Raw genomic sequence first — 72,089 nt, 5'->3', positions numbered from 1 at the left:
CCTGTGGAGTCGAGGCTGGTACCACGACTTTGCGTTCAGCCAAAGTCTGAAATATACAGATGTTTGAGTCTCCTTTTCTGTGCAAGTCTCTCATTTCTCTTACCTTGTGCCACAAAACCAGCAGCCTCAGGAGTTCCAAACTGCAACCACTGTTCTTTCTGTCCAGCCAGGCTTTTGGTCCTTATTCCTGGTGCTGCAGTTTGAGAAGTGCTCAGACAGAAAACCGGGGTGAATGGGGATTCAGCTCAAGAGTTACCCTTCTTTCAGGAATTATAGTCATATGCTCTGTTATTCCCAAATCCTACAAAGAGTTGTTTCATATATTTAATCATATTTTGTTGATTTTTTTTAAATGTCAGGACAGTAAACCTGATATCCATTACTTCGCTGAGCCCAGAATGTATCATTATTGCAACTCTTTATCCTCAACTAAGTGAGGGATATTCTTAGAAACAGCTAGTTGCTTTTCATTTCTTCTGTTCTCATTTTCCACTTTCTAATGCCTGCTCCAATGACAAAACACAAAAACATATTTAATATTTGGAACTCAATTAAATGGGACCATCAACGAATCAGAAATAACTCTCTAAAAAACATGTTGATTGAAACAAGGTAGATGTCAAACAACCTGATAAAAAGAATCTTTTTTCAAGTATTCATTCATTTTTAGTTTATTCATTCAATTTATAATTACTGACCCCTTACTTTCTGTCAAGCCTTGAGCTAAAGATTGGCGGTTAAACCACGAATAAGAGAGTTACAATTCTTTTATACTGTCTGGAAATAGAAAATCTGAAGGAAAAATCTCATGATGAAAAAAAGAACACTCAGGGTGCCTGGGTAGCTCAGAGGGTTAAAGCCTCTGCCTTCAGCTCGGATCATGATCCCAAGGTCCTGGGATTGAGCCCCACATTGGGCTCTCTGCTGAGCAGGAAACCTGCTTCCTCCCTCTCTCTCTCTCTGCCTGCCTCTCTGCCTACTTGTGAGCTCTGTCAATAAATAAATAAAATCTTAAAAAAAAAAAAAGAATGAAAGAAAGAACACTGTAACTGCCATGAGTCTTTTTTTTTGACATTCATCTTGGTGAATTCACCTTGGTTTAGGATCCAGAGAACTGGATCATGTCTTAGTTCCAGATATAATCAAATTCTAGGCAACTAATTTGTGATAACTGAACTCACCAGAGAATAAAGTACTTTAATCACAATACCAATTTATTAAATTATACTACGATCTCTAACTACAGTGTCTGCTCTCACACCCTCAGGCCAAGACATTCTTTCATTGCACACAAGTCTATTATAACAAGGAATTGTTAAGCAAGGAATTGTTTTACGACAATGAAATTAGCACAAAGACCATTAAATGATAAGAATGGTTTCTGGCACCAGGCTCTGGTAATCTAACATTTCATCCTCACAGGAATATTTATTGACCCACTACTTTCCCACAGCATTTTGATGTCATACATATTACTAAAATCCCTGTTTCACAAATAGGGACACTGAGGCACGGAGAGTCTGAGTAACCAGTAGGAGGTAGTGAGAATCGAACATAATGAAATCTGGCTCAAGAGCTCAAATTCTCAACCCCTCAGCCATAGGGCTATGCAGAGTCTACTATATCAAGGTCTGACATATTGACTCTTGAGATTGCTTGGGAAGTCACTTCTTCCTCTATACTTTTCTGTTTCAGGAGCTGCCTAGCATGTCTTTGACTAAGACATTATTTCCTTAGATATGATAATGAATTCAATCATGTTTCAGTGAAGTTTGTCAGGTAGCCTTGAATAACTCTCCTAAATCCATTATTGTTAATTAAGAGTGAGATCTCAACCTGGAACACTCTGGTTGGTGTCTGCATTCAGAAATACTGAATTTGGCTTTAGCATCTTTAAAATCATAATTTGTTGCCATGCATTTAATATGGTGAGATGTCACATTAAAAAAAAATCATTGTATATCCTTTCCTGCTTTGTTGTAGATTAATTGACCATATGTTTGTGGGTTCATTTCCGGGTTTTCTATACTGTTCAGTTGATCTGTGTGTCTATTTTGTGCCAGTGCCATACTGTTGTGATCACTATAGCTTTATACTATCACTTGAAGTCCAGGACTGTGCTGCCTCCAGCTTTGCTTTTCTTTTTCAAGGTTGCTTTGGCTATTTAAGGTCTTGTATGGTTTCATACAAATCTTGGGATTCTTTGTTCTAGCTCTGTGAAAAATGCTGTTTTTGTTTTTTTTTTTAAATAGGGATTGCATTAAATGTGTAGGTGACTTTGAATTGTATAGATATTTTAACAATATTTGTTCTTCCAATCCATGAGCATGGAATGTCTTTCCATTTCTTTGTGTTTTCTTCAATTTCTTTCATCAGTGTTCCATAGTTTTCAGAATACAGATCTTTTACTCCTTTGGTTATGTTTATTCCTAGGTATCTTATTGTTTTTGGCACAATTGTAAATGGGATTGATTCCTTAATTTCTCTTTCTGCTTCTTCAATGGTATATAGAAATGCAACAGATGGTGTTGAGGAAACTGGACAGTGACAAGCAAAACAATGTAACTGGACCACACACAAAAATAAATTCCAAATGGAGTAAGGACACAAATATGAGACTTGAAACTATAAAAATTCTAGAGGACAACATAGATAGTAATTTCTTTGACACCAGCCATAGCAACTACTTTCTACCTATGTCTCCTGAAGCAAGGAAAACAAAAACGAAAATAAACTACTGGGACTTCAACATAAAGCTTCTGAAAACAGAAGCTATGGAAACAGTCAACAAAACTAAAAGGCAACCTACAGAAGGGGAGAAGGCATTTGAAAATTGGCATTTGCAGGGGAAGGCATTTGCAGATATATCTGATAAAGCGTCAGTATCCAAATATATAAAGAACTTATAAACTCAACAACCCAAAAAATGAATAATCCAATTAAAAAATGGGAAGAAGACATGAATAGACACTTTTTCAGAGAAGACATACAGACAGTAACAGACACATGAAAAGATGCTCAACATCGCTCATCATCAGGGAAATAGAAATCAAAACTACAATGAGATACCACTTCACACCTGTGAATGGCTAAAATTAACAACAAGAGAAAGAACAGGTGTTGGCCAGGATGTAGAGGAGGTGAACCCTCTTGCACTGTTGGTGGGAATGCACACTGGTTCAGCCACTGTGGAAAACAATATGAAGGTTCCTCAAAAAGTTAAAAATAGAACTACCCTAGGATCCAGTAATTGCGTTACTAGGTATTTACCCAAAGATGATAAAAATATTAATTCAAAGGACTATATGTGCCCTGATGTTTATAGCAGTATTATCTACAATTGCAAAATTATGGAAACAGTTGAAATGTCCATCCACTGAGGAATGAATAAAGAAAAAGTTGTGTGTGTGTGTACACATAATGAATATAATATACATATTGTATATCATATATTACATGTAATATATAATATATGTAATAATAACTCAGCCATAAAAAATAATGAAATCTTGCCATTTGCAATGACATTGACGGAGTTAGACAGTCTTATGCTAAACAAAATAAGTCAGTTGGAGAAAGACGAATACTATATACTTTCACTCATATGTGGGATTTAAGAAACAAAACGAATGAGCAAAGGGGCAAAAAAAAAAAAAAAAAAAGGAGAGAAGGAAACAAACCAAGAAACAGACTCATGTCTATAGACAACAGACTGATGGTTATCAGAGGGGAATGGGTGGGGGGATGGGTGAAAGGGGTGATGGGGATGAAGGAGTGCGGTGACGAGTGGTGGGTGTTGTGTGAAGGTGTTGAATCACTATATTGTATACCTGAAACTAATATTACACTGTATGTCACCTAACTGGAATTTAAATAAAAATTTTTTAAAAGTTCAGATTTTCATCAGTTCTCTTGAAAAAATCAGAAAATGTAGCAATAACGGACCCACATTCCACATAGTGGCAATCCCCTAGCACCCTTCAAGCCACTGTATTCATTAGCATCAACTGCTTAACACCCTCAGGCATTTTCATTAGCAAACCTTGATATGTAGTTTAACAATTGGAAGGAAAGTAATTATTGCTATCATTTCATCAAATTATATATATATATATATATATATCTAACTTATTTTTATATTCATAGAGTTGTGTATAATTGGAGTGCCTTATTTATTTAGGATTCTCTTATTAAATTACATTCATATGATAATCTATAAGATCGAAGCCACTAGATTGGGATAGAAATAGAGTCACATTTTTATATTTCTCCCATCAATCACTTGAGTAAACGCCTATATTCATCAGGAAACCTAGCATCAGCTCTCTCTCCTTCACTTCCCTCCTCTTTATCTATAAAAACAAAGCAGTCCTGCTGACAGAATACTGGAAAGGGAATTTTGAAAATGCTAACCGCTTACTTGAGTAATGGCTTTTTATCTGCCCCTGTTTCTTTTGCTCTCACAAAGTTTCAGGCCCAAAGACTGGAGCCACAGTCTGATCTGTGCTTTCTGCAAACAAGCTCGGATCCCCGAAAGTGCAGAAAAGGCAACTCTGAGAGAGTCACACCTTTCTTCCTAACCTACCTAACAAAGTTAGCTGGACTTGGAAAGCAATGGTGGCTGTCTTTAAACTTTTCCAGAGTGAGTATTCCCTTACAAGGCTACATATAGGGGTTTCTGTAGGACCCTACTGAGAAGGATACAACCTGCAAAATTCCTTACAGTTGGATTTGAATCACCCTTAGGAACTCTGGGATCCTTTTAGTCTAAATGGCACTTTTATTCTTTAGAAAATCTCTAAGACTGAACCTCAAAGAAAAGGTGTGGACTGAGATCCCTGACTCCACCTAGGAGTTTCCCAGATTCAGGTGCAAACTCACCCACCTGTTCTCCTAGAACACGAAGTGGTATTAAGGAGGGAGATTTTCTTTCTCCCCACCCCACCAAAGGGCAAAAATTCTGTGATATTCTTCCTCAAGGAAAATTAGCCCAAGTTTATGTACTTCATGTTATCGTTATATTAAGCTGGTTGGATTGCCATCACAAAATATCACAGACTGTGTGGCTCAAGCAACAGAAATTCATCTCTGAGCTCTGGAGTCCAGAAGTCCATAATCAATGTTATGGCGGATTCAATTCTGGTGAGGACTCTCATCCTGGCTTGTAAATTCCCACTTTCTTTCTGCGTCCTTTTGACCCTTTGTTGTATGTGCTTGCAATCAGAGCTCTGTGTCCCTTTTTCTTCTAACAAGGATCCTAGCCTTGTTGGATTAAAGCCCCACCCTTATGACTTCATTTAACCTCATTTAGATAACTCCCTAAATGCCCTACGTTTGAATACAGTCAAATTGGGGATTAGAGCTTCAACATATTAATTTTGGGGGACACAATTCAATCCACAACAATTGGTATTAGGCTTTGATACATGTGAAACTAACATGCTCTCCATATCACGAGGAAAGATGTCTGTTAGTATGGTAAATTAAGCTGACATTCACACCCATACACACATAAAACTTACATTCACAAAGCATCAGTTAAGAACAAATTTCCAAAGGCCATGTAAGTAATTGTATTATAATTCTAAACCATTACTGCCAACATCTATAAAATAGCAATACTAATACCACTTCTCAAGAGTTAACGATTTTTCCTCAACTCTCCTTAGTAGATATGATTGTTTCCCTTCCACATCACTGCGATACTTTTTGCATAGCTCAATTCAAGCAATGATACTTTATATTATAATTGATTTTTCTATCCTACTCGATTTTTGAAGGCTAGAACTGTGCCTTCTTATCTTTGAAAAGCAGGCTTTATATCAGGACCTTGCAATACTCTAGGCATCCAATAAATATTTATTGTACCAAATAACTAATTAGCTCCAAGTCAATGTATTTTTTAAACATGAAAAATACATGGTAAGAAATAATGATTAGCAAATTTAAGATTATGTTTGTATCATTTAACAGTAATAATTTAATAATTTTTAGTCTGTTACTACATAACAGACTATTCTTTTCAAATTTACCAAAAATTTGTGTTAAACTCTCACATGATGCATTTCAAAGGGGAAACCAGATACAAGATTTTTTTTTTTTTTTTGTATTAATACTATTCAAAGTGAACTCTAGGGTTTTAAACCAACAATGATTGTTCTTTGTAACTTTTTTTTTTCTTCATAACATTTTTAAAATGTTCTGAGTTGAAGAATATTTGAATTATTTCCCTCTGTACAAGTGCTTGCTCATCTTTAATATTTACTGATAACATATATAATCTAGTCAGACCTGAAGACTGACCATCAACTTTAATTCTTTACAAGTAATAATTCTAGCAGTTTCATGTGTGAGTAGTTGAAGAGGTGGGAAAAGAAAAAGTGGTCCTAATTCTGTGTAAGAACAATCCATTCCAGCATAAACATTTTAACCTGAATCATACACACTCAAAATGGTAGGAACTGCGGGGAATCGAGCTAACATTTATTGGCCATGGATTATGTGTTTGGAATGGCCTATGTTATCTATTGTAGTTTTCACAACAATCATATTAGGGGTGGATTCTATCCATTTGAGGTTAGTTAAGAAAATAAAGTTCAGAGAGTTTAAATAACTCAGTGCCTCAATGTCACACAGCCAGTAAATAACCAAAGCCAAATTCAAATTCAGATATATCTGATTCCAGAACTCATGATCTACATCAGTGGGAATGATATTTCAAGGCAGTAGTTCTCTCTCTTGGAACATTTGTGCCTTTTCTAAAGGGAAGGGAGTATTAAGTGGGAATTTTCATTACCAAGTTCTGAGCACTCACTGTTCTAGTTTAAAATTTATATCAAATAGGACATATCCAATAGCTTTGCCTTTACTCAGCCTCTCTCCCTTGGAAGTATGCACCATGGTCCTAAATTGTTTTACCCCCACTTAGTTCACACACAGAAAATATCTTTTGGTGATCTTGGTAATCTACTAGGTAGCAATATTGTAAAACTATTTACCGAATGTCAAATTGTGCATGATTTAATCGTTCTCAACTCCACATCCTTCTGTATCTCCTCCTGTGGCAACAGGGTTAGAAGCTTGCAAACTATATTTTAGAGACACTTTGCCAAGCTAGAGGATTAAGTGCCAACCTTTCTTAAATTCTAACATTAAGCAGTATTAGCAGAGGTTTGAAAAGTGGGAGGTGCTGAGAGACTTGCAAATATTGGCCCAGCTCTGTTGGGGTCCCCACTTCAGGGCTTTTGAAAGGAACAGCCTTGCAGTTCTCAGGGTGTCTGGGTGGCTCTGTTGGTTAAGTCAGGACTCTTAATTTTGACTCAGATCATGATCTCAGGGTCAGGAGATGGAGGCCCCTGTTGGGTTCTACGCCGGAGCCTGCTTAAGATTTTATCCCTCTCCCTCTGCACCTAACCCTGCCCTACATGTGAATGCTCTGTCTCAAAAAAAAAAAAAAAAAAAAAAAAAAAAAAAAAGAAAGAAAGAAAGAAAGAAAGAAAGAGAAAGAGAGAAAGAAAGAAAGAAGTAGCCTTGTGGGTTTAACACAAGCAGAAGCTCAAAGAAGTTTCTCCAGCAGCTAAGAAGTCACTGATGGCTCATGGGTTCCAGCACAATATGGCAGCAGCTCCCTGGTATTCTGCTTCTGTTTCTCCAGTCTTTTCAACAGTTTTGTAACCGATTTTCTACATTAAACTTTACTCGGCTTGAACTACCTAAAGCGTTGTTTAATATCCTAACTGGAAACATAAGATATTACCTTTCCTTTCCCTATCTATCCCATAATTGTTAAAGGAGAGTTATGAATTTTAAACTCACTAATCTTTGACACATTAAAATTTAAAGAAAAAATTTCTAGTAAGAAGCACATCATATATCTTTATAAGACTTAACTGTTTTTTTTTTTTAATGCACTAGTGCTTCAGGAGTTCATAAAAATTCTTGTCACTGGAATAAAACTATTTTCTTTCTTTATAGAACTGTGAAATGGAGAACATTTAGTCCTGTGAAATTTGAACCCAAGTTATTTAAGTACTTGCAGATTGACTGAGGATTTACAGTTATATGATTTTAAAAGAACACTGAATCTGGAGAATTCTCTTTCAAGCATACTACTGTGTGAAATGCAGTGTTTCAGAATTAATTTATTTCCTTCTGCACTCAGAATCTCCTTAGCAGAAAAAAAATGAGTCCTGGCATGGATGAATTCTAAGGTCTTTTCTAGTCCTCATATCTTTGTTCTGTTTTATATGTTAATTGAAAACTTATATCTGAGTTATTAATGGGCTTCACAAGTTCATTTTTGGTTCTTCTCTGTGTTAACACATGTCTGTGAGCAAGTGCCTTTATCTCTGAGTCTCACCTCTTCATTGATATAATGAGAGATTTGAAATAGATGGTATTTATGTTTCCTGCTTACTCTAAAACCATCTTTGGTTTCAGTTTAACTGTTCTTTGTTTTGAGCAATAATTAAATTGATTTATCATATGGCTTGAAACTTGGTTTTCTTATTCATAAAACTGAAATAATTATAATCAAATGAAATGTCAGACATAAAAGTGATTTATGCAAAGCACTACAATATAATATCATGATTCTGTTATTTAATATAGTAGGTGAACGTACATCTGAGGTGTTTATACATTGACGTGCACCCATCTAATTTTATTAAAGTATCTAGGTTTCACAACACTTTCTTTGAAGTTGAGCAATTTCTAGTGGCAGCCACCCTTATATGGATTTGTCACTTTATCTCATTAGAGTTAATAAAAGCTGAGGCTACTAAGTGAAGAAATTGGGCCTTTTATTTAGGACACAGGTATCTGGCCAACACCCAACTAGTCAGCTATTCAAATACTGTTTAATTAATTAAGAGCTTGGAACAGCCTATTGAAGCTGGGTGACTAATTAGACACATTATTATGTAAGTGCTACAAAAGTTAAAAGTGCCATTTTAAGCTTTTCTGGAGAAGCAAAAGAACATAGAACCCTAGAGCTGAAATGGAGTCTCTGCTTCCGGGCTTTTCCTAAACCATACAAGGTAGTTATTTCTTCTACACTCAAAACCTTTAAGATAGGTTATTTCACAACCCATGACACCAACACGCATGATTTAAAAGATTCTGTGAGAAGTTATATCCATTCCAATTTTTAGACATGATTTCTATTACCATGAACAAATAAGACAGAAAGGATTTCAGAAGACAGATACTCATTAGAGTCATAATAATTATATTAGGAATAATGGCTTTGGAGTTCAGTTTAATCACTTATTTTCTACTGACCTTTGGGGGTTTTCTACCTTCTGCCATAAACAGCTCTGTACTGAGTAGCACCCTTTTGCCTTGTATTAATTGTCTGAAGATTCTCATCCCAGGTCCGATTTTACTCGTCTGGCCAGTTTTAATTATTTCTAAGTCCTCAGTTGTCCAGACAAAACGGGCTCTGTATCGTACTCTTTTTCCATTAATTGAGAGTGGGGTTTTGAGTAAGTCAGATAAATTGACTATAACAAGACACACAGTGTGTTATTTCCTTGCAGATGACCATATAAGTGGTGACAAATCAGCTCAAAGTCAAGTATTTGTGTCTAATCCAACATCTAGAACCTGAACTCTGCCGTGCTTTTTTTGCAGGCCCTGGGGAAAATGGGCTCTTACCAGCACAGATGTGTATGATAATTATACCAGTAAGCCAAAACAATCATTAAAATGTGAAGAATAAACTTCTGGTAATAAGAATACAAGACAGTGGCACAAAACAATATTTTTGAAAAAAAGATCCCTTTAAACATATCTAATGGAAAATGAGAATGCATTATTATCTTTTTTTTTTTTTTTTTTTTTTTTGGCATTTTGGGGATCAAGAAACTGAAACTTGGATTAAGTAATTTATCCAAGATCTTTACCAGAAAATGGCAGAGCTGTGACCTGGATCCCTGTCTCTGGAGCTTCAAAACTCACAATCTTTTTTTTTTTTTAAGATTTTATTTATTTGTTTGACAGAGACAGAGAGAGAAAGACCACAAGTAGGCAGAGAGGCAGGCAGAGAGAGAGTGGGGGAAGCAGGCTCCCTGCCGAACAGAGAGCCTGATGTGGGACTCGATCCCAGGACTCCGAGATCATGACCTGAGCTGAAGGCAGAGGCTTAACCCACTGAGCCACCCAGGAGCCCCAAAACTCACAATCTTAATCCATGTATCTACTACCCTTTTAATGAAGTCAGAAAAAAAGACAGAAAAGTTCATATAATAACAAAAAAACTTGAATGTAGTTTTGGGGGTAGTGGGGAAAAACGGGGTGGGAGAGGGGTGGAAAAATGTAGTCAAGAGGTACAAACTTCCAGTAACAAGATAAGTAAGTACTGGAGAAAGAAAGCACAGCATGATGACTATATTTAATACTGCTGTATGAAATACATAAAAGTTGTTAAGGGAGCAAGTCCTAAGAGTTGTCATCATAAGGAAAATTACTCATTTTTCTTTTTTTGTTTCTCTTTTCATTGTGTCTATATGAGATAATGGCCGGCAACTAAAGTTATGATAATTATTTCACAATATCTGTAAGTGAAACCATTATGCTATACACCTTAAGCTTACAGCGATGCATGCCAGTTATATCTCAATACCACTGGGGAAAATTTCAGTTAAAAAACTTCCTAATACGGGGCGCCTGGGTGGCTCAGTGGGTTAAGCCGCTGCCTTCGGCTCAGGTCATGATCTCAGAGTCCTGGGATCGAGCCCCGCATCTGGCTCTCTGCTCAGCAGGGAGCCTGCTTCCTCCTCTCTCTCTGCCTGCCTCTCTGCCTGCTTGTGATCTCTCTGTCAAATAAATAAATAAAATCTTAAAAAACAAAACAAAACAAAAAACAAACAAAAAAACCTTCCTAATACAAGGAGAGGCTGGGTCTATGAATAAACTAGAACAAGAATTGATACATTTATTTTGTTTCTTTTCTCTTTCAAAAAAGGGTTTTTCCTCAACATACATGTTCTAACACTATTTAGCTCTTGATACCAACCCAATCACAGATCATAATCCTCCTCTGATTGAAGAATATTCATTCAGTCTTTCATTAAGTGTAATGCACCATCTTCCATGTTGATTTTTCATATGTTAATCAAAATATGTAAGGAAATATCTATTTATTTTGGGCGAGCTTCATATTCATAGATGAGTGAAAGGACATTCTAACTATTCTCTACCAACAAAACGCATCTTTACACATTATATCTTTTAAAGTAAGTAACCATCTTCCTTCTATGAAGACTTCCTAGTGGTTCAGAAAAAACTGATATAAGCTCAGAGTTATTAAAAGTATAATTTTCAGGGGCACCTGGGTGGCTCAGTGAGTGAAGCCTCTGCCTTCGGATCAGGACGTGATCTCAGGGTCCTGGAATCGAGCCCCACGTAGGGCTCTCTGCTCAGTAGGGAGCCTGCTTCCCCCTCTCTCTCTGCCTGTCTCTCTGTCTACTTGTGAGCTCTCTTTTTCAGTCAAATAAATTAATAAAATATTTTTTAAAAAGCATAATTTTCAAAAAAACTGAAATACATGAATCTCATGGAAATACATAGTAGGCATATGTCAAAGGTTTGACTTTTTAATGAGGGATTTAGTAGAATTGAAAAGCTGGTCCAGAGGTGGATAGGAAAGACTGCTATATATAGTTAGTGAATTAAAGAGAGAATGCTGAAATAAAAATAGGTTGAGTATAAAATTGGTTGATATCATATAGGGCAATAAAACCGTAACCTTTTGTGTTATCTTTCTACCAGACAAAATCATTTGTATTGCTTTCTGAACAAAAATAATTTGTGATATAATAACTTTACCTTTTTAAAAAAATATTTTAACATTTATCTTCATAGAATTTGGGCCTAATCAATAATAAATAGCATGTTAAAAAATGCATTATTCCAGAGGACTGGGTAATCTTTGGGAGGAACTATTAGACAATGCTTCGCTTTATCACTGAAAAGGCATGCACTCATCAGTTTGTCTTATTTTCAAGTTAAGATAATTTTTCGTATTATTCTCTACCCTGTAAAAAAATAATACTTTGTCTAATACTATGTTTCTACACTTTGTATGCAATATTCTACTTAGTTCTCATGAATATCAATAAGCATAAGACTTTTTAGGAAACTGATTATTTGCTTGGAAAACATTTTTTTTTTTTTTTAAGATTTTATTTATTTATTTGACACACAGAGAGAAAGCACCTGCAGAGGAAGCAGCAGGTAGAGGGAGAACCAGGCTCTCTGCAAAGCAGGGAGCCAATGCGGGGCTGGATCCCAGGACTCTGGGACCATGACCTGAGCCAAAAGCAGATTCTTAACCATCTGAGCCAGGTGGTTAATCTGAGCCATTTTCCAGGTGCCCCTGGAAAACGTTCTTATGAGAATAAACTTAAAGGAGTTTGAATATTTTGAAGATTGTTGAGATACAGAGCCAAATTCAATTCTACAAAGGATATGGCTATCTGCACTATTCATATAGAGAAGTCTACTCTTATAGATAGAGTTGGGCATCATATTTTAAAAATCATGCAATCTGGTAGATGCAAAATAAAAAACCTCATTTCAATTTACCTATATATATCTGGTTACTTATAGAGTTGATATTTTAAAACATGGTTTTATTATTTTCTTTTAAAATTATTATTTGCTTATTTTTCTATTTAGGTATCAGTGCCAATGTTTTCTATTACTTTCAGCTTTTAATATCTAAGGGACATTAACCCTTTGTGTTTTATTCTTATACATCAAAGAGCTTGTCATAAATAGTATTAATATTTTATGTGAGGAATAATAACATCCTAAATGAGATTCATCTGTACTAACTTGAAACTCAACGTAAGATTATGCTAATAAAGATGTAATGTTTCCTCTTGTTCCATTAAAACTCTCTTAATGAAAAATGTTTTATGTGAAAACCATATATACAAGTAATGTTAATAAGGGTGGGGAATCGAAACTCGAGGAAACACAGGGATATTTGTAAATCCAAAATTCTTTGTAAATTGACTACAAAGAGTATATTAATAAGTAGAGTATAGCTTTAGGGGATTATATTTTGAAAAATTTAGAATAACTGGGCAATCTTCCGTAATAGTTTATATCATTGTTTTTGTCATGTGTTTGTAACATAAAATAAAAACTGAAACCAAAGTATACCCAACATTATTTATATTAAATAATGTGTGTATATATGTATTAATATATATGGATAAACCAAAATATATCATCACTGCTTTGGGTATTTCAAAGGTTTTCTCTGGTAACACTACTATAGATGCATTTAAAAGATGGGTATACTTTCTTAAAATTATCCATTCTTCCAATAACTGAAAAAAACGGTCATTGAATTGACCTACAATAACCATTGAAGGCACTGGTTATTGTAATATTTTTTAATTTATAACAACTTGGAATTTATATGTAACATTTATGAACAATTACAAACAATACATAACAGATTTAAAGTAAAATAATGTCACATAAAATACATATATGTTTATATACATATAGAAATACACATGTATACTGTACGGAGATCAAGGGAGCAATTATAGTAAATATTGGAAAAACATGATTTTTTGGAGCTCTGTAGAACCTTGCCTAAAGTGATGCATATAAGAGTTCTAGAAACCCTTAAGGTCACTTTTTTTGTTTGCTGTTGTTGGGGGTGAGGTGAACTCAAAGAAATTGTGTGCCATTCAGGTTCTCTGCCAAGATCCAGATATCCACTTGAAGGGTGAGTCAGAATGAACCCATAGTCCTTCGATTTCCTTTCCCTTGCTCCCTCCTCTAGCTGCGGAAGCCAAAGATTGGAAGCTTGGCTTTGCCCGGCGGGGTGGGAAAGGGGGGAAGGGGAAGAGGAGGGGGAAGAACAGGCGGGAACGGAGTTGGTTTGGGGGCCGAAAGCCCCCCCAAAAAACGCACTGGGAAAATTCTCCAGGCCTTGGTCCTGGACTGCGCTTTCTCCTGGCGTGGCGGGCGCGGGAGAGCTGGGGGGCTACTGGGCCTGGCCCCTTGCACCGACGTCCGCTCGCCCAGCTCCGCCCCAGTTACGCGGGTCACGGGTTCGAGCTCGCGTGGGACTCTGTGATGCCCGCCCTCATCCCTCCAGCTGCGCTGCACACTTCGAGTTCCATGAAGTCCTCCGGGCGCGTCCTCTCTCACTTACTCGTTGAGAGGCAGGAGCCAACAGTTGGTTCTTCCTTCAAACTCGGAGGGCCCCAAAGGCTCACTAAACGCCAAAGACCCGGCAGGGGTCTGTATAAACGCCTCCAAATCCCGGCTGGTTCTTTACTGTCCATGCTGTCATCGGTCCGCGCTGGAGCCCTTTGGTCCTTCAGCTCCTCCAACTTTTGGAGCAGTGGAGCTGGGGAATAATTTAGGCTCCAATTTCCAAGTGACCTCTGAGTCCACCTTGATTCAGTCTTCGGCTTGGCTCCTCCTCAATATATTTTACAGCCCTGACGCGCCCCCCCACCCCGCCCCGCTCCGGTACCCCCCCAGCGGGGGATTTTTGTGTCGAACCCGTAGACGAAAAGTTCTTGGCCCTCACTCTCGCTAGCCACGATCAGATTACTTTTCACAGACTGGAGCTGGTTGGGAGGTAGGGGTATATTTACTTTTAATCCTTTTGTGTGTTTAGTTCACCTTGTGTGATTGGGTGTGGAGAGCGGGGAGGGGGGGTTTCCAAACGGAGTGAAATTCCCAGTCCTTGGGTATTACCATGCCCCTGGGGTTGGGAGTTCTTAAAGTTTTAGCAAGTCTGCAAATAACTACAGAACACAATAGAGTCCCCCTCCCTTCCTCTCTCTCTCTCTCTCTTTTTTTCTTTTCCTGCTTCCAAACGCCTTCTTCGAGGCTGAAGCTGGGCAGGTCTCCAAAGGTGCAGCAGCCACAACAATCCAGCAGTTCAAAGTTAGGCAGCAGTTGCACAACTTCTAGCAACTCTCTTAGCCGGCTGCTAATGAGCTGAAAGCCAGGGACGTTTGAGGAGGTGAAAAGGAAACTTTCAATCCTCTTCCCTTCACCGAGAAATCCGGATACCCACCCCTCCACCCCCATCTCCAGATAACTTTGAGATAAGACCCTTTCTCTTCGGGGGCCTGGTGGACCATGGCTCCCTTTGGAAGGAACTTGCTAAAGACTCGGCATAAAAACAGGTAAAGTGCAGCGTGTGTGTGTGTGTGTGTGTGTGTGTGTGTGTGTGTGGCGGGGTTGGGGGGTGGGGGGGCTTCTGTGTGAAAGTAGGTGTTTTGTTGCAATTAGATTCTGATGAAAATTGCTAGGAGTGGGAAAAGCCCTAGGGAATGAAGTTCTGTATTTATATTCAGCTGGCCAGGCTATTATTCAACCTCAAGGATCACTTACATATATATGACATATATATATATATATATATATATATATATATATATATATATATATATATACACATACACACACACATCTCATATACATGTATTATTTTGATTCTGTTTCCCCCTTTAGCCAGTCCTGGTTCCACAGCTACCATCACCAAAATTTCTTTGTGTTGCCTTGCGTATTTGAGTGTAGTAGGAAGGCAAGTTTCATTTTGGTCCAGATGGAATTTTAGCATATCATAGGAAGGGTTAAAATTTTGATGAAGATATAACTAGAATTTATTAGCCACTAATTAGAACGAAAAACACAGCTGCTGATACAATCCAGAAACAATGCTTTGGCTCCCCTTAGAGTAGGGGCATTCCTGAAACCTGGAAAGTTTCCCAAAGTGAAAATACTCTTTAGAGAAACTTTTTGTGAACTGATTGTTTCAAATATCTTTGAGAGTTTTAGGTGGTTTTAGGGTTTTAGGCACCAAAAGAGGATTCAATCAGCTCTCCTCCTTAATCCATATTGCTACAATTTTATTTCGTTTTGATTTTTTTTTTTTGCTATTCCAAGCCTGCAGTGCCCTTGTGTAAATGTGTGAATAAATGTTTTTCTCTTTCTCTCTCCCTCTCTCTATTACTGTCTCTCTCTCTCTCTCTTTCTCACATGCAGATTTTTCTTGAGCCAGTATGTGTGTTTCAGTCTTACTAAATAATTTATTAACACCCCGAATGTTACATTTATATGCTAAAAAATTGTGAGGATAATTTTAGACATGGGCTTTACTGTTAGTATATTTATTTTGAAATAAGGGCTTTTCCATAACTCTTCTCTCCATCATGCTTGTTAGTACTTGTCATAATTTACTCGGGGTAAATTTAAAAGCATACAATTACATGGTAGGAAATGACACAATTATTTTAAAGTGTCTGCTTGATAATTTATGATGATATAATTTTAAAGTAAATCTTCACATTTTGTGCTTACATGTCTACTTGAAAAATTCTGGTTTTAATTTGTCTTAAATGTATTCATGATTGAGTTCATTAAGTTTGCTTAAGAAAGGAAAACAACAATAATCAGTACTATGAAACTTTCTAAACCAGTTTTATTTGCTAATAATTTGGTAATATACCACATATATGACATTTCTGGCAGTTAGTGAAACTATATGTTAAAATAAAGAAATATGTCTGGATATTCTTTTTAAAAAGTTAGTGATGGTTACTAAAAATAGGCTTGTAATTTAGTGGTATCAATGCATTAAAAAATAATTCCAAAAGCCTTCCCCTGCCAATAGAAAAGCCCTACTACTTTTTAAATGATTACACAGTAGCATTATTTCTCAAGTATGTTTGTAAGAATGCCATCAAAATATATAAAAATTAGTTGGGGAAAGTTCATGGTCTTGTGGATCCTTCTAAATACAACCTTATAGTTCAGGATTGTTTTGGTGTATGTGTGTTCTTGTTTTTTATTTTGATTATTATGAATTCTAAAATTCTTTCATTTGTGTGCCAAATAAACAGTTCAGTATAAATAACTGTGTGTGCATCCCTGTGAGTTTCCCTCACGGAAGTACATGTCCATTTACGTTATCTCAATTTTGCCACTGTTTCATCTACCCATAAAAGTGGCTTTCATTCAGGGCCGTGATGATACAGTTTTAATATAACATTTTCTATGCAAAATTATGAAAAAATGGAAAGAAATAACAAAAAAATGATGAGTTTAAAAGTATTTCAAGTTCTTCTGAGAAAACAGAATGGTGTTCCCAATGGTGATGCTTTATTAGGAATGTGTTTTGATGGAAGTGGTAATAGTGAGGATATATGTAAGTTGCTCTAATAATTGAGTGCTTCCCTTTATAAATTTGTATTTTCCCATTCTTAAGAATTTGTAAGCCACAGCAGTGGTCAGAAAGATAAAAATATGAGTGTCTTAAACTAAGCAGTCCATAAGCCACGTGTTATTTTGAAATAGAATTAACGTGTATTTATTTTTCAGTGTCCAGTAATTACCATAGATGAGGTTTTTTTGTTTTGTTCTGCTTTGTTTTTGTACCTTCTCAAAGGTGAAACTACACATGAAACTTAGTGACATGATTAAGTCTATCCATTTTGTTTATCTGGTTCCATAATAATTTAAATTATCTTACTTGGGCATACTGAAACTAAGCATCTTTCCTTATATGACAAGTGATTCATCCTTTGATAGTAAATGTGATTGATGATAAAACATTTATCTGATAACAGCTAAGACATTCCTCAAATATATAAAATTCCTCTTAGAATGCAAAGAAAGAATTTGAGCAATGCTTTTGTATATCTTGTGATATATAATTTATACAAGTAAAAGAGCTGCTTGAACATAATTGCATCTTTGTAAGCAGGAAAAAATATAGATTACTAGAAGGAATCTTAGGAATTTGAGATCATAAAATTTTGACAAAGTTTGTTTATTGAACTTTTCTGTATCTATTCTCTTTCTGTCTTTTCCAAGTATGAGGCATAAAATCTTTTAGAAAATACAAGTTGTAAAGCTTAGAGAGAGCAGTGTCATATCTGTCTAGTCACCATTGTGTTTTTATGCCTAGGACAGTGCCTGGCATATTCTGGACCCATGATACAGTTATTTTCATAATTTGTAAATTAAATCATAAAAACATAGTTACTATTTTATTCTCTATTCATCTTCTGAGCTCGATTGGTATTGTATAGAAATGAATGCTTCATAAAGGATTGGTTGACATTTGATATAATCCAAAACCCAAGGAAATAGACAAATAATTTTATGGAATTGTACACCAAGTTAATCCTACCCCACTACATGATCTTTTCTAAATTTTAAGAAGCATTTAAATTTAAAAAATGGGGCATTAGTCTTTGGGGAATTTGAGAATAATGCATGGTCACAAATGATGGTATTATGGCACACAAACTTTGTATGCTTTTCATTTCTAACTTTCATAGAAGTAAAAGAAATGGAGCCAATATTAGATCCTTTATATTTGTAATCAGAATTAATCTTTTAATTGTAGTAACAATGCCACAAATGCTTCATCAGAAGGAAGAATTTAATTTTGCAGTTATGGTAAAAGTTGCTGGCAAGATGGATGTTTTCCCTGAAATTAGAAGTATGGTGATTTGTGAAATGGAAAATTATCATGTACTATTTTGTCTAACCTCAAATAAACACTTAAAATATTCCTGAAAACGGATTGAGAAATCCACAGTATTTGAGTACATACATCTTTTTAGTTCCCAGGAGTTTCTGAAAGAGATTTCCCCTGATGATACTTGGTAACTTAAGTAGTTATTAGTTGGCAGGAGATAGCCCATTAGGAACAATGACTGGAATGCTTTATCCTTGGCCAAAAAAATACCAAGAGCACTGAAGGCAGTGAAATCGAGCTCTAGGTTAAAAGTTGAATTGTTATTCAAATGACTAAAGTCAACTTAAAAATCCACTATATAAGAGGTTGTATTATATACTCTATTAATTCATGAAACATGTCAAGGTGAAAGGTTCTTAAATGGACTTTTTGAAAAAAAAAAAGTTTAAAAGTTTGTAGCTGGTTAACAATTTTATTTACAGAACATCTTTATTACCTGGACTGCATAACTTAGAAAGCTTTGAGGTTATTTGATTGGTGTATGGTTCCAGGAGATCTGATAATAGCTCTAAAAATTTACAAAATGTGGCTCTCTTCTTTTAATTTTAGTTCTGAAAATAAAGTTGAGGAAATGATGTATTTACCTCTTCCAGAAGTATGTGGATACCAGTCCTTGATAGGGAATCTCTTTGACTCTAGCATATTGGCTTTCTAAAATGAGGCAATATGTTATCTGTACTATGTATATGTGAAAGAAACAAGTTCAACATGCGTCTGTGCTCTAATGTTCTTTAATGTCTGTTGCTTAGGAGTTTTTAAAGACATCTTTTTGGCAAAACACATGCAACACATAAAACATTTCTTTTTTTTTTTTTAAGATTTTTAAAATTTATTTGACAGGGGTTGGGGAGAGAGAAAGAGTACACATGAGTAGGGGCAGAGGGAGAGGGAGAAGCAGGCTCCCCGCTGAGCAAGGAGCGCTATTTGGAAATCCATCCCAGGACACTAGGATCATGACTTGATCCCAGACACTTAATGACTGAGCCACCCAGGTATCCCTAACATTTCCTTTTAAACAAATAGATTTCATTCCTGTGTAACCTGTTATAATTCTACACCTTCTAGAGGAAGTTTGCATATTTGTTGATTATTATTTAAGAAAACTTACTAATGTAGATGGTCACCCAAGGGCAAAGTAATTATGTCATATAAATGGAATCGAATCATGGATACGTGCTCAGCATTGGCAGTGAGAAGCAAGATATTTCAAGAATAAGAATGATCAATGGGTATTAAATGTGCTGAGAAACAAGGAAAGTTATCCTCAAAGATTTATATCTGCAGGCTAGAATGGCCTCTGTTTTTATAAATAAAGTGACTTAAGATAGCTATAAAAATTCTCTTTTGTAGACTCAGTGAGAGCAGGGATCTTACCTATCTTGTTCCTTTCTAGGTATTCAGTGAAAGTTGGTTCTCAGATATTTGTTGATTGAATAAATGAATTCAGCATATACTCTTCAAATACATCTGGTCCCCATAGAGTACTCGGATCGGAGTATATCCGTACGTGTGTGTTGAGTGGATGCATAGCTAACTTAAAGAATGAATCCATAAATTCAAGGTTGACCTCTCATTATTCCTGCCCTTAGGCTCAACTCCTTGCTTTCAAATGGTGAAGGGCCATATCTGACAAACAGACTTTACTGAGCTTCTGCTAGAAAATAAACAAAGAAACGGTGTAACTCATCTCACAGACATGCTCTTACTTCCCTTCAGTTTTTTGAGTGCAACCATGTATATCAATGAGGTTTGCCTGAGGATGCTGAGTGGCTACTATAGATCCCACTGCTAAGTGTGGAGAATCTCCCCCTTCTTTTGGGATAAGAGGGAAATAAGGTTAGGAAATATTTGTTTTCTTACATGATATGAGGATTTGTTCTCCTTCTATAGGATAATTATAGTTCATGAGACAAAGAAAAAATCTAGAAAGAGGCAGAAAAAATCTTGGTTAAGAATTCCAGTGGACATTGGGTTCTTTCTTAGATATGCCATTATTAATTTTGGGCCCTGGGGCAAATATTTAATCTTTTTACTACAACAACACCGATAATAACAGCATGCAAGGGAAAATCCAAGTTTGACAATTAGAGGAGGGTTGCTCTTTAATACACAATTATGAATAAAAGTATTACTAAGGTTGTTCTGGGGAAGACAGCTGTGCAAATGAGGCAACCCTTATGCTTAAGTTTCATGAGCTTCAGGGTAAATCCAGATCTACTAACACTTAACACCCTGTGGCACTGTTCTGAGTGATTTACATAATGCTTAAAGTAATGCTGTGGAGAAGGTACTATTATTTCCCCTATTTTACATTTGGAGCAGTGCAAGAATAAATAAGTGACAGAGATAGGATTTGAACCCATGCACTTAATCATTATTCTGCATGGCTTGTTCAGGACTGACTTTTCTCATCTCTAAAATGAGTTAATCCTAAATCGTCAAGTATGAGATTAAATCTGGTTATATTTAAAAGACTGCACGGTACTAGGAAGATAGTAATAAAAGCTCAATAAATATTCACCCCTTGTTCAGGCCTGTAGGATTGAAATGCTATGAAGTATGTCTAAGTTTTTAATATTTAAACATGGTATGAAATTTTGGTCTTGGAAATCTCAACTCAGAACTTCTATATTACCACTGATCTCTTTTCCTCTGTAGATAGAAAGAGGTATATTATAAATTACTGAATATGATTAGAATGAGTCTGTCCGTGTTGTACAAAACTATCTTTGGATCTTGATTAAGTATTTGAATTCTGACGGCTTTTAGGTTTAACTTCATTCCTCTTTTGAGCCAGATTGTGAGACCATTAATGATTTGGCAATGTGTAGCATACTGTAGTTTATGGGATTCCCTATGTGTCCTTGAGGAGCTTTGATAAAAAGAAAGAATGCATAATTTAAATATTTAGTTTTATCTTTGTCTAATAAAATGAGAGATTGAATTAGATTTTTAAAATTAAAAAAAAATTAAACATTTTATTTATTTGAGACAGAGTGCGCTAGCTAGAGAAAGAGGGAGTGGGGCAGGGAGGGAGAGGGAGAGGTAGACTCCCCTGCTGAACAGGGAGCCCAAGGCAACATGGGGGTTTGATCCCAGGACTCTGGGATCCTGACCTGAGCCAAAGGCAGATGCCTAATCCACTGAACAACCTGGTACCCCTGAATTAGATTTTTAAGCTCCCTTTAATTTCTAAAGTTCTATGATTCTAAAATACCCTCTGCAGAGTAGAGTTTAATCCTCTTGTCTTGCTTATTTACCTTTTGAAGATAACTTTTAAAAATAGAATTAAAAGATAGATTTTTTTTTTTGGTGTATAATTTTATTTTACCTAAAACATGATGCATTGGCACATAACTTCTACCACAAATAGTACATTATGGTAAAAATCAAATGTGTTTACTTTCACTTATTAAAAGGTGTGTTTAGTTTATAAATTATAATATCTAGGAATTACTGAGTGTTTGCTATTTGCTAAGCACAATTTTAAGTTTAATAATATGAATATATGAATTTTATGAGTAGCTATCTTTTTATTTTAGTTGTTTAAGACTGGTAGTCTGTGTATTTGGTATCGTACCAGACATGCAAAGACACAACCTCATTCCTAAGAGATTAAACTAATTGAGAGAACAGCACTGTAGTTAAATATCTCAAGCATGAACTTTCTTTTAAATCACTCTTGCATGGGAAACTGTCTTTGACAGGGTAGGTAAAATCACAGTCTTTATGATGCAATTAAGAAGATGAGAGTGTACTCTCTTGCAGTGAAAAAGGCTGTTCCTTTGTACAGTAGGTGCTCAATAAATGGTTTTGATTACTTCTAAGTAGAAGTACATAACAGAGGAGTACATGGAGGTAAAGAAAAATAAAAGGAGCATCATCATAATTAGATAGCATTTATTATTAAACTCCCACAGTTAGGTGACAGGCTTGGACAAGAGTAGGGAACACAATAAGATGTATAAAAAGATGTAGGAGTGGGTTGAATCACACAATGGTAAGACTGACTAAGATAGGATAATCAAAAGATAAGGATCGAGAAGCAGACAGAAATACGGTCAGTTTGGCAAGAATCCATAATGTTGATTGGGTTGTTTAAAAAAAAAAGAATTTTACAATTGAGGAAGTGTACAGAAAAGATTTTAAGAATGTGTTTATATAGCAGCATTAGACTTAGCGTCAACTACAGTTGACTGTTTTTCCTTCTAATAATCATATTAAATTGGTCAGTTTATCAGTTCATAAAACTGAGTTATTCTATTTGTGGACATTTGTTTTATTTTGTTTTGTTTTTTTAAAGATTTTATTTATTTATCAGATAGAGATCACAAGTAGGCAGAGAGGCAGGCAGAGAGAGAGTGGGAAGCAGGCTCCCTGCTGAGCAGAGAGCCGGATGTGGGGCTCGATCCCAGGACCCTGGGCTGGGATCATGACCTGAGCTGAAGGCAGAGGCTTTAACCCACTGAGCCACCCAGGCGCCCCTATTTGTGGACATTTTTAATTTTAGTTTTAGTTATGCAGATAATGGTCCAACTTCAGCAAGTTTTTATGCTCACTAATTAGGGCATATAATTGATAGGAGTTTTGTGGCTGAGACTTCTGGATATACTTGCACAGTACATACTTGTTCTCAATCAATGACTAGCATGTTTTATAGCTACCTTTAGTTACTCCAAGGCTCCTCTTTTACTCTGATGTTTTTCAATCCTCTTGGAATTCCCTGCAGTTATGGTTAACTGAAGGTACTGAAGATCCAGTAGGAGAGCATTAGTTTGGGAAGACCACAGTCTTTCATAGTAGAGCCTGAGGATACCTATTTTTAGATCTGCACATAAGGACCTTACATTTACCTAGAAGCCATGAGGGATGCTGTTGAAAAACCATGAGTGTTTCCATGGGGTAAACATAGATTAAGTGCAATCTCATACGAAGACAAGAGTTGTACACCATTAGGAAAAGTACCTGTAAGGCTATATTGGACTTTTGAGATTCCATCTTTTTTAATGATGTGGGAAGTTAGGCACTTTAAGCAGAAGACTACAAAGTATTAGCCTTGGTTTCTTGACCACCTGTTCTACTCTAATAGTGAAATCCCAAGAATTTCTCTCTAGAACTAGTAATAATAGACATGAAACTTAGACTACATTACTTTTTAAAAAAATGTCGATCATCATTAGCGGTTCTACCTTTAACTAGGAGAACTTGATGTGATCAGGTTCCAGGATTAAGTGAAATGTCCGCTTGTGCTGTGTTAACTCTGTCCACAGTCCAAGCATACTACAATATCGCTGACTTACCTGCCTAAGCTTCTAAAAACAAAACATTCATCGACTATCCCACTTTGTCAGATTTAGCATCTACTTATTTATATTTGCCTTGTGCTGACTTCAAGATAATGGTTATTTGATGAATATATATTTTTTAAATTCAGAAGTATAAATGAACCACACATTTTGCAGGGGGCAGGATGATGAAAGATTAGAGATGAACCAGATATGGATCATGCTTTTAAGGGATTTGTTGATTAGGAGACACACAGACATACATAAATAATTAAAATATAAGGCAGGCATTTATAAAGTACCAATAAAATGCATGTATTCAACAATAAATATTATTTACCTTGTAATATGGGCCACACATTATTTTAGGTGCTATCCTCACTGAAATAGTGAGGAAGATAGTTAAGATTTCTGCTCTCACTGAGCTGATAGTGCTGGGGGGGACAGGCAGGCAGACAATAAACAAACAGTAAATGAACAAGATGTCAGATAGTGATTATTGTTAAAAAGTTACTATGGAGGCAGAATTGATAGGAATTGAAAAATGAGTGGATGAGGCAGTAAAGGATATCAGGATGAAAAACAAAGAATTAATAACTATAATTTTGGGTCTGAGTAACTGGGAACATAGTTGTCATCAGGAAAAAACAGAAAGAATGGCAAAGGTAATTTTGGGGAGGGAAAAACATGGGGTGAAGAGTGAAAAATGCAAGGTCTAATTTGTATGTTTCTAAATATTCCACCTCCAAACACCTGGTGTTTGGACACACTGCACCTGAGATGGGACTGTGAAAGCGGCCTTTCATCCAGCCTACTCTGATACCTTCTGACATCCATATGTGACTGATTAATATAGAGTGTACAGCACCTGGAACAGGGCTTTAAAGACAAAAGACTGGTTTCCCAGTCAGGGCCATCAAGCTGACTAATCTTATGTTAAACCCACTCAATCTCCATGAACCATTTAGCACCCATCCTTTTAGTGATCCCTTAATCATTACCTTTGGTCCAAATGACTTCCAAGCATGGCCATCACTTCCAGGGATTGCAGATCTCTTCCATTTGAAAATTACATGATTTTTACCTTTTTTTCCTCTAGAGAGTCATACATAGAATTATGTAGATATGGGAGTTTTAAATAATGTGGTTAGATAATAAAATCTAAATTTTTGGTGCAGGTAAATTATCTAGGTCAGGAGTCGGCAAACATTTTGTGAAAGGGCCATATAATCAGTGTTTTAGGTTTCTTGGACCATAATGTCACTATCTCAACTACTCAACTTTGTCAATGTAGTATAAGAACAGCCGTGGACAATGCATAATTAAATAGGCATTACTGTATTCCAGTAGAACTTTACTTACAAAAATAGGTGGTGGGACAGTTGTAACTACTAGGTGCTAGTTGACTGAAAAATTCTCTTTGTATACTTCTCCAAAACCTACTTCCAATTCCATGCTGCAAATTATAAAAGAAACATTTGCCATCTACTATGGTAGGCACTTAGGCTTCAAAAATGAAAGATTCAGTCCAGTACCTGACTGGCAAACTAGCAAAAAGAAAGGTAGAAAATACTATTACTGAATGTGTCAAGAAAGGGCACCCATTTCCATCTGGGGTGGAGGGAAGGGAGTTATTCAGAGAAGGTAAGGGAATTTGCCTAACGGAAGGGACATTTAAAGAAGAGTAAGAGAGAATAGGGGGAAAGGGTAATTCAGGCAAGGAAGCAAGTTACAGAATGGCCCAGAAGGAAAACAAAACTGGCAGATGCAGTTCAATCCAGTCTAGAAACCCAAAGCGTGGTATATGTGACAGAGCTTGGAGTTACCAGAGATCAAAGTCAGGGATAACTTGTTGGGTGCATATTAACATTCATACTAAGGAGTGCTTGGCTATGATTTGGGGAATCAGATCATGGAAGGAATCCTAGGAGTAGACAGGAAAGAGAGAAAACAGGAGAGAAAGAGAGAGAGGGAAAGGCAGAGACAGAGGGGAGAGAGGGGCAGAGAGAGATTTAAAAAAGACTTGGAAACCATTTGAAGACTTTAATCAAGGAAGGTATACGGGCAGATTTGCAGTTTAAAAAGGACAGCCTGGCAATGTCGTGGAGCACAAATGTGAAGTGGGCCAAAAGTTTATAATAAAACAATATTTAATAGCTCACTACAGTAATCTGTAGTGAAACTGAGAGTTGGGAGAATGAGTAAGGCAGACTTACTGACTAAAGGGGGATGACATAGAGAAAAGAACCTAGAAGATCCTAGTTTTCAAGCTTGTGAGAAAGGATGGGGGACAGCGATCACATTCAATAACATGAGGAATCAGGAGATGGAATAATTTGGAATATGAGAGAAAAGGATGATGAATTAGTTTTGATCAGTCAAATTTGAGGTTCCTGTGAATTATACAATGTAAATATGAAGAAAATATGCAAAAAAGGAGCTTGTGAATACGGGTCTAGAGCTCAAGGGCAAATATATAGATTTGGGAATATCAGCATACAATGGGCTGATAAACTTGTGGACAATATTAGAGTCACCCATAAAATGTGTTTAATGAGACAAGAAATGACTCACAGGAAACTGGGGGAGGTCATTTATATCAGTATCAGTACTTATTTGTATCATTTGTATCAGTCTTATTGCATAATAAAACATCCTAAAAATTAGTGACTGAAAACAACTTGTTATTTGTCTTCTTTTTTATTTTTATTTTTGTTATTTTTAAATTTTTATGTATTTGTTTGCTTGTTTGTTTGTTTTGATTCTGTGGGTGAACTGGGGGTGGTTCTTCTGCTGGTTTCACCTAGGCTGTTTCAATGAGAGCAGATTGGTTGGGGTCTAGGTTCTGATGGGATGACTGAGATGGCTGGGTCTCTCTCTCCATATGGTCTTTCATCCCAGGTATTTTCATCAAGCAGCAGTACCAGGACGGCATTCCTGGATGAAAGCAGAAGCTATTAAGACTTCTTGAGGCCGGGACTTCAGAACTTTCATATGTAGTTTTCACCATATGCTACTGGCCATAGCAAATCCCAAGGTCTATTCCGGGGGAGGAAGTGGATTCCATCTCTTGATGGAAGGAGCTGCAAAAGAATCTAGCCACCCTGCAGGACACATATGCAGAGGAAGCAAGTCCCATCATGCAGGATCTGTGAAGGTGAAGCTAGAAGGGTAAAGGAAGAAGCTTAGAGGGTGAAATCCAGGAGTCAAGGCATGAGTTGCTGCAAGAAAGGAAAGGAAAGATCACAATGCAAAATGTTACAAAGAGGTCACGTCGAATCCATTCCAAAATGGCGGCTAAGTTTGGGAGTTCTGAGATCTCTAACAAGCCTGAGAAGAAATGTGTCCGTTAGGGGTGGGGGGTAGGTTGGTGGGGGCGGGAAGTCACTTTATGGTAGATTATTGTTACTGAAAAGAGAAGAAATAATGAAAGAAAGTGAGCATGGATTGCTATTTGAGTTTGTGAATGAAAGAGAGTTGATGCAAATATGTAGTCGTAATAATTGTAGATAAAACGTGACAGGATAGTGGGAAGGACCAGAGGAAAAGGTAAAGGATAAAAAGAGTTTAAGAAGGGATACATTTTGAAGCAAAGTTCTAGAGGAGGTGGAGGCAGTGAGATTCAGAGCATATGAAAAAGCTTAAAGTTTGGGGAAGGGAGATGGACATATGATGCTTTTGACATGGATGACCAGTTTTTCTCTTATCCAGGGTATTTTCAAGTATGTCCTTTTTTTTCTTTTTTTAAACAAAATGGCATGGCAGGCCCTCATATATTCTTGTTGCTACAAGTTAAAATTTTTTGTTGCTCTTTAGGTAATTTATTTGCAACTAAGGTGAACAGCTGATTATTTCACCTTCCATTTGGAAGTCACATTTTATTCTAGGTTATGTTCAGAAAGTGGAAATCAGGGATAAAAGAGCTCATCTTGTGTTTTCAGCTATGCTACTGGGTAATGCAAATTCTTATATTTTTCTAGTGCCATTCAAATATGCCAGCATATTTCAGAATACATTTAAAGAGGGAAGAGTAGGTGGCTGCGAGCAGATACAAGGTAAAAAAATCACCAAAATTAGGGAATATCTTCCACTACATAGGCAAAACCAGTTATGGACTGAGCTGCCCACAGGAAAACTCATGCTAATAGCTGATGAAACTACAACTGTCATTAAACTAAATATTCAGACTAGGTAACTTTCCTTTAATAAATACATGCATGCTTAGTTGTTATAAAATATTTCTCTAAAAAGTACAAATCAACAAGGAAACTTTAGGTATTTGCCAGGCACAGGTGATACTGGGAAGTGAGCAGAAGAATTTCCAATGAGATTAGGTATTTGCTCAGCATTTCATCTGGTAAATACTACATGTTAAATATTTACATTTTGATTAAATCAATTTCCGGAATCTGAATTACAAGCTTAGTGTACTTAACCCCCAGTTGTCTCCAATACACATTCTTTACACATTCCTTTCCCTTTTCTCTGTTTATGGGACTTATGTACTATAGCTACCCTGCAATTATGTTATGTACAGGGTTTTTCTTACCCTGCATTCCTGGCTCACTTCCTAGAAAATTAAACTGGCATTAGTAGAACATAAAACTAGTGATTTCTATATGTGTGTGTGTAAATCCTTACTCTTCTGTGCCTCAGTTTTCTAGTCTGTAAAATGGGTTTAACAACAGGATATATCTGGTCAGGTTGTAATGGAAACTAACTGAGTGAATGTATATAAAGCATTTAGAACAATGGCAGGCACATACTAAGCATTCACCAAAGTGAGCTACTATCCAGTGTACCTCTTCACACACACACACTTCACTATGTTTTAAATATCTGTCCTTCAATTACCAGGTCCACACATAATCAAGTGAAGTCACAATTTGAAGGGGTCTTTTTTACAGACAAAATCTAAAGTATTTTTATTTATTTATTAATTTTTAAGTAAACTCTGCCCCCAAAGTAGGGCTCGAATTCACAATCCCAATATCAAGAGTCACATGCTGTACCCAGTAAGCCAGCCATGTGCCCTACAGACAAGATCTAACAGTATGTTGCCCCAAATTAAATCTCTTGAGGTTCTTTTATTTAATCAGACTTTCTACAAAGAGTTATAGGGCTAGAGAATGAATTGAAGACTTTGAGGTCAATTACAATGTTTTTATTATTATTTATTAAATATGACTTAAGTTTTATTTTTTTTATTTTGAGGTATTTTATAACATATTTGTTCAGAGTTTATCTCATGAATTTCAGTAATGTTTAAATGGTCTTGAATTTTTAGAATCTCCCTTTCTAAGTGTAGCTTTTCTCCTTCCGAGGTGTATGACGAATTCCTGAACATAATTATCTTCTATATAATTTTATCCTCAGCATCTATTCATATTTGCTAAAACTACAGTTTCATTAATGATTGTTGAAGCAAGTTATAAAGCGCATATACCATGATTCTAAATGGACAGTTTATTTGGAAGATAACTAACTTGGAATGGATTCAGTTAATTTGCATAGAACTTTTTGTTTAATACATTTAAGTTTTATCCTACCCAATTTTCTGTTTGTGTTTGGGTCATTCCTTTAGTTTTGTTACAAAGTTTCCCATTCGTATACAAAATATAATTTTTTCTCCTATATAATAATGATGAGGCTAATTTATTAGCTAACTTATTTATAGTTGTACTGTGATAATTTTGATTATTGGGAAAAGATGCTATTAAATTTGGAAGTACGGTATTTTTGTTTGAAAATAGCTGTAACATGTGATTTAAGTGTTCAGCATCCAAAATGATTATTTATGGCATCCCCAGCATTTAAAATTTTTTAATTGACATAGAGTTGGGTCTGTGAACTCAAATATTAGTTTATAACCTTTGGTATAAAACTTAAATTGGTAAACTTGTTTTTATCATCATCCATTTTTATTCTTTAATGACTTACATGCTTTTATTCAAAGAAATGTGCACTTCTGGGGTGCCTGAGTTGCTCAGTTGTTAAGCGGCTGCCTTCAGCTCAGGTCATGATCCCAGGGTTCTTTGATTGAGCCCGCATCGGGGTCCCTGCTTTCCCTCTCCCACTTCCCCTGCTTGTGTTCCCTCTTTCACTGTGTCTCCCTGTCAAATAAGTAAATAAAATCTTAAAAAAAAAAAAAAAGGAAATGTGAATTTCTACAAGGTATTGTCAGATCTGAGCATGAGATAAATATACTGAAATCAAATTTCTTTTCTTATTATTGTCTTGTAGCTCTCATTACCATTCATCATTTCTGAAACTTGCATTGTTGGGTTATTCTATCTCCCAGTATTATTTACTGATATGTTTTTAATATGAGTGCCACATATAGTGAGCTATACATTGAAGGTTCTATTTGACTGGACGTCATACCCTATGAGGGTTGTTACTTATCTGGGCGAGATGTTTTAAGAAAGAACTGCCTGACAACAGTTTTCACAACTTCAAACCTATCCATCTTTTCTATAAAAAATATATATATTATGAGACATTAAATTCTGCTTTCTACTGGATCAGAATCTGTGCAAGAACTAAGGTTTTTTTTTCTTATGTATTGCTATTTTGTATATCATTTATCAGAATACAGGACACAAAAATAAATTATATATGTATTCATACTGTATCAATTCTAGTTGTGTTCCTTGCTATAGCATTGAATTGCATAGTGACATCAGAATCAAATTAACTTTAATCTTTTGAGGCATATAAATGTGTTTTGAGGTTTAATAAATAACTCGAAGGGAGTAAATTGTATTGAGTTAAAATACTAAGGAGATAGTTCTCATTTCCCTATAGAATGAGAAGTTTGACTAAAAAACATTTATTTACTTTCAACTTCATGGAAAAAAAAACATACTATGACAATATCATAACTTGGCTAACGGTCAGTAAAATGTAGAATACTCATAACCCTTGGTTTGTATTCTGCAATCAGCACAAATAACTGGATTTGTAAATACAGTGTCATCTGCCAATTCACTTGAATAATGGTGACTTCTGGACAGTATTCAAACCAGAGGTGTCTTCTAAATAATCCAAACAGGGTAGTGTTATATTCAGTGTAGTTTTATGACTAAGGTAATTTTACAGACTATTTTTGACTTCTCTAGGCTTATTTTATGTGCCTACAATGCCCCCAGCCTTGCCTGGGTGCTACAGATGCTTTCCCTCATTTCCCACTGTTGTTTCTGGGAATTACCCTTTCATCCTGTAAAGACTGTAGGTCTTGGCCTCTACTTCCCCCAAACTCTGGGTCTATTCCTAATTCTGGTCTTTGTCCCTTCTGTCAGGGCAGAATAGACGGTAAAGTAGTAAGAGAAAAACACAATGAAAACCCCTTCTGCAGACTCCCTTCCCCCCTAAACACCGCTGACACTGCCCTGGTCTCCTGACTATTTCTGTCATATCATAGATATTCAAATACCATTTCTTTTTTTAGAGTTTTTTTTTTTTAATTTTATTTTTTATAAACATCTATTTTTATCCCCAGGGGTACAGGTCTGTGAATCGCCAGGTTTACACACTTCACAGCACTCACCATAGCACATACCCTCCCCAATATCCATAACCCCACCCCCCAAATACCATTTCTTAATGAAGGAGAAAGATTTATTAGTCTATGAATGGAAGTTTTTTCCTAAACTATAATTAACCCTGTTCTGAGTGTTTGTGTTTCTAAATGCATGCTAATGCTAAATGTTTCTAAATGCAGCGTTCCTTAGGACCAGTTCTGGGATTAACAGAGGGAAATCCAGTTGGGCAGGATTAATAATAAACATAAAGCAGGCTGTGGAGTGAAAGGAGGAAAAAAGTTGCATTTTGGCAGTAGAATGCCAACTTTCGAGATTGGAAATGTCTCCCTTGTTTATTATTTTTGTTTTCATAATTTTTGTATTAGATTCTCCAGAAGATACACAGAAAAAGAGTAAAGGTGAAGTTTTAACATTGATTTTGTTGTAAATCTGGAAGAGGATTCTTCTGTTGCACCACTGTTGACATTTGTAGCTATAAGCTTTTGCTACCAGGAAACTATTCTGTGCACCGCAGAACATTTATGTTCCTCCAACCCACTAGATGCTGGTGGTACCCCCGGACTCTAATGTAAAAATCAAAAATGTCTCCATGTGTTGTCAGATGTCTCCTGGCGGGGGCAGAATCACCCCTGGTAGAGAACCACTGGTTTAGGAGAGACTCTCCAGTTTAAAAAATAGGTAATAATAATAAGGAAACAGAGAACAACAGTCTTTGAGCAGTGGACCAGGACTCAGATATGCCCCCAGAGCTCCACAATTCATCTTTCAATCTGATGGATCCTTCCATCACAATGTTCAGGCACAGGGGCCACCAATAGTTTGGACCTGGAAAGGTTTAACTATTAATTTCTAAGCATGGAATATGGTTCCCAAGAGACTTAAGCAATAAAAGCATTTCACTTTGAGTCACTCCTATACATACCAGCTAGATTGTGTCCATATCTAACTTTCGGGGCTGACCTCTGAAATAGTTGTAGTAGAGGTTCTGTGGAAAATGCATTTACATGTTCAAATTATTTTCCATAAATATCTGTAGATTGCATTCTAGTGTTTATATAGTGGGTTTTAGAAGCTATCTTGTAATGTAATTCTTAATTAATTAATCATTTTAATGATTCTTATTGTTTTGAAAGTACACCTCCAGGGTGCCTGAGTGTCTTAGTCCATTAAATTTCTGCCTTCAGGTCGGGTCATGATCCCAGGGTGCTGAGATTGAGTCCTACATCAGGCTCCCTGCTCAAATGGGAGTCGGTTTTTCCCTCTCTCTCTCCCCACTGCCTGTGCTTTGTTTTTATCTCCCACTCTATCCCGAATAAATAAACACATAAATTAAAAAAAATAAGTAAAATAATTAAAAACACAAAAAAAGAAAGTAGGCTTCCATATAATGTATTAGTCCTAATAAGTTTTTTTTTTTTAAGATTTTATTTATCTATTTGACAGATAGAGATCACAAGTAGGCAGAGAGGCAAGCAGAGAGAGAGAGGAGGAAGCAGGCTCCCTGCTGAGCAGAGAGCCCGATGCGGGGCTCCATCCCAGAACCCTGAGATCATGACCTGAGCAGAAAGCAGAGGCTTAACCCACTGAGCCACCCAGGTGCCCCAGTCCTAATAAGTTTTAAATGTCAAATTTCAATTAAACTTTAATGTCTAGTATATACTAGGAATAAATGTTACTTTTTAATTTATTCCCCTGTGCCCTAACTTCAGTGTTCTTTTCCTCTGGGCAACTGAATAAAGATAGTCAAAGTTTATCCATTTATCTTCATTTTTCTCTGCTTTCACAATAGGTTTTTTTTCACTAAATATGTTTTCCGAGATCTTCGGCTTGGCATTGTAATATCTTAGTAAATACTTTTTTTTAATCTTAAAACTCCCAGATTTAGATAGTTAATTTATTCTCTGATGCTTTGTCCATATTTGTTGAAGAACATTGCATTTGTAATTATAAGCCAACTCAACTTAATTCTGTGTCATTGTTTTTGTGTTATTAAAATTAATTATTAATGGAGAAATATTTTTAATTTCTTGATTGACTATAGAGTGCATGCAAAAAGCCCAATATTTAATTTTATTATTTCAGAGTGAATATGGAAAAGTACCCATAAGTAAGGTTAATAGATGTTGTTGAAGGGCTTTATTTAGCATATAAATCTTAATTTTCTGATGATATTCCAACCAACGCGAACACCAAATAATGAAATAGCTGTAGAATTTTATATATATATATAAAATTTTATATATTAAATTTTATATATAATATATACATATATACACATATATATAAATATATACACATACATATATATAAATAAATAATATATATAAATATATATTATATATATAAATAAATAATATATATTATTATATATTATATATAAATAAATAATATATAAATATATATATAAATAAATTATATATATATAATATATATATATAAAATGAGCCTCAATAGCACAAATTTTAAACAAAATCAGAGGGTTATAAATCAGAGAAAGACTAAAAGTTTTCTTGGCTTCTCTGTGATCCCATGATTATATTAATGATGTTTTAAAATGTCTCTTATTGGAGTGCCTGGGTGGCTCATTTGGTTAAGCATCTGCCTCTGGCTCAAGTCTTGATCCCAGGGTTCTGGGATCCAGCCCTGCATGGGGCTCCCTGCTCAGTGAGGAGCCTGCTTCTCCCTCACCCTCTGCCAGTCCCCTGCTTGTGTGCTCCTGGTCTGTCTCTTGTCAAATAAAAAATAAAATAAACAAAATGTCTCTTATTAGTCAGTTATGTTATTATTGGAAGTGCATATGCAAAAAATTGATGAGTTAAAACAGGTGAAAAAGTATTGTGAAACGTGTTGGAAAGTATTTGTAAAATAATGTTAACTACTATACAAGGTCAATAAGATTACTGAATGAGCACACTAAAAACACTACACCCCTCTCTGTATTAAATAATAATAACAGTAATTTTGTTAGTGTTAATAACCTATATTTACCCAGTACATTTTTCACAATTCTCAAAGCTCTTTTACTTATTCTGTTATTTGATATTTGTAGCAACCTTATGAAAATGTAAGTCAGATTTTGCAGTATTGCAGTGAAGGGTACAGAGGGTTGGAAAATGAATGAGGATAGAAACTCAATTGGGGCCATACTACAAAATAAATACAGTTTCAAATTCAAAGCCTGCTTAAAAAGTAGAATTTAAACATGATGAATCTTTTACTAGGCATGGAAGATTTATTATGGAAATTCATTAGTCATTTCTTTTAAATATATTCAATCAAGGGGTCGAACTTCTGAAAATTACCTAGTTTGAATGATGGTTGTAAAAATTCCTCAAAATATTTAGGGATAACTGACTCAGAAAATATAAAAATGCTTAAGGTAGACTTAAAAAAATATTTGGAACCACTCAGACTGTGATGTTATTATTAAGGAACTAATTTTCTTATACATAATGTAGAAATAACAGTATCTTTGGATTGTGCTTAATGACCACTAGGGTTACATTATCCACATGAGCTGAAAAGTAGCAGATATCTGTGGGAGGTCACAGTAGACAAGCACTTGATCCTTCTCAAACAAAAGAGGTCCTAGTTGGAGTAGGGGCATGGAAGTATTGGGGAATTGGCATGTACGTCATCATTATTATTCTATGTAGGTTACCAAAGGATTTCTGGATCTCTGCTTCTCAGTCTTCTTCACAACTACAGTGTAGTGCTGAAGAGGGTAAAGGTCATATGTTATCCTTTCTTACAGACCCAGAACTAATATTTCCGAAAAATGGAACATCATATAGGGACTACTCTAAGAAAACAACAGTAAGGTGTTGTTACATATACATAAATGAGAGTTTTGTCAGCCAACACAGGTGCCCAGACCTGTCAGAAATCCTTTGGTACTGCATCAGAGTAAGAACAAGATTAGTAAGGAAAAGGCAGAGAAGGTAATGCATTCTTATGTACTTTTTTCCATGACTGGCCATTGGGAAAAGTCCTCCCTTGACCAACTGGTGTTCTAATGGGATGTTAAAGTTCCATTCCTATCAAAGGCAATTTTATATAACAATGTTCCTCTTAAAAGAGTAGTGTATTTTATGATTTTTTTTTCCAATTTAATCCATATATCTAAATCATCAAAGGAGGGACGCCCGGCTGGCTCAGTCAGTAGAGCATGTGACTCTTGATCTTGGGGTTGTAAGTTCTGAGACCCATGTTGGGTGTAGAGATTACTTTAAAAAAAAATCTTAAAAAGAAAATCATTGAACTCACAAACTTGTTTTTTTTTTTTTTTAAGATTATTTATTTATTTTGAGAGAGAGACAGTGAGAGAGAGCATGAGCGAGGAGAAGGTCAGAGAGAGAAGCAGACTCCCCATGGAGCTGGGAGCCCGATGCGGGACTTGATCCCTGGACTCCCAGGATCATGACCTGAGCCGAAGGCCGTCGTCCAACCAACTGAGCCACCCAGGTGTCCCCACAAACTTGTTTTTACCATATAATGGTTAGCACTGTGCTATGGAGCCTGCTTTCCTCCTTGGGTTTAACTCCTCAATGCACCACCAACAGTGTGACCTTAGGTGAATCATTAAAAACCCCTGTGCTTTAGTTTCTTTATCTATAAAATGGTGATAATATTATTACCTGCATTACAGAATTGTGAGGATTAAATGACTGATATATGCAAGAGCTCGAAACAGTTTAATTTGTTAAATGTTTCATGACTGATGGTTATAATCTTTGGGGCTACTTATTTTTGGTAAGAATTTTTTTAACGTTTAACCACGAATACTAAAAAATAGTATAAAATAAAGACGTCCTGTGTTCTTAGTTTTAATGTAATAGCTACTGGCATGATCTTATAAGGTTGATAACTGCAACAATTGCTCAGTTTTGTTATTTTTACCATTATTTATAAAAAGTGCATATTGAAATGGCTATAATTTAACATACAGTAAGTGCATGCAGCATGGTTTACTTCTTTTCAAGTTATGCAATTTGGTAGATAAACTTCTAACTGCATAAAGCAAAAAAAGTTTGTTATCAAAACACATGAAAGTAACGAATAATTTAGAGGTAATTTGTGCTGTACAGCCATAACACAAACAGTAGTTAGTATAAGTTACTTTGCGTACTTACTGGTTTCTGCTTAGAATGTATTTGTGTGCTGTTTCTCTACTAACTGAAATATGAAAATAATTCTGTTGCCCTAAATTCTACCTACATTTTTGCTGCTTAGAATTGCTAAATGATGAGTTTAAATATTATCAAATACCACATTATTCAATGTTGGGTCATTAAAGGTTAAATATTTTGTAAGTGAACAATCATAACCCCATAGGACTTTTTGAATAATCATTTGTAAAATGTTGGTACAGTTGGATATATCAATTTTATTGGGTCCTCTTTGTTATTTGGTGTCACTAATTTGTCCTTTCACTGTTAGTAGTCACTTTATGACCTCAGGGAAGTCAATAACTAAGGTGTAATAATTAGTCATTTAAAATAAAGATCATGTAGGATTAGTCACTTTTGGTGCTAAAAGATAAACACTATAAATTCTAAGTGTTAAAAGATTCTAGAAGCTAGGGGAAATTTCTTCCATATATGCGTCTTATATGAGTTCATGTACTTTGAGGGTGCTACATAAATAAACCTTCACAACAAGCCAATTACAACTTGAAAATCTTGTCTCCATAAATCATATTGGATTATAATTCACTTTATATCATTTCTTTCTTAACAATCTTTTAAAGAGATATTATGAAAGACGGTCAATTTGACTTATAATCATGATGGAAATATGATCGTAAAAATTCTCTACAGAGTATAGCCCAGAAACCACGGAACTCCTTGTTTCTTTTACTACCTCTATGGCTTTTTTTCTTCAGAAAACTGATTTTTTTCCCATCCTTCTCTGCTACAAAGGAAATTACGATCAAGTCTTTACTTGTATATATGTCCTAACTCTGACCACTTCCTAATACCTCTGCTGCTAAAACCCTAGTCCAGGCAATTCCCCTCTCTTTTTTAGATCTTTGTACTAGGCTTTCAACTAAACCTTCCTTCCTCTGCTTTTGCCTTTTTTTTTTTTTAAGTCAATTCCATGAAACAAGCCAGATATACTTAAAGCATAAATTTGATCATAAATCTCCTCTGCTTAAACCTTTCTCATGGCTTCTCGCTAAAACTGGAACAAAATCCAAATGTTTTATCATGGGATATGCATTTCTGCTAGATCTCATTGTCTATCCTCTGACCTTTCCCTCCCTCCAGCAACAACCCCCAACTCTACTATCCTCAAGCCTCCAACTACCCTCGCATTCTCTGTCTCTAGAACATGCCTCATGACCCTTGCCCTTCTGTTCACTCTTGGAATTCTTCTCTTAGGTCTCTGATGGCCTTCTCAAAATTTATGCCTCTATTCAAAGGTCATCTTCTTAGAGGAAGGCTTTCCTGAACACTGTGAGTAAAACAGACTTCTCTTTCTTTGGTCCCTTCATCTTGTTTAATTTTCTGTTTAGTATTTACCACTACCTGCCATTATAATAATTACACATTTATATCTGTGTTGTCTTCTCCTTTGTGTACTGTGGTGCCTTTGTTATCTTCAGAAATGTCTAGCATATGGTAGGCATGTAATAAACATTTGTTGAATGAAAGTATGACTGTTTTCAGTAATGGCCTATTTTTACTTCTGTTGACTCCCAATATTACCCCACCATTCCTACCTATGCTTCCATGGTCTTTAATCCCAAGGCTCCAGGAAAAATTGTCATATTTTTTCTCTCTTTATTCATCTCTACTTTGATTTTTATCTTAATTCTAGCTGTTCTGACTGTAGTTATATTGTGGCTGACTTCTATAGATAAAATAGCCTCAGTTGTCTTTGGTGACAGTTTGTTCTTTCCAGAGCTCACTAGGGAATAAAAGGAAATTAAGATTGATTTTCTGATTTATTTTTTTCCCTGCAGTAAAACTTCTGATTCATATGTAGTCTCAGCCTCAAGATGCATCTCTCATTAAGGATAAAATCTGAAAAGGGTATTAAAGTTAAACCATGGTTCTAAGTTTACACAGGCGATGACAGAAATATAATGTATTTTGTTTTTCTTTCAGATCTCCCACTAAAGACATGGATTCAGAAGAGAAGGAAATTGTGGTTTGGGTTTGCCAAGAAGAGAAGATTGTCTGTGGGTTAACTAAACGCACCACCGCTGCTGATGTCATCCAGGCTTTGCTTGAGGAACACGAGGCTACATTTGGAGAGAAACGATTTCTACTGGGGAAGCCCAGTGATTACTGCATCATAGAAAAGTGGAGGGGTTCAGAGCGGGCTCTTCCTCCACTAACTAGAATCCTGAAGCTTTGGAAAGCCTGGGGAGATGAGCAGCCCAATATGCAATTTGTCTTAGTTAAAGCCGATGCTTTTCTGCCAGTTCCATTGTGGAGGACAGCGGAAGCCAAATTGGTGCAAAACACAGAAAAAGTATGGGAACTCAGTCCAGCAAATTACATGAAGACATTACCACCAGATAAGCAAAAAAGAATAGTCAGAAAAACTTTCCGGAAACTGGCTAAAATTAAGCAGGACACAGTTTCCCATGACCGAGATAGTATGGAGACCCTAGTTCATCTGATTATTTCCCAGGACCACACCATTCATCAGCAAGTCAAGAGAATGAAAGAGCTGGATCTGGAAATTGAGAAGTGTGAAGCTAAGTTCCACCTGGATAGGGTAGAAAATGATGGAGAAAATTATGTCCAGGATGCATATTTAATGCCCAGTTTCAGTGAAATTGAGCAGAAGCTGGACTTGCCTTCCGATGAAAACCAGAGTCTGGACGACCTGACTGAAAGTGATGGAATTGTACACCTGGAGGAGAGATTAGCATATTACAGAATGCTCATCGATAAGCTCTCTGCTGAAATAGAAAAAGAGGTAAAAAGTGTTTGCACAGAGATAAATGAAGATGCAGAAGGGGCCACTGCAAGTGAGCTTGAAAGCTCTAATTTAGAAAATGTTAAGTGTGATTTGGAGAAAAGCATGAAAGCTGGTTTGAAAATTCACTCTCACTTGAGTGGCGTCCAGAAAGAGATTAAATACACTGACTCATTGCTTCAGATGAAAGCAAAAGAGTATGAATTCCTGGCCAAGGAGCTCAATTCACTGCATATTAGCAACAAAGATGGATGCCAACTAAAGGAAAACAGAGGGAAGGAATCTGAGGGCCCCAGCAGCAGTGGGGAGGTTCCTTCCTTGAATCAAAGAGTATTTAACTTGTATACAAATGACACAGACTCGGACACTGGTATCAGCTCTAACCACAGTCAGGACTCGGAAATAACTGGAGGAGACGTGGTGCTATTGTCAACATAATTTGAATGGCTTGTTTCTGACCTACTTTAACGTTCATGTTTGTTTAATAGGAAAGTTTATTTTAAATATCACATTCTGAAAAATGATGTAAATCATGTTGAGTATCCAGTAGTTAGTAAAAACGAGAGAAAGTTTATTTTTGATTTAAAAGTTCCAAAGTCACCTAATGATTACAAGTTCAGACGAGGAGATGTTTATTAGGAATGCAACACAAATAGCTTGCAGGTGTCTAATAGAAATGATTTGATGGGAATTATCATCCCTTAGAGCTTCTGTGAGAAATGATTTATACAAAAGTAATTCTTAATATTGCAGTCAATGTATTGAAACTAGACACATGAACAAGTAAAATTAAAAATGTGCTGTGATATATTTTTTCAAAGCTATATCATTGGAATTTTTAAGTCTGTAATGTACATGACAATTATACTATTATAACTGTTAATTCAGGTCTTGGTTCTTCTCATTGATACTTAGAATGTACATCATCTCTGCGACTTTCTGAACCCCTCTGCTTGTTTAGACCCAGACAACAGAAAGCGGGAAGGGCTCCCAGTGGGACATGTGCAAATACCAGCAGTGGATTGGGTGGGGGTATAGATAAGAAAGGGCCAAGTGCTACATACAACAGCAATTTTTCTAAAAATGGCTAAAGTTATTAAGACTTATGCCTGGGCTTTCTCTGACAAAGCAAATCTTCTGATCAAACAAATGGTCACTGTAGGTTTGTTTTTTGAGTGAGGTATGATGTGGGCTACAGAGGAAATCACAGGGTCACATTCCTGTTTACACCCTGTTCACAAAACGGCCCCCTATAAAGGCAACTTGGTGTCCTTTGTGTGGGTAAAATAGAGTTCTGTATACCCTAAGTATTAGCATTTTGCCTTTTAACCTACAGAGAGGAACTCACATGGACAAAAACCTTTTATTCTTTTACACTGGAATTCAGATTGTCCCTGTAGAACTTCATCTAAGGTGCAAACTTAAAAAAAAAAAAACAACTAACTGTACTAACTCTAACTCCTACTCCTTCCCCAAGGTTGCAAGTAAATAATCAACAAATTGAGAGATTATTTAGATCCTACCTTGAGTGATACTCATTACAGTGCTGGATGAGGCTTGGTTTTGCCTGGTGCTTAGTTAGGACATTTTCCTCCCTCTCTCCTTTCTTTGCTTCTTGCCAGGGAACATGTGATGTAATCATATTGTAAACAATTCGTTTTATTGTTTTATTATACTGTTAAATAAATACCACCGTGGTTTATTTTTTTCTTTAGCTGACTCTTTTCCTGTATGTCAGCACACATGTAAGAATATTATTTTACTTAGTTTTAATATGTGAATATTGGTGAAGATTTCAGTATTTATAATTCCCTTTTATTCCCATGCTTACTATAGTGCATGTTTTAACTGAGTTTCTTAAGCTAGTTTTTCATTTCTCTAATCCCCAGGCTTTTCACCAATATTTGGGAAGATATTTAGGATGTTTTAGTATTTCACTTTGGAGAGCAACTGTGTTATCACTTCTAGCACCAAGATAATGCTAAAGGCTTTAGTCGAAATTGGCTGGTAAAGAAAGTAGAAATTTCCATTCCAGGGAAAATATAGTGAAAAAGAGTAAGTAATAATGGTAACATGGATTTAATTAAAAAAAAAAAAAAAGGAAAGGAAAGGAATTGAATGGTCATCTGCGAAAGGGAAGTTTATTTGCCAAATACCCCATTAAATCATTCAGCAGTAAGGCAAGTTTTTGATATATTCATTGTTTACTACTGGGGATTAAATTCAGAAGATCGTCATCAGTGATAAACCAATTGCAATTTTGTTTTCCAAAAGTGAAAGCTATCTCTTTGTATTACTCCTTAGTGAGAAAATAATGAAAAAAACATTACTTATCTGTTGTATAATTTGATTAATTATCTGAATTCGAAAGAGGTTCTGGTAAGAAATAGGACAGGAAAGATAATTTCATTTTAGAATCTTTGAACTAACTTCTGCTTTTATATAGTGCAGTACATACATTCTAACGGCCACTCCTATATTTTTATAATAAATTATGTTAAAGACTCTACTCAAAAAGTAGAACCGTTGATTTTTCAAATACATTTTAGAACTTCTAGTTGTTTTTTAGTTATACAAATGTATTTGCGCTTTTGACTCATTACAATATTAAATCATCAGTGACCATGCTGAATCTCTAATTTAGAGTAATATATTAATACAGATATAAAACTTAACTACAATTGCCTTCATCTCTAGATACTAAGCTATTCTTTATTAAAGTGAGAATTTGAATTATAAATATAGAACTTGATAGAGGCTTTAATGTTTTAATTCTGTATAGAATCTTTAAAGTGTTTATTAATTTTTGAATAACCTAACAGGTTAACCATGAAATTGCTGTATGCAGCTAGAAGTAGCAAACCAAAGTGAACTCTTCTTCCTTCTTGTAACAACTTAGATTTTACCTTGTTCATCCTCCCCCTTGGAATGCTTATTTTCCCTCTATCCACCATACACAGAAAGCTACCCACTTTGTCTTTTTAACATGTTGTGTTTTCTCTGAAACATTTATTCCATTCAATCAGTTGTAATATTTTATCTCGGATCCCACAACTATTTTAGGTGTATTTTTCATACAGGAGCACTTACATTACGGCTTAGTTCATATTTATTACGTACTTACATACCTTCCTTCTCCCAATGTATTTTTTTTTATTGTTTTATTACTTTGTCTTCTATCTTGTTAACTATAATCCCTCCAATTGACCTCCTTACCTCTTTGCCCCACCCAGTTTTTGAATTGAAATGCTAAATTTTAGAAGACCGCAACCATTTTTTTTACTTTATTTTTTTCATTTTTTAATTTTTTTTACCTCAACCATTTTAAAAATTATTTCTATGATGCTCATGCATTTTATATATAAATATGCATTTTAGCAGACTTAAAACAATAATTCTACTTACAAATTCTTTAGGAGAGGTATGAAATCATTGTGCTTTGAAAAATTTTTAAATTGGTAAATTTTTGAATTTTATTTTTAAATCACAGTTACTGATTTAAGGCAATACAAATAGTCTTTTTAAAAGGCTCTCAATTGTTAAATTATGGTATTTTCCTTTGCATTGTATGCATGTAGAAAAAAATGTGTATTCTGTAGAACTGAATTTTAAGTAGTAGACACAAAATAACTTTGGAATATTATCCTAAATGAAATATCTATTTTATTTTCTTTCGCACTAAAAAAAAAAATGGCCTCAGTGTATAGAAGCTATTCTAGTACATTAAAATTTTATTTTTATATTATTTAAACATCTGTACATGACAAAATAGATTTCTGTGGCTGAATTTTATAGTTTTTCAAAGTAGGATTATTGTTTTATTTAGAATGTATTTTTCTAGTTGACAAAGGAATACCTTTTAATCCAGATACAGATTTTTTTTTTTTAATATTAGGCTATTTCTTTTCATAATACCTGACTGGTTTAATAAACCTGATGTAACAAATATAAAGTATCTGTAATTTCTTCAAGTGTAACTAATCCAGAATAATAAAAGAAATAGTTATACCCTTTTGTGTGACATTGCTTGTCTTTTTGGGTGTGTCCCTTGGCTATATTAAAAATAAATGTTATATTAGTCAGAATTATATAATTGCTGAATTAACTTACACAAGGTAAGATCAAGTATTATTTCATGAGAATATATAGCAAATAAGACCTAATAAAACTTTTTGTTAGGTTGCATACATATCCGTTTCAATTTGTCATGAAAGAACAGCCTCACTTTTACACTAGATGGCTGATTTTTTTTTTTTTAAAGATTTTATTTATTTATTTGACAGAGAGAGATCACAAGTAGACAGAGAGGCAGGCAGAGAGAGAGAAAGGGAAGCAGGCTCCCTGCTGAGCAGAGAGCCTGATGCGGGACTCGATCCCAGGACCCTGAGACCATGACCTGAGCCGAAGGCAGCGGCTTAACCCACTGAGCCACCCAGGCGCCCTAGATGGCTGATTTTATGAGCTGGTATCTTGCTTTCCAGAATGAAATCCAGTTTAATGTAATAATATTCAAGTGTAAATCTTCCCTGCTACTTTTATTTAATTGGTCACTACTTTATTTCTCAAAATAGGTCTTTAATTTTGACTGTCTTTAATAACCAAATAATTTGAAAATTAAGAAAATCATTTCATCATTCTATAAATGAGCATGAAATGACTCTAATAAAAGATTGCATATAATGTCCAGGGGCATCACACAGGAATAAGTCAACACTATTTTCTTAGCCATATATACATTTATACCTATATATGCATAGATTGCGTCTAGAACAACTCACAAATAACACTTTAACAGAGGATTTCTCAAGAGGATATCTGGGAACTTAGGCCATGGGTAGAAGGAAGACTTACTTTTCATGCTGTACATTTTCTTAGTATTTGAATTATAGAATAATAATTTGAATATCATGTTTTATTGGTGACAACTTTTACATTAAAATGTAAATGTAATGTATTACATTTTATATAGTATATAATATATATACATATAATATATATATTTATCTATATTATTCATATAGAGACTCCTTATTCTGTTTGATGGCAGCAAGGAATCCTATTGTATCAATTATACTAATTTATTTCACCAGTACTTTCCCAGTGGGCATGTAGGTGTTTTCCAATCATGTATTGTTACAAACAGTGTTATCTAATCAATACATTTCTGTGAGGGTGGATTGAATCTCTAGATTAGAAATGCTATGTCAAAGGATGAGGAATGGATTTTTAAAATTTAATAAACTTTGCTAATTATTCTTTATGGAAATTGATCACTTAAGACCTGAGTTGAAAATACTCTCTTCCCCCTCTACCCCCCACCCCGCACTCTGTTCTATTTGTCTCTTTATTATTTTAAGGTAAAATTAAAATTTTTTTTGAATTTAAATTTAAAGATTTTTCTCATTAACAATATGAGCTGTTTTTTTCTTTTGTCATTCTTAAAAAGGCCTTCCCACTGCATAACTAATTTTATTTTATTTATTAATTAATTTTTAAAAATATTTTATTTATTCATTTGACAGAGAGAGAGCTCAAGCAGGGGGAGCTGCAGGTAGAGGGAGAGGGGGAGGAAGAAGATGGCTCCCTGCTGAGCAATGAGCCCTGAGCAAAGTGGGGCTGGATCCTAGGATGCTGGGATCATGACCTGAGCAAAGGCAGACACTCAACCGACTGAGCCACCCAGGCACCCCCCATGTTAACTAATTTTTTTTTAATTTTTTTAAAGATTTTATTTATTTACTGGATAGACAGAGATCACAAGTGGTCAGAGAGGCAGGCAGAGAAAGGGAGGGAAGCAGGCTTCCCACTCAGCAGAGAGCCCGATGTGAGGCGATCCCAGGACTCTGGGATTATGACCTGAGCCGAAGGCAGAGGATTTAACCCACTAAACCACACAGGCGTCCCCATGTTAACTAATTTTAAAAATAAATTTATCTCGGAACACCTGGGTGGCTCAGTGGATTAAGCCTCTGCCTTTGGCTCCGGTCATGATCTCAGGGTCTTGGGATCAAGCCCCGCATCAGGCTCTCTGCTCAGCGGGGAGGCTGCTTCCCTCTCTCTCTCTGCCTGCCTCTCTGTCTACTTGTGATCTCTCTCTCTCTCTGTGTCAAAAAAAAAAAAAAATTCTCCCATGTGTTCTTTATACAACACTTCGTTTATGTTTTACTTTTAAACATCTGAAATATCTGAAATTTATTTTGTTACCATGTACAAAATTAGATAGAATACATGTATTTTTTGATACTTAACCAGTTAACCCACATCACTTAATAAAGAACATTGTCCCACTTTTTAAATGTCACTTTTTTTTTTTTTAAAGCAAATTCTGGTATGTAGTTGAGATCTATTTCTGGACTTTCTATATCATTCCATTAATTTGGCTGTGTATTTTACTCCTGAAAAACACTTTCTCTAACCAAAAATAGTAAGATGAAAGGAAATTTAAATGTGAAAGAAGTCAAACATTTCTCCTTATTTATGTAGGACAGGGTCTATGAAGTATTCCTAATAATATTTGCAATGACCATGACCATAAGATAGATAAAAAGAGCAAGTCTATTAAAAATGGGTTATTGGTCAGGGCGCCTGGGTGGCTCAGTGGGTTAAGCCTCTGTCTTCGGCTCAGGTCATGATCTCAGGGTCCTGGGATCAAGCCCCACATCGTGCTCTCTGCTTGGCAGGGCGCCTGCTTCTTCCTTCTCTCTGTCTGCCTCTCTGTCTACTTGTGATCTCTCTCTTAAAAAAAAAAAAAAAATGGGTTATTGGTCAAGTAGGAACATTATAAGGCTACAAAATGAATGTCACATAAGAAGAATGCTTAACCTGTTGATACTCAACAGTAGCTCTCTTGGCATTTTGGCAGCAGACTTTTTAGTGCGCCTCTCACGTATTAACTGCAGAATGTTTAGCAACTCCAGATCCTCCTGCCTAATCTCAGGAGCACCCCACCCCCCACTCTTCCCTGGGACAAGCAAATAAAAACTCCCTTTCCTAACCCCTCTTCCTACTTCTCATTATTTCTAACCTTATCTCCCAGAGGCTGATATTGTCCTTGGTTGCAAACAATGTAGTAATATTGGAGTTGGATTATTATTATTAAAAGAAAACAGCTCTTATATTTTAAAAATAAAAGAAGAAACTTATTGGCTGCAAATGCATAGAACATTCCACTAAAAAGAAGGTAAACATGAGGGTGGGGTACAATTTAGGACTGTTTTTAAAATGATTGGCACCATCTGCATTTGCCAAGAATTCGGCCAGCCCAAGTTGATGTCAAAGATTATAACCTTTATTATGCTTCCATAGGTACTGATGCTTGAGAAAGCGCTAATCAGATTATCAGTTTTTGAAACCGCTGTCTCATGACAAGTATTCTGTAGTTTCTGTTACGATGAAATCAAAATTCAAAAAAATCTCAATGCAGGGAAGCATATTTCCTTTCAGTATTGTTTAATTCTTATCTACAAGGATGGTTAATAATAGGTTAAAACACTATTCTTCCGAGATAAGAAAATGTTGCTTACAAAAGTAACTACTTTAGATTCCAGACAATGGGAAGAAAGAAAAGCAAAAAGAGTGATTAAAGAACTAACAGTTGCTAAATTTATCCAAGACTCTGATTTCTATGGGGGTTCCTGGTATTTAGCTCTTGTGCTTTTTGACATTATTGGGATTCATGCTGGTACCAGGCACCAACACCACCATTCAGATTACTGAAGAATTTCCCACTTTGAACATAAAATAAATGAGGCAGCTTTACTTGATAGTCACCCAGATTTACTTATGGTGATTGTTATAACACACTGAAAAGTAATTTGGAAGTATTGGTATCTATCAACAATCTTCAATTATTCACAGCTTTCAATCAGTATTCTTACCATTCATAATAAATGGAAAAAATATTTCAAAATTTGTGAAAACAAATGCATTTAAGCATTCATCTAGCTTTATGTATAAAAGCAAATTAAAAGCATAATAATGACTTTTGGTAATTCTGAGGTATCATTTGGGTGAGAACTTTGTAAATATTGATGGTCATGAGACCATACCATAGTGAAATCCAGTTTAAGAGAAAGGAATTATGGAGTGCCTGGATGGCTCAGTCTATTAAGTATCTGTCTTTAGCTCAGATCATGATCTTGGGGTCCTGGAATTGAGGGTTCCCTGCTTGGTGAGGAGTCTGCTTCTCTCTCTCACACTGCCCTACCTCCCCCTCACCAACTCTCCTGTGCACACTCTCTCAAATAAATAAATAAAATCTTTTTAAAAAAGGAATTAAAAATGTATATAGACCAACTATGTTTTTAAAAAATGCATTCCAAAAAGAAAATACATAGGAAAATGGAAATGTAAAATTTTTGCTGAGAGTTTTGAATGAAAATGATAATTTAGGGCTTAGGTATTTCTTTTTTTTTAATATTTAAATATATTTAATATATTTATATTTTTAATTTATTTATATATTTAATATATTTATTTAAAATATATATTTTATATTTAAAAATATAGACTAGTTGGACTCTTAACTATAGAGAACAAACTGACAGTTACCAGAGGGGAGGGGTAGGAGTGGAGGATGGGTGAAATAGGTGAGGGGAATTAAAAGTACCCATACCATCATGAGCACTGAGTAAAGTATAGTATTGCTGAATCACTAAATTGCACAACTGAAACTGATATAACACTGTATATTAAGTATACTGGAGTTAAAATTTTTAGAAATCTATAAAACATTTGTAATTTGAACACATTTTAAAATGCTTTCTGTATATGATATCACTCTGACTCTCTTCTATCTTTGCTAAGGCTCTTTAGAGCCTTTTACAAACATCCAACAGCTAGAAAGTGATGAGGTGATGAACAATGACAAGAGCAACTAACTGGGGACTAGAAGTCTGAATCTTGTCAGCAAACCATCTGAAACTCGGAACGTCAGATTCTTAACTACTTAAAAAAAAATTTAAAGGAAAGAAAAATTCAAAAAATTTTAAAGAAAAGAAAAAGTCAAAAAATCAAATTAGATGACCTTTATAGTTCTTTTCAGCTTAGTCAAATTACATAAGTAACACATTCAATGGATTGGTACATGCATAACAAATATGAAATATTTGTTCACTGTTCTTGGCTCTATCCTCTTTATTTTAACTTGATAAAACTTACACAAAGTTAAATTGGAATAGCCCACTGACAAAAGAGGGGGTTTAATCTCAAAACTCTGTCTCTCCCAACATTTTCACTCTTATCTCATCTATTTCCAAATTAGTTAGGGTGGGACTGTAGGGATGTTAGTATGGGCCTGGTTAGACAAAAAAGTCACATTTCTGTTAACTAAACAATTTATGGCCAGGAAAAAGAGAGCACCATATGTGTTTCCAGAACATAAAAACTATGCTGGAAATAGAGGCGGAGAAGAAAATAACTTGTTTTATTTTTATATTGTCCCAGTGTCTAACAGAGATTAGCACCTAGTATTTGCAAAAAAACAAAATAAAACAAAACAAAACCCCAAAACAAACAAACAAACAAAAAAAACTAATAAAATTAGATGTGAAATTAAAGGGCTAGCACAGTTTTTGGAACATAAAAGTTGTTCTGTAAATGTTAATTATTATTACTGTAAGTAATGAAAGAACAGTGAAACTTCTATTCTTGAGAAAAATACGCTTCCATACTAGATTCAAAATGCACATACCTCTTTCCCTTCCTGCAAATTAATTCTTTCTTTGTTATAATTTAAGCATCTTGGAAAGTACATATCATAAATGTCTATCATTCAGCACAAATACACTGGCACTCATACAGATATATATTCAAAGTAAGGTTTTTCCATTCCTAGTCCTATTTTTTAAAGGTTGTTGGGTTTTTTCCCCCCACTGTAAGCATTTGTCATTTGTAGCATTTGTCAGACAAAAGAGTTGAAAAAGTCTTAGACCTTTTTAGAGCTGAAAAGAAGATTTGAAAATGCTTCTCAGCATTACCTTCTGTGTAAGTGAAATTTTCATGAATCACTCTCCTCTAGTACATGCAGGTATTTGATATGTGATTTTAATGACTTTCCTGCTTTTCAACTATAGATCATTGACTAAAAAGCTAAATTACCTTAAGGGCAAAGAGCCCAAAAATGAAAAATGAACTGGTAGGCTATATCAGAATCCAACCACACTACCCACTCCCGAGTTCATCTTCCAATAAAATGCACAAATGGCAGCTTTTCAAAAGTAGGGCAGAGGAAAATGCCCTTGGGTTGGATATTTAAGTTTGAAGCCATCCTGAGCCATGAGTCTTTCTGTGGTAATTTTCAAACCTGTTTCCACAACAGAATCACAAAGAGTGTTTATTTAAAATACAGATTCCTGAACTTCGCCTTGGAGAATTTGATTAAGGAAGTCTGGAATGTGGCCCCATCCTTTGTGTTCTTAAATAGCTACCAAAATGATTCTAAAGCAACACCATTTGAGTGTGCTTTATTGATTTTAATAGAGCTGGTGAGTAACGAAAGACTTTTCACCAAGCCACCAAGCTAGAATGAAAGGATGTGAAGAGCAAGCATTCTCAAGATGATGGAAAGAGATCATGGGCTTTGAAAAGAAGTAGAAGATTCTAGGGCCCCAAGCCAAAGGCCATCTGAGAATAGAATCTTATTAAAAGCTCCAGAGACTGTGGGTGCCCAAGGACAGAGGGTTACTGGTTCATTTCTCGATAATGTGCTTAATCTGAGGTGGAAATGATAGAAGAAATAAGGCTATGGTGGGAACTACTGCTGTCCTAAGAGTACTACAGTCGTTTTTGCTTTGCATCATCCTCTTTCCTTCAAACATGCCCATCAGAGGGCTTGAAAATATTTTTTAAAGATTTTATTTATTTATTTATTTGATAGAGAGAGAGAGAGCACAAGCAGGGGGAGCAGCAGGCAGAGGGAGAGGGAGGAGAAGGCTCCCCACTGAGCAGGGGACTTGACATGGGACTCTATCCCAGTGATGAGGGAACAGAAGGCAAGCTGAGGACAGCATGAACTGACACCCCGCAATCTCTTCCCACCCCCACTTTTGGGTAGGACAGGTGGGACATTTTTCCCTGAATCTCCCAACTACCTTAATGTTAATACCTTCCTAGAGGGAAAATCCTTGGCAATGGCAAGGCCTCTGGTATCTGGTATCTCGAAGGTCCTCTTTAGCATATGAAAGTTCTTTTGAAACCTCCCTTTTCCTTACTTCCCCCAACCCCATCCTATATATCCTGCCACCCCTCACAACCCTGGGGCAATACTCTTTCTGCCCATGGGTCCTGTCCCTGAGCTTTAATAAACCACCATTTTGCACCAAGACTCTGAAGAATTTTTTCTTGATCATTGGCTCCAAACTCCACCCCACTGAACCTCACCTATATTCTAAAACTTCATCACCAGGAACCCAGGATCATGACCTGGGCCGAAGGTAGATGCTTAACCAACTGAACCACCTAGGCACCCCAGGAGGTGCCCCATTATTGCATATTAAGAATAATAAAGTCCAAAATTGTTGTGTTTTCTTGGTTTAAATTAAATGTGATTTCTCCTCCAAAATATCTAAGACAGTTTTCATCCAAGAAGCCATGCAGATTCAGTTCAAATTTGGGTTCCAGCCTTTGTTAACTATAGGATTTTAGTCAAATTATTCAGCCATTCTGTGCCTAAATTTCCTCAACTAGAAAACTGAGATAATATTTGACTTTTTGGAATGCTTTAAGATTAAGAGATGTAGCATGAAAAACCCGAGCACAGTATCGAGCCCATAGTAGGCTTTTCTTATTATGATAATTGTATTACTACTGTATTTTCTTGATCTTACTACTTTTTAATACATTAGTGATAAGAAAAGAAGCATGCAGTTTTCCATTTATGTTAAATTTACTTAAATGTTCATAGGTTTGAAGAGTAGGTTATACTGTAGTTTTTGCTATCAGTTTTGGGGGTTATTTACAGAGTTTCTCTGTGTTTATCTCATTGTGACTTCAGTTGAGTATTTATGTAATTTGCACCACTTCGTAAAAAATCACTTAAAATATTTTGCTACAATCCAGGAATGAAATTAAAAAAAAAAATGTTGTCTGTGGAAAGGAATAGAAAATACAATATAAACATGTTTACAAGCAACGCATGTAATTTTTCCTGCAGGGTGACCACTTACCTTGAGGCAACAACCAAGTTTTATACAGTGCAAAGTCAAGATGAAGTTACACTATATTTGATTTTTGAGACACATTATTGTTGAGTCCATGGTCAAAGGAACGAGACTGATACAAAGCGAAGGTCAAGCAAAGCATTATTTCACGCCAAGCATCGAGAATCAAACCGACCGTTTGGGGCCGTCTCTTGCAAAGAGGTGACCCCTCCCTGTCTTACAGACTAACTTTTATAGAGCAAAGGCCATGTGGTTGAGGCTGGCCACACACAGGTGGCCAATTGAATTACAGCTCACCCTATAGTAACTGTTTTGAACTAGCCTATCACTCTGGTCAGAATTGGCACCCAAAAGGTGCCCAAAAGGCAGGGCCCACATTTTTGGTAGTCAGGGAGATAGTATGTATGCTTTACTGATTGGTTGTCTCCACCTGGCCTGATTCATCCTTGCATTCTGGGCTCTGTTATCTCTCTCTGACCTGACACGTCCTGGTATATGGGCTCTTTTATCAGGGTCTGGTCGGCCATATTTTTACCGGTTTCCCAGACCCGTTTCTAAGTGAGTTCCTCTGGGGGGCAGGGTCAATCTAAATTCACTGCATAAACAACAAAATGGCTGTTCTACCGAGGTGGGGCTGCTCCCACTAAGTAGGCCCTTACAATTATGAAGAGATTGCCTATTTAGGAAACAAACAATTACAATTAAAGGTAACATAAAACTGTCAAGTATCTCAAAAGAGAGCACAGAATTTTCCAAGAGATGCTGGTGTGAGTAGGTTATGTGTCATGGAGACTATCTCTCAGGCACCAAATGATAATTTGTCAAATACATCAGACTGGTTTTCAGAAAAAATTGATTCCCATAAATATTCAATTTAATTATATTAAGGAATTAAATTAAATCAGAAGGTGTAGATTGCATCTATCCTGTGTTTTTTTCTCAAGATTAAGAGATGAAGTTTAGGGGCCCTGGGTAGCTCAGTCATTAAGCATCTGCCTTTGGCTCAGTTCATGATCCCAGGGTCCTGGGATTGGCCAGCATCAGGCTCCCTGCTCTGCGGGAGGCCTGCTTCTCCCTCTCCCACTCCCCCTGCTTGTGTTCCCTCTCTCGCTGTGTCTCTCTGTCAAATAAATAAAATATTTAAAAAAAAAGATGAAGTTTGTAAATATTGGTTATGAAAACCAGCATTTTATATACATGTGAACTAGTCATAATCACCAAGGCTCAAAAGTGATCTAAAACAAGTTAGGGATGTTTAATGGGAAGATGTATACTTAAACTTCTGTTATAACAGAAAAAGACAGTGATAGAATTGTCAGCTAAAACTGCTATACCACAGGGTGCCTGGGTGGCTCAGTGGGTTAAGCCTCAGGTCATGGTCTCAGGATCCTGGGATCAAGCCCCAAATCGGGCTCTCTGCTCATCAGAGAGCTCTCTGCCTGCCTCTCCGCCTACTTGTGATTGCTGTCTGTCAAATAAATAAAAAATATTTTTTAAAAAATGCTATACCACGCAGAATTTCTTTTATTCCTCAAAAACTTGTTGGGCAAATATGCATTATTTTAAGTATAGAATATTTTGTTTTATAATGAACATCTTAGAGCAGATAACATCAAGAATGACATAATCAAGATCCCAATTTCCAAAAGAACATCTTCCTCTAATTTCTCTTCTTTTTAATTATGCTAGAAAGGCCATTTGTGGCTGAACAGAGGCCTGTAAGGAATTACACAATGGTTGTGATATAATTAGAGAGAAACCAGGTCTGACCTTTATCTTGATGTCACAATTTTAAAGATTGTTTTAGCAGCCAATATGTTGGAGCTACAAGGGCTAAAAATACCCTAGGGGGATAAATTATATAACTATTATCTTATAAACCAAGTATCAATTGCAATGATTGAAAATGAAGAATTACAAAATTATGATAAAAAGATAAAATTGTCAACTTATTTTGAACTTAAAAGATTTCAAACATGTCCTATAGATACAAATAAATAGGCAACAGTTTTGTAGATAATGGAATTGGGGTAAGTGATAAGATTTAAACCCTTGATACAGTCATGTGTCATTCCAAGCAGACCTTTACAGCATTTTATGTGGGCCTTCATCACCATGGAAGCTCGCTTAAAACTGACCTTGTAAGCCTCTGTCTCCACCTTATTGCACTTAATATCACCATTCTCTGAGATCATGGGTGGTCATGACTTTATGCTCTACTCCACTATCTCAAAATCATAATTCAAGCCCATGCTTAGTATTCATCCTTCCTTGTAAATACAGATTAAATGAGCCTTGAAGAGTATGTGCTTTCTCCATGCTAAATGAGTAATGAGTTTTTATGCATTATGCCAGGGGAATTTTCTAGAATGGGAGAACAAGAACACACAAGTTGGAGACAGAAAAAAAAAAATGGTTATAGCTTTCCCAGGCAATCAGTGCTTAATTGTCAGGCATGTGAATCACCCCTGGCTGCTGCTTTCTCCTCATCCTGCCGGCAGTTTAAGGGAAGGAAGAGTGAACTAACTTCCCTAAAATGGTTACCCAGGTATCTGTTATCCAAATTGAAATCCTCAGGATCTCCTTAGACTCCCCACTCTACTAAATCCTTACATGCAATATTTCCAAATCCTACTGACACCCATGTAGTTCTCAAAAGTCCCATCTTTCCTTAGGCATGGTTTTATGGTAGTTGGCGTCTGAAACAAACTTCAGAGTTCACGTACTCCAAAAGTCCCATCTTATCAAAGAGTAAAAAGAGTCCCGGACAACTGAGGTTCTATCATTAAGGTGGAATTATGACTGAGATTCAGGCCTTTGAATTCACAAGAGTGTCCTTTTCTCTTCTTCCACATACTGCCTTTAGGAAAGTGGATTCCTCACAGTCTTTGCATTCATGTAGCGCTTGGTGTTCCAATTCTAGTTTTTGGGTTTTTTTCTTTTTTTAACTTGATTTTTTTTTTTTAATTTTAGTTTTCTAAGAATATTTACTTACTGTCATTTTCTTTGGAACACACACACACCAAACCCAGAATAGAGAGGAAAATATCATGTAGCCCTAAAAAGCTAGAGCTTGAGATCAAATCCTTCTGTAACTCACACCACATACCCATAAGAGCAGCAAGGGTCAGGGGCACTGTCTTCTTTACCTTTTCATCCTCATTCACTAGCAAAATGCCTAGAGTTGACAAGTACTTAATGAATATTGGTTGAATTCAAGCTACCTCAGTCACTGACAACTAGTTGCACAATTAGAAGGTGTGTGTCTTCCCATCAGTCTCAAAAAGTGGTTTACATTTTTCTGTGTTATTTACTACAGGAAAATCAGCAGCAGTTTCCAAAGAAGCTGAAGAGGGATTGTTTCTGAATTGGGCAATCTTTACAGAGGTATGATTCTATATTTAGTATTGATTTTAAAATGTTTCATTGTTGTTTATTGCCTTATTGCAGTGACTGTATTTTATAGAATCGCCAAGAACATCAGGCATTCGATGATAGATAGCTCCCTTAGTTACAAGTTTGTGTTACTTGACTCTTCAGTGAAATGTATTTATTTACTTCAGGTTTGTGAAGCTCCACCAAAGTAAATCCTCTCATTTATGCATTCGCTAAACAAGCATTTGCTGTTAGAGGCTCTGAGGCCTTTTATGCATGAAGAGGGAATGACACAGGGCCACTGCTGGAAGTTACCGGTGAAGCTCCCTCCCCAGCTTCAGTCACTGTGAGGAGTGAGACTGCCTGCTTCTCCCACCCTGCCCTTTCTGCCACTCCCCAGGGATGGGAGAGTTTACTCAAGGTGACAAATCTCCAAAGCAATTTGCTTATATACGCTCTTCCAGTAACCCATTATCATAGATAATTGAGAGTTTACTGTACTCTGATTATAATAAAGACATCTCCAGGCTTAGTTCTGAAACCGAATGCACACAACCCCTAGGAATGGGTAAAGCAGCTGAACTTGGATGGGCCTCAACTCCAGGTAGCACACTCAGCAAGAGAGGCAGGGGAAGAAGAGTAGATAATATCGTGTGTAATGAATGATGTATAAACATAAAACTATGACTAATCAAAAGAAATTATAAGAATAAATCAAATATCAGATATCTGGGAAGAAACACATCTATACAACGTTTATAGTATATACAATGATCTCATTTTATATATAGTAGTTCTTTGAAATTTTATAAAAGCCTTAAAATATGTCTATATATATGATATTGTCCTACTATTATAATTCACATGGGACCGTTGAAAGCTAATTTACCCTCATTTTAGAGATTTTTTTTTTAAAGATTTTATTTACTTTTTTGACAGAGAGAGAGAGCATAAGCAAGGGGACCAGCAGAGGGAGGGGGAGAAGTAGGCTCCCCACCAGAGCCGATACAGAGTTCTATCCTAGGACCCTGGGATTATGACCTGAACCAAAGGCAAATGCTTAGTTGACTCAGCCACCAGGTGTCCCTACATTTTAAAGATATTAAAACTAGGACACATCAGAATATTTTCTTCCCAGCATTACCATGTGGCCAAAATTGTACACAGAGAATAAAACTAGTTTTCTGGCTTTCTCATATCAGGATCTTGTCTTAAACTGCATACATATTTTGCTTTTCAAAAATAAGATTTTAATCTATCTTTCCTTCTGCCATTCCTTCCTCTCTTTTTCTCTTTCTTTCCTTTTTTGGGCCTTTGTTTTTCTTTATCTTTCTTTTTCTTTCTTTCATTCTTCCTTCCTTTCTTTTGCACTTTCTTTTTTAACTAGTAAAAGTTAGGTGGCTTTTTTAATCTCTATATTAGGAACTCCCATGAGATCCTTCATAATTGAAACACCCAAGATTTTGATTTGTACTTTAATAGAAGATTTCATAATTTCTTTAGCAAAATCCACTCAACAAATATTTGATGATCCTGACAATAATATAATACATGTTAAGTACTATGGTGGATACAAAAGAAGTATGATTCAAGACAGGAGTGCAGTTTCCTAAGAGCTTACTGAAAAACAAGATGTACAGCCATGAAAGAGTTGAATGATGGTTATAATAGAAAGAAACATGACAGAAATTTAAAGAGGCCTACATGGGAGGGAAAATCAGTTAGGGAAGAGAGCTAACCTTTTGGGGATCTATATTTAGGTAGGGATTTTACAATCATTATCTTATATTTCAATTTCACAACTCTGAGAGATAGCATCTCAACAACATGGATAAAAACAAACAAACACACAAAAAACTGAGGCCAAAAGAGAATAAGCAAATTTCCCATGATAACATGTCAGATTTGAAATTAAATGCATGAGTCAAAAATCTCATTTTGGATCCTGAATGATGTGGAAAGGCATAACTAGAGAGGAAAAAAATATAAGGAAAGGAATATAAGGATTAATGTATGAGCAAGAGATCTGAGGAGTCTAGTCTGGCTAAACGAAACATACTTGGAAAAATGACAAAAAATGTTGCATTTGCTTCTATTTGATTTTTTCTTTTTAAAGAATTTATTTATTCATTTGACAGAGAGAGATCACAAGTAGGCAGAGAGGCAGGCAGAGAGAGAGAGAGAGAGGAGGAAGCAGGCTCCCTGCCTAGCAGAGAGCCCGATGCGGAACTCAATCCCAGGACCCTGAGATCATGACCTGAGCCGAAGGCAGAGGCTTAACCCACTGAGCCAACCAGGTGCCCTCTATTTGATTTAAAAAAAAAAAAGATTTTATTTATTTATTTGTGAGAGAGAGAGAGAGAGAGAGCGAGCACATGAGGTAGGGAGGGACAGACGGAGAGGGAGAAGCAGGCTCCCCGCTCAGTGAGGATATGGGGTTCAATCTCAGCCCCCCGAGATCATGGATCTGAGTAGAAGGCAGATGCTTAACTGACTGAACCTCCCAGCACCCCTGTATTTAATTTGAATAGACAATAAGTTGGCAATAACATGATCGAGAAAATTTGAGACGATTATTGTGGAAGGACCTGCTGCAGAGATGCTATTGTAAAAATCTAGGTCACAGGCAATAAGGCACTTAAGGGTAGCTGCAGTTGGGAATATAGAAGAAAAGATATGAGAGATGCTCAGCAAAATCATCTGTAGGACAGTGTTTGAAAATTTGGGTTATGGTTGAGGAGGGACAAAAAAATAAATAAGACTGTAAACCAATTGGGACTTAGTATAATCAAGAACCGATAAAAAATGTAAGATTCTGATTTGCTGATTTTAAGGCATTGTTAGGATTGAAAAATTCATTGCTATAAGGAAGAGAAAATACACAAATACACAGAGCTGTGGCCTAAAGCCTAGGCTGTTCAGTATAATGACGTTAAGAAGAGTTTCAGTTGGTTATACTGATAAACAAATGCAAGGTGGAGGAAAGAAGGAAGAGGTACATTGAAATATGGACTGTGATGTCTAGTGACTGAGAGTCCATTCAATCAAGGAAAGAAGTGACAGAAGGGGGGTAGAAAAGGTGATAAAAGAAATGTTTCAGAGTTTAGGATTAAGTAGTAGAAATTGATGTTGAAATACCTTGGGCACTAAAGAGTAAAGATTCCTGAATTTAAGGAGTTCAGCGTCCTATGAGGCTATCGTGTTAAAAAATTTGTATTAGGCTAACAGTCTAATGTAGACAGACCACAAAATAGAGAAGGAAAACATTTCCTACAAAAGGAAACATTCCATGCATTCAAAAAGAATAGTTTCTGATATTTTCACACAAGTGTATTTGTCAGGAATTGTTCCCTAAAATACTAGTCAGATCTTTTAAATCTAAGGAATGAAGGTGTTTCTTGGCTAAAAGTTTGAGGAACTATTGCATCCTACTTTTCATTACTGGATATTTGCAATGTACATTAGCATATTAAAAGATCTAGAATGTGTTAAGAACAATAGGAATACACAATAAGAAACAACAATGACAGGGCCTCTGTCTGTTAAGGTTAAGCGTCTGCCTTTGGCTCAGGTCATGATCCCAGGGTCCTGGGATCCAGCCCCACATTGGGCTCCCAGATCAGTGGGTAGCCTACTTCTCCCTCTCCCACTCCCCCTGCTTGTATTCCCTCTTTTGGTGTCTCTCTGTCTCTGTCCAAAAAAAATAAATAAATAAACAAATCTTAAAAAAAAAAAAAAAAGAAAGAAACAACAGTGACAACAAATAATTTTTACTTAAGATACCTATGTCCAAACTTACTTGGTTACGAAATTTTTTTATTTTCCTACACCTAGAAAGATCCACTGAAATACATTTTATGAAACATTTTAAGAAACACTAGTTTACATAATCCAGATTAAATTGTAGTTTAAGCAATTATTTTCTCATATTCTTTGAGAAGTAATTAAATTTATCTGGGATCTTTTTTTCCCCAATTTTACTTTATTAAGTATTCAGCTAATTTCTATTTTGCCTTCACCTCAGTAGACAAAACTTTGTTTCCATTACATTTAATTTTACATGAGTTGAAGCACACATTCAAATACTAGCATCAAAAGAATGTTCAAATACTCATATTTCTAAGATAATGAGACAGTTATTAATAAGTTAGTGTTTGCCTCAAAATGTTCATAGATGCCAAGAAACAGAATAGTTACTACAGTAATAAGAATTCATAGACAAACATGCAAACATGTAAACAGGTCCATCAACTACATGTTTTTTTCTATGCAACTGCACACACATGCACAGACACACAAAATATTTAATGCGTGTGTGTATATTGATTTATGTAGATATAAAGTGAAAAAAACCTAGAAGAACATAATCAGAATAGTAACAGAGGTGTTCTATGTAGAACCTGGTTTTAATTTTTTCGTGTGACCCAATTATATATTCTGGGTTTTCTACGGTGAGAATATGCTCTACCTGCAGTAAAAAAATAAAATTGTCAACTTGATCCATTTGTTCCACTGATCACAAAAGAAGTTCAGCCCTGGCTTTAAAAGGCTAATTCATGGGGCATCTGGGTGGCTCAATCATTAGGCATCTGCCTTCGGCTCAGGTCATGATCCCAGAGTCCCAGGACTGAGTCCCACATTAGGCTCCCTGCTCCGCAGGAAGCCTGCTTCGCCCTCTCCCACTTCCCATGCTTGTATTCCCTCTCTTACTGTCAAAGAAACAAAATAAAATCTTAAAAAAAAAAAATAAAAGGCTAATTCCTGTTCTCACGGAAAGTAAACAGACAACTGAACACATATATGAACTTATGTCAGCTGCAGGTCCACACCTGCGTCAACTAGAGGCAATCTAGTTGGTATAATATATAATATTATGTTGTCTCAAGTCTAGACATATGATGAAAAGTATGATTATAATTAGGTTTGGAAAAGATGAACTCTTATATGCAAACACGTTTGATATTTTAAAAACAATGTGGGAGGGGTGCCTGGGTGGCTCAGTTGGTTAAGGGTCTGACTCTTGATTTTGGCTCAGGTCATGAGTTCAGGGATGTAAGATCCGGCTCTGCACTGGGCGTGGAGTGCGCTTAAGATTCTCCCTCTCTCCCTCTCCCCCTGCCCCTTCCCCACCTCTCTCCATTTCTGAGCAACAACAATGTGGGAAGTGAGAAACAAATATTCCCTTCTAGTGAACAATATCCCAAATGTAGGTTAACATTTCTTAAAATAATAATTTTATCCTTTTATTATTTTTAATAAGAATAAATCCAGTATTCTGCTAGTTTCAGCAATAAAAATGACTGCTATTAAGCCATTTTTCACTTAAGAGATTTGCAATGTCACTTGGCTCAAACTAACTCTTGAACATGCATGAGATCAGGAAGTTAATCACCTATAATAGAATATATCTGCTGAATTGAAGGCTAGTTCCTGTGTAGAAAATAACTTGAAAAAAGAAGGTAAGTGCTGTGGTTGTTGAGGACTGAAAAGTCATTCTGTTCCTATTTTCTTGTATCTTATGGTCAGGACCTCTAAGGACAAATAATTAATAGTTTGCCTTACATTATATTGAAGACACATAATTAAGCTCCAGGGTATACATAGAGACATATCACTAAGTCATGGAGGAAAAATATATAGTAGTTTTCTTTCAGGAATTCAGTGAGATGAAGGGTATTCCTCCAGGTTGCAGCAAACCTTTAATTACACAGAGATGCAACTCAACCGTGTAGGAGAAACAGGCACAATAATTGCTTTCTTTCTAGTACAGATGATCTTAAAATCATGATTCTGTCTGTTTCCATTCCTCACCTGTTGAAAACTGAATATATTTTACTTGATCCCATAAGCTCTTTCTAGTCAAGATATTGACCACCCACTTCTTTCACGAAGGTTTAGAGACAGACATTCTAGGTTAATGATGCTAAGTTTGTGACTTCCAAATTCCATTAGCTTTAGTTTCAGCCAATTCTTTTTTCTCTAAGGAAAGTCTCCTTTTGAGTTTCTTATTTTTACAAACGACCTACTACTATGTTGTAATACAAATGTGCTAAGGGAACTTTGTTGAAGTATAACAGTAAAGCCTTGGTGGTCTTCGGCATTGTTGTTGTTGTTGCTGTTGTTTGAAACATAAGGTCTTAATTACATAAAGTAAAAGAAGAAAAGTTAATATATCACTCAGAAAGAAAGAACTGAAGTAAATTAAAGGAAAACAATGGTAAGTCAGGAAGGAAAAAAAAAATAGTGGTCATAAAATTAGGTGAGCGATTATGTAGGCAAAGACTAATCTCAAACGGTGTACCAAAACCAAAAACAGAATAAACAATCAAGAAGGCCCTAGAAGAAGTGGGAAATGGAAAGTTCCACAGATAAGCAATTTCTTTTAGAATCAGTAAAATAGATTATGTAAGAAACCAACCGAGCACGATAAATAATTCAAAGCAATATTTAACCTTTACATATAATATGTGATGGAATAATTTATCTAGCACCCTCTATATTAAAAAAAAGAAAAAAACTTTTCAAGAAGTATTGATTATTCTTAGATCTGGGTGAGGATGCCTTTGAGGGTTAAGAAAAATGTATTTTGGAGGAAACTGTATTGCGGATGATAAATTGCCGCACTGCCTAAATAAACGCATAAATAAATAAATAAGTTTAGGCAACACCAGGAGAAAATGTACTTCTGAAGTTCTATGCACAAATAAATTCATGCTAAATTACTTCCTCTGATTAGTTATTGATTACCGCATAACTAATTATCTCAAACTTAGCAGCCTAAAAACAACACAAATTTATTATTTCACAGCTTCTGTGGGTCAGCAACCTGGGAAGCCAAGTCTTCTCCTTCAGAAGCTCTCACAAGACTATAATCAATGTGATCTCCGCTGAAGGCTCAAATTGGAAAGGATGCATTCTCAATCACTTGGTAACTTGGAAGAAATACAAATATATGTCACATTTATTTTAAAGTCCACATCTAACTCCAATGGTAGCATTTGTCACCATCATCTAGAATAAAAATAACAAACTTTGAAATGGAAATGATTGAAGTAATGACAAAAGTTAGGAAAAAAGTTAGAAAACTATATATATCCTTAAACATTTCAGTAAAAATTATAGATGCTGCTTTTCCATTCATTCTTTTATTTATCTATTCTTTCATCCAGTAAATATTTTTGAACCTCATTGTTTCTGAGGATATGTCCATGAACAAAACAAGCAATGTCCCTGCCCTCATGAAGCTTATATCGTAGTGCATGGAGATGGAAAATAAACAAATAAACATTCAGCATATTAGCTGGTGACCATGAGATAATGAGGCATATTACAGGAAAATGGCTAATACATACAACGGTTCATCAAGGTCCCTCTGCACAGGTGACATTTGTTTTAGGACCTGAAGGAAGTAAATAAGCAAGATGTATAAATAACGGGGCAGAGCTTTCCAGAGAGAAAGAGAAAATACATACCCTGAGTTGTGGGCATGTGAGATATGTTCACAGAAGAGTTGGGGAGAGTGGGTGGTTGGAAGCATGATGAAGAGAATTCTCTTCAATTAAGAGAATTCTTAATTGGGAATCTGGGAAGTAATTGCTAGGTTGTGCAGGTAGAATAGGTCACCATACAGGTTATAGCTTCTCTAAGTAAGCTGAGAAGGCATAGGAGGGACAAAATCCATGTTTTAATAGGATCCCTGTGACACTGTATGTAGATCAGAAAGCTGGAGGTGGGGTATACAGGACAGTATAAATCCAGTTTAGAGTCTACGGAAATAATTCACTTGAGAAATGATGGTTGACTGTAGGTGATAGCAAGGGAGGTAATGAAGACTAGTCAAATGATATATGCGCTAATGTTGTGGTGAACTTTTCATTGAAAAATGAGATGTGGTGCATGAGTTAAACAAGAAGGGATTTTTTTGTTGTTGTTGTGATTGTTTTTTGCAGATACTAAATTCAGTAGATGAAACTAATCCCTAATTTTATGCTGGAATTTTCATTAAAACAGATTAAACTAGTTTTTTTTTTCACTCAAAAAAAAAAACCACCCCAGAATGTTGCCTTTTTAAATTTCACACTCTTGGGGCGCCTGGGTGGCTCAGTGGGTTAAGCCGCTGCCTTCGGCTCAGGTCATGATCTCAGGGTCCTGGGATCGAGCCCCACATCGGGCTCTCTGCTCAGCAGGGAGCCTGCTTCCTCCTCTCTCTGCCTGCCTCTCTGCCTGCTTGTGATCTCTCTCTGTCAAATAAATAAATAAATAAAATCTTTAAAAAAAAAAAATTTCACACTCTTTCTATGATTTAGAGTTCATTGTAACTTAAAAATATTTACACATATTTTTGAAAGATTTCATTTCTCACCAAGTACTCTGTAAAGTACTCAGAGAAAATGTTATAAGACTGATTCACATGAATTTTGACTGTTTATTTCTAATAAAGGAGGAAAATCTTTAAAAAGTCTCAGTGGATGATGCTCACGGTATATGATTATGATAAATGTCAAAAGCTTAAGAATCAATTCTTTATCCTGGAGTGTCATATTGACAGACTCACTCTCTTTTTTACAGTTGACTTAGTCTCTCTTGGACAAACATAAATAGATAAAAGAGAAAGATATCTATTTTTACAGTGGTTAAAATTTTAATTCCTAGAATTTATTGGGTTTGTTTGTTTGTTTTAATTTACTTATTTGTCAGAGAGAGATCACAAGTAGGCAGAGAGGCAGGCAGAGAGAGAGGGGAAGCAGGCTCCCTGTTGAGCAGAGAGCCTGATGCGGGGCTCAATCCCAGGATCCTGAGATCATGACCTGAGCTGAAGGCAGAGGCTTAACCCTCTGAACCACCCAGGTGCCCCCCTGGGATTCATTGTTAAAAGAAGAAACAATAAATATAAATAATGGAATTTATAAATAAATGGAAACAATGATACTAACAAAGATGACAAAGTAATTTATCTAATTTAATTTATGGAATTACTTTTGCTTGGATATTCCTTTTTTACTACTTTTGTTGTTGTTTTTGAGAAGGTTGTCACATATCAACTGTGTGATCTTGATAAAATTTCATCATTTGAATACTATATCCTTCATCTGCAAAATGATAATATTGGGCTTTATGAACTGCAGTCAAACATTATAATTCACAATGATTATGAGAAAAAGGTTTAAAATTTACAAAAAATTATTATTTCAAAGTTTATAATTGTGTATTTGTTTAAATTTGCTCTATTTTAAAAGCTTACTAAGTCATCTGTTCATATAGTTATTCAATCATTATGTATTAATTATTGTGTTAATATTTTGCAGAATCATACATGAGGCACCATTGTCTTCCCTCCCCACAAAGAAAACAATTTTTAGTCTTATTTGGGGAATAAAATAAATACAACAGAAAATGAAAGTGCCCTGGTAGTATGCAGTCCATGGTGGGCACTGTTCCTCATTAGGACTCTGTGGTTGCAAGTGACAGAAATGCAACTAACTTACTTATGCAAAAAAAAAAAAAAAAAAATAGATATGCTGGAAAGACAAAAGAGAAGTTCTCACAGTGGAAGGAAGTTCTATAGTAACCCTGATACCCTGATATCTCTGGGAACCTCAGGGATTAGAGAGCAATTCAACTCTGCCAATATTATCTTTCTACTTGCCTTTCCTCACTACCTAGCATCATTCTTTACCCTACATCTGATGGAGAATATGGGTACTTTCTGACCTAGATTCACATGTTTCCTGTTCTTTGTGCCAGGAAAAATAGAGAGTTTCTTTGTTAGCACAGTAAGAAAAATACTACAAAAGGAGTCTGATTAGACAGGCTAAATCCATAAATAGACCAATAACTTTTGTCAGTGGAGCAGGGATATTGTGGCTGACCAACCCAGGAACATCTGTCCTTCTATTTCTTGTGAGAGGCAAAGAGAGGAATCTGAGCAAGAAACAGTAACAAAAAAACAAAAATTTCCCCCATGGCTAATCCAGAATATGCAATTTCAGAGGAAGAAATACTTGAATCTTAAGGAATGAAGAGGAAGAAGAAAAGGAGACGGAAACATGAAGGCATGTTAGCAACTGCAGAGTACAAGAAGCTGTTTCGGGCACCGTGAAGAAGGCAGAGTGCTGATGGAGGATAGTAAGAAATAAGGTTGGAAATGCGGATTGTCACATTGTATAAGGCCTTACTATTTCAACCTAAAATTTTGGAATTCACTGCGTCTGACAGAAGATGATTGAGAAAGGAAGCCAGGAGATAATCCACACAAAGCTGGTGAGAGCTTGAGGTGAGGTAGAGATTGTGGAAGGAAAGGAGGAAGGATAAGATGAAGAGGAAATCTGAAGTATAATAACTGGGCTTCTTGCAAAGATGTAGGGGTAAGAGAAAAGGTAAAGTCTAGAATAAACCCCCAGATAGTCATTCACACTGAGAGAATGGTACCATTGATGTGGAGAGATAGAATGGAATGTCAAAGGAGAAAACACAATTGATTTAGGAAAATAAATTTTTTGATAACTTCAGAATATGAAATTTTCTTTGGCAGTTGCATTCTAAATCTTGTTCTGTGGTTTCACCTTGGACAGCCTGGTATAGATTTTTTGTACTAATTTCTTTCATTTTTCTAGAGTTCACATATTTTACTATTTTTTTTACTAAATGTGACCTTGATTGGTTTGATATAGTAGGATTCCAAAGGAAGTATTTCAATCTTGTAGTTTTACCACTCAAAACCTTAGAACAGGGAAAAGGGTATGAAATGGTTCAGAAGACTTACAGGTTGATTCTAGCATGAGATTAACAATTATGACTACTTGTGTGACTTAAGACCGATTAATCACTTTTAAATTAGGTTAGTTTATCTGTAGAATGATAACTAAAATTATTTTGAAAATTTAAATATTTTCTGAGGACAGCTAACTCTTAAACAATGTGGGTTTAGATTGCACAAGTCCATTTATACATGATTGTTTTTATATATAAATATAGGACCATATTGTACATGTATTCTCTCTTACGATTTTCTTAATAACATTTTCTTTTCTCCAGCTTACTTTATTGTAAGGATATAGTCTATAATACACATAATAAATAAAATTTGTGTTTATTGACTGTTTATGTTATCACTAAGGCTTCTGATCAACAGTAGGCTACTAGTAGTTCAGTTTTGGGGGGAGTCAAAAGTAGTATGTGGATTTTCCACTGCATGGGGGAATGAGAGGAGGTCAGAATTCCAAATCCCTGTATTGGTCAAGAGTCAACTGTATTTGCTTGGAAACTGAGAATTGATACTATGAAACAAAACTACATTGAAAGCGGACCCATACGGTACTCTAAAAGTAGCTGGGAAAGAGGAAAAAGAACAAGAAAATAAAAGTCTAGCCCTCAATTCATGTCTCCTTACATGCTCCTAGAAGGTTGGATTTTGATGGGAATCACTGTACTTACTGGGTCTACTTCCTTGAGATTCTCAAATTAATCATTAATCACCTCTATTTTTTTCCTCTCTGTTTCAGGCTTATGCCTTAAACTTTATGTCAAAGCTTTCTTCCATAGAAAGATACTCTGGACACCTAGAATAGGGATAAAAAATAATATGAACACACACAGTTCATAATATGAACCAGGTACTGTTTTAGAGGTTTTTCTTTTTTTTTTTAATATTTTATTTATTTGAGAGACAGAGAGCACAAGCAGGGGGAGAGGCAGAGGGAGAGAGCAGAGGCAGATTCCCCACTGAGTGTGGAGCCAGGCATGGGTCTTGATCTCAGAACTCTGGGAACATGACCTAAGCCCAAGTCAGACAGACGCCCAACCGACTGCACCACCCAGGTGCTCCTGTTATAGTGTGTTTTGCATCTATGCAACTACTTAACCGTTTCAGTAATGCTATGGGTAGGTTTTTATTTCTCATTTCTGTCTTTTGGAAGGTAAGTACACTAAGGTTGATACTTTAAGTGATTTGTCTAAAGTCCTAAAGACAGGGAATTGATAGGGTCAGTGTTTGCATCCAGATAGCCGTCTCTAGAATCTGTACAGTGGACTAGCCACTGTGGAATTCTGCCCCTCAACAAGCAAAAGTTTAATGCCACTGGGTTCCTGCACTACAGGAAAGGCTGGGTGCTAGGCTATCTGGTTGCTTTGATACATATAAATTTTTTATTTTTGGATGAAGCAATTAATGTTACTCCCCTGCTACATTTATTTTTGGGAGGCTCTGAGTCAGAAGAGAAGAAACATTTAGATTTATTCTTAAAGGGAATTGACTATTCGCTTTCAAGCTCACTACTTTAGATAATATTTACTGCATGTTTTTTAAATTTAATCCAGTGGCAGATAGCTGTGTTTGAGTAAACCTTAATTATTAGAATTAGAAAAATGGCTTCCTATTCCTTATAGGCACAATGACGCCATGTATTACATGGAGGTTTGTCTAAAATAGATGCTTAAATCGAGCCCCGCATCGGGCTCTCTGCTCGGCAGGGAGCCTGCTTCCTCCAACCTCTCTCTCTGCCTACTTGTGATTTCTGTCTGTCAAAAAAAAAAAAAATAAATAAAATAAAATAAAATAAAATAAAATAAAATAGGTGCTTAAAATATTCATTGACAATGAATTATTGACAGGGTGAAACATGTATGCTTCTCAGATTAGTCCAATGTTGTGGGAAAAATGATGTAACTGATATATTTTAATTTTTTGTTATTCTCATAACAGAGAGATTCTCTGTTGTGGTGATTGTACTTATTTATACAAACACTCTGTTTTCAAAACCAGTCTGACCCAAAAGATAGGTGGGTCTAATGTACACACTGTGCATAGATAGATATCTCTGGGCTTCTTTGCTTTTCCTTTATTTTGTTTTGTGGTGATGGCAGAGAACCTTCCAATGTTGGTTAAACCTGTTTTGTCACCATGTTAATACATTGAAATACCTAACAATTTGGATATATTTTAATTAAATTATTAACTAAAACAATTGACAGTTTCAAATTAGGCTGATGTATTGGATTATTATCTCTGTACTACCCTGATACTATTGCACAAGAAAGATCACTATAAATCTGTTGAGCATATGATATGATGGACAGTACAGCAGTGATACATTATTGAATTCAAAATGAATATTATCCAACTCCCATACATTTTTAGATTCCCTATTACATCATTTCCCCTGGACAGAATTATTGATATTATTTTCCAAATAATCTATTTTAAAGGTAACATAGATTTTAGATGAATTAACATTAAATTAGGATATTAGTTCATCCTTTTAATGATCATATATTATATATATACACAACATATAATGTTACAATATATAATTAATTATATAATTATTTTATTTTAAATACAATTATATAATTTTGTTATAATTTATAATTATCTATTTTTATAATTAATTATACAATTATAATAATATAATAAAACATATATCATATATTATATTACATTCATACATTAATCAAGCTCTACACCCTCATAATTATCCAATTACAGGTTATATCAGAGTACAGAGGTATATTTAATTTTTAATTTAATATTAATTAAACATTAAATATTAATTAAATATTTAATTTAATTAAATTAATAATAATAAATTAATAATAATTTGATATTAATTAAATATTTAATTTAATCAGAGGTATATTTAATTTTTAATTTTTTTTTAAGTGACATAGAGTAAAAAGAAGGTTTTTAATATTTTGGTTTGATTTTGGTTAGGCTTTGGATTTTAACCAAATGAAATACAAAGAACTTATTTTAAAAAAGGAAACCTAAAAGCTAGATCTTCTTGCTAATGAATAAGGAGATGCATTAGTAGACTCCTATTCAAATGCAGTCTAGACAATGTTACCTCAACACAAGTGAGGATGAAGGAGTCCATATTCCCATAAACTAGGATAGAATTATAAGGGACCTTGAATGACTGGTAATTTTCAAATGTGGCATTTGCTTGTCCTTATAACCCAAGTTACTTCCTCTTACCCTACTTATGCATCACCTTAGCTCCTAATCATCCTCCTGACCTCATTTGATAATTGACCAAAACATAACTGCAAATCTTCAGAAAAGTTTCTCCCTCTTTCAGAACTGATTTTGATCAACTCTTCTCCAAGTTAGCTCAATTTTATGTAATCCCTCTTACCAAAGCTCTGTAAAATTCCTCCTTGCTTCTTTAGGACAAAATGTTCTTACTGAGCATTCTTGTTCCTGGCAACATTGAACAATGTCTTAGGCCAAGGGCACTTGATTTTCTTCCACAAAATGAACAGAAAATTGAGCAATATGTTCACCTAACAGTGTTGTTTTAAGAACCAAGGTGACTTTCTATTTCTTTTGTTACAAATTGGGAAATTAGGGCGCCTGGGTGGCTCAGTGGGTTAAGTCGCTGCCTTCAGCTCAGGTCATGATCTCAGGGTCCTGGGATCGAGTCCCGCATCGGGCTCTCTGCTCAGCGGAGAGCCTGCTTCCCTCTCTCTCTCTGCCTGCCTCTCTGTCTACTTGTGATCTCTGTCTGTCAAATAAATAAATAAAAAATCTTAAAAAAAAATTGGGAAATTAATCAAGAACAAGAAGTCTTATAGTGTAAATGGAGTCATTGTTTCTAATTGATCAAAAGGTAATTTATAAATATTCATTGAAATGAATGTAACCCTTGGGTTCTTCCCTTTTTAAGGGGGGGGCATGGTTGCTCTTAAAAGGCAGGCTAATAATAATAATACAGAAATTAAAATAAATACAAATAAACAAATAGGGAAGTGAAATTACAATTTGGACCTGTTTCAAAGATTTTAAAAGATTTAAACCAAGATTTAACGACATTCAAGATTTAAAAACAAAGAAAAGAAAAATATGAATTTTGGTCTCAAATTCTGCAAGAAAATCCTCATTCACCTTGGGTACTTGGCCAACATCTCTAAATCTCAGTTTTCACATTTGGAATAATTATAATTACAATCAATTGAACTAAATGTGGAAACCTATGTCCATTATACCTTTGTGAATTAGGCCTCTCTGCTACAAGTGACAGAAATCTACTTGAACTGCCTGAAGCAAATAAGATGATGACTTTGCAAGCTGGAAATGTTTCATATGATCAACTATTCCTGTGTGAATAGGAGAAAACTTTTAGAATTCTGCTTACTTATGTGGGGAAGCTAAAATGTACCAGAAATCAAATCTGCCTTTTTCGCTACATGGGATAGGGAATACTTCTTGATTTGGTCCGCCCCTAAATCTCTTTCTTTGGGGAATATTTGAATTTCCCTTTCTTGTGGTAATGGTGAGGCTGTCAATCATATCACCCAAACCACTCCCAGATGTAGGAGGAGTCTGATTTAAGCCCTCATTTAGGCCTACAGATGGACTCTTGTCCTGTTCACAGTGATTGTTTTAAAAAATGGGCACATAATTTAAATTGCTGAAGCATTCTTTCTTTGCTGGGAGGGCTAAAAAGATACTCTCTTGCTTCTGAATTCCCAGTGCATGAAATACGTTAATTATGTCCTGGCAGTGTCCATTTTCCCCACTGAATGGGGGAAGAGAATATGGCCAAAACGCAGAGAGAAGCAGGGTAAGTAGAAAGAGTTCTAACACATGTGAGTCCTGGATCCACACCTGTACCTCTGTTTCCTCCATACCTGGTCTTCCCAGTTAACGTGAAATCCACCCTTTATTTAATTTCTTGACTTCCTTAGGTTTCTGTCAAGTGAGTATTTGATATGTATGAGGTTAGGTGAACTTTACTCTCTAGTATTAGTTAAGTAGTTCAGTAGTTAGAACATTTGATAATATTAACGGTATTAATACTAATAGGAAAAATGTCTTTCATGGCATGTATAGGTGAGAGTGAATGGAACCAGACATACATTGAGACAGATTTATATAAAGCGTAGAATCAAATAAGATCACTTCATGTGTATGTATACACAGCTAATACATTCTTATGACTGCCTAGTCTACTTCAATCTTCCTGTTATTTAAAAATTACTAATATTGTAATTCATTCACTAGGACATTCTAAGGAGAATAATCTTTAATAATTGATACCATTGTATTATTTTGGAAGGGATGGTGACTGCATTTTTTACAGTGTCTCTTTGGCATATCTATCTTCCCAAAGTTCATATCCTTGTTGAAACCCTTTCTCCAAGTCTGTTACATAGTGTGTGACATGCTTGTTTAGATTGACTTACAAAATACAGACTTCTAACCAGAGTGTATGTATTGTATGTCCTATATCATATCATGATAAATATACTTTATCAACAGCCTATGGAACTGTTATCTTTGGAGTGCTGCTGATTTAGTAGTTCATCCCATTTTGCTACGCAATTTGCTTTGAGGGCTCCCTGGAACTGACATAAACAAAAGCAATTACAAAATGATTTCTTCACTATTAGTATACGATGTTGATTTGAGGAGAGCTGACTGGATGCATCAGTCAAGGGCATCTTGCAAAACCAGATTGTGTGGTGGCTGCCTAACAATGCAGCTTGTCTTTGTAGGATTTTATAGGGCATCGCTCTGTAGTGTTCTTTGAGGGTTGACTCAGTTCTGACTTTCTACTTTCTTATAAGCAAATCAATATTTTCCATTGTGATGATCTCAGCAACCTATGATCTCTGTCTCACAGAACATAGTAATCATTTATATGACTCACTTTGTTCTAGAACTATTCCACACCAGTCTTTCCTATAGCCCATCCCATCTTTCAAAAATGCCTAGATTTTATTTGAAGAAGGATAAGTAAAACTATTTTAATGTAACCAAGAAATTTTAGTAGAAGCTGGTTATGGCACTGACAACAATTTTTAAAAATTTTTATTTTATTAAGAAAGATTCTATTTCACATCTTCACACTCCAATTTATGTTTTCTTGTTGTTTGTTTTTAAATTTTGAATGAAATTAAAAACAGGGCAGGTCGAAATTTTGATTGATTTCACTAAGTCTTCTCCTTTCCTTCCTCTCTACCTTCCCCCTCCTTTCCTCCCTCCTCCCTCCCTTCCTTCCTCTTTCTTTCCTCTCCACCTTCCTCCCTTCCTTTCCCTTCCTTTCCTTTCTTTCCCTTTGTCCCTTCCTCACCCCTTTCCTTTCTTTCCCTTCCTTTCCCCTTCTTTCCTTCCATTTCTCCCATCAACTTGCCCTCTTAGGTATGTGAGGTAAGACTCAAACTCTTACAGGGTTGGAGGTGATAAAATGGATAATTTTATAGGCAGTGATGTTCTAGTAAAAACAAAGAAAAACAACATCCTAATTTGTAC

The 72,089-nt window shown here is 35.7% G+C and overlaps 1 protein-coding gene across 1 annotated transcript; it reads left to right on the top strand.

The window, feature by feature from the left end:
• Nucleotides 1-14,790: 14,790 nt before the first annotated feature.
• RASSF9 (Ras association domain family member 9) lies at nt 14,791-40,727 on the top strand. The gene is made up of 2 exons (XM_047743064.1): nt 14,791-15,176; nt 38,483-40,727. The coding sequence occupies exons 1-2, from the start codon at nt 15,130-15,132 to the stop codon at nt 39,741-39,743; spliced, it is 1,308 nt and encodes a 435-aa protein (XP_047599020.1). The 5' UTR covers nt 14,791-15,129; the 3' UTR covers nt 39,744-40,727.
• The last annotated feature ends 31,362 nt before the right edge of the window (nt 40,728-72,089 follow it).

Source organism: Lutra lutra, chromosome 8 (assembly GCF_902655055.1).
Source record: "Lutra lutra chromosome 8, mLutLut1.2, whole genome shotgun sequence".
Classification (NCBI taxonomy): domain Eukaryota; kingdom Metazoa; phylum Chordata; class Mammalia; order Carnivora; family Mustelidae; genus Lutra; species Lutra lutra.
This window is presented reverse-complemented; position numbering and strand designations above follow the sequence as displayed.

Bases quoted from the DNA above. Each gene is read 5' to 3' on its own strand.
- RASSF9 (XM_047743064.1), top strand. From the start codon at position 15,130: ATGGCTCCCTTTGGAAGGAACTTGCTAAAGACTCGGCATAAAAACAG. The intron at 15,177-38,482 runs GTAAAGTGCAGC...TTTTTCTTTCAG, and splicing joins AAGACTCGGCATAAAAACAG to ATCTCCCACTAAAGACATGG.